General features: G+C 37.8%; 2 protein-coding genes across 2 annotated transcripts; both read right to left on the bottom strand.

The window, feature by feature from the left end:
- Positions 1-18,556: 18,556 nt before the first annotated feature.
- Positions 18,557-30,095, bottom strand: Ankrd7 (ankyrin repeat domain 7). The gene is made up of 6 exons (XM_028778444.1): positions 29,854-30,095; positions 28,659-28,773; positions 28,327-28,500; positions 27,399-27,505; positions 26,715-26,852; positions 18,557-18,768 (listed from the first exon to the last, which is right to left on the bottom strand). Exons 1-6 carry the CDS (start codon positions 30,093-30,095, stop codon positions 18,720-18,722), a joined length of 825 nt encoding a protein of 274 aa, XP_028634277.1. The 3' UTR covers positions 18,557-18,719.
- A 9,220-nt stretch (positions 30,096-39,315) lies between these two features.
- Lsm8 (LSM8 homolog, U6 small nuclear RNA associated) lies at positions 39,316-44,919 on the bottom strand. Its single transcript, XM_028778435.1, has 4 exons — positions 44,752-44,919; positions 43,787-43,827; positions 41,593-41,720; positions 39,316-39,772 (listed from the first exon to the last, which is right to left on the bottom strand). The coding sequence occupies exons 1-4, from the start codon at positions 44,780-44,782 to the stop codon at positions 39,682-39,684; spliced, it is 291 nt and encodes a 96-aa protein (XP_028634268.1). The 5' UTR covers positions 44,783-44,919; the 3' UTR covers positions 39,316-39,681.
- Between the last annotated feature and the right edge of the window lie 27,170 nt (positions 44,920-72,089).

Consider the following 72,089-nt stretch of genomic DNA (forward strand, 5'->3'; position numbering starts at 1 on the left):
AGGCCTGATACTATTATTGATGCTATGGAACACTCATAAAAAGGGACCTATCATGACTACCCTCCGAAAGACCCAACAAGCAGCTGAAAGAGTCAGATGCAGATATTTGAAATCAACTAATGGAAAGAAGCTGCTGACCCCTGTGGTTGAATTAGGAAAAAGTTGGAAGAAGCTGAGGAGGAGGGCGACCCTGTAGGAGAATCAGCAGCCTGAATTAACCTGGACCCCCGAGATCTCTCGGACACTGAACCACCAACCAGGCAGCATACACCTGCTGAGGCCCCCAACACATATACAGCAGGGGACTGCCAAGTCTGGTTTCAGTCAGAGAAGATGCACCTAACCCTCAAGAGACTGGAGGCCCCAGAAAATTTAGAGGTCTGGTGGAGTCTGATGGAGTCTGGTGGAGGAATTATAGAGGTCTTGGGGCTGGGTACATCCTTGTGGAAACAGTGGGGCAGGGAGGAGGTACAGGATGTGGAACAGTTAAGAGGGTGGTACAGGAGAAGGGAATAAAATCTGGATTGCCAAAATTAATTAATTAATTAATAGATGTATTTTGATACTTAGATGCGTTAGGCTGGGTGCTTTGCTATGAAGCCTGTGATAGTTTCTATTACACCTTTAATTTCAGATAAACAATTTAAACTTGCTTACCAAATGTAAGTGAAGACTGAGAAAATCCAAAGAACGAGCAAATCAAACACCTTATGTGAGGTCCAAAGAGCAATGGAGAAGGGGCGTGGACGCAAGCTGAGAGGGGAGAAGCCTGAGCAAATTAGAAGATGAGTTAGAGGCTCCATTGTGACCAGCCAAATTCTGCACCCAAGAGGCAAGCCCAGTCTACACATCAGACAGTACAAAACCAGTTCAACATTTTAAATGGACTAATTTAATTATAATTTTGGATCCTTGCTGTCCTCACTGGTATAAAATTAAATCAGTTCCTCTTGGGGTCTCTCACTGCCCATGGATATAGTTAATCCCTTGTTTACTGGGTATTACTCTGAATTCAGCCAGTCACTCAATCTTTTCTTCTATCCTTTGTTCATTCCACATTTGAGACATGAAAATATTTATGGAGATAACAGGCCCAGTTTAAGGAGCCTACTACCTCTCTGTAATGCCAATTTTAAAACAAAACAAAAGAACCATTCCCACAGCCCAAAGACACCCACCGTCTTTCCAATTTCTGAGAGCTTTTCCTGTATCATAGCATTCGATAGCTTTATCCTTTTTATATATCCCCTTCAAATAGTTTAGGGTTTTATCAAAGAACACAAAATTTGAGTTCAGGCCCTTTTATTTTCCGAATTCCCCTCATTTCTGGGAAAGACGTGACCAAGCCTAATAACTTACTTATGCTGAGAGCCAAGAACATGTTAGAGAAGACACGTAGATAATATATTCAGAGATTTTCCTTTACATTTTGTTTGTTTTTAAACATATTGAATATGTTTAACATGTAGCTATATTTCAGTATGTGGGCTCCACCAGGTGGTAAGTGCAGACATAGTCACAATATTCAATTTTCAGTGTGCCAGTCCTCACAGGCTAAACTATGGGATGCTCAGGTTCTGTGACTTAGTCTCAAATTCTCTGCATAATTTTGCTGTCTCTGAGTAGGAATGGCTGACCCCCCTGAGGAACAGTCAAATTTGTGATTTACTGACAACTGTGTCACCTTTGATGCCACCGAAAGGACTCTTCCCAAGTGACTCTGGAAATTCATTACTTCATTGCTGACAAAATCAACACTACTTTTCAAATCACTAAGGTTATGGCTCCTAAGTAGGAGTTGGAAAAATAAGGAGAGCAACTCTTCTGTGCAATATCCATGAGAGTTGAGAAAGGGATTTCTTTGTTTCTAGTAATTAGAAATTCAGAGGTTTTTTTTTTTTCCCCCACGGGTCACCCCAGCTAACCAAGTTGGGATCTCAAAGCTCCTGATAAGTGCTTCCCCTGAGTGGGTTACCTACTTCCTCTGACTGTGCAGTGGCCAGCAGCACTTCAACACTGTCCTACCAAGGTTTTCAAGGTAACAGGGTGGGTGTCAAGTAGGAAAATTTCTCTGGATCTATTGCACAGCTTTATCTATATTTCTCTGCTATACTACGCTCGATTGCCACATTGACAGACCATTTCTCCTTATCCCTGAAAACTACTTCAAGTAGCAAGCCTCATATCCATGAAATTGTTAGAGTCTCTTTGACCACAAAGGTCAAAGACCTTTTCTACCAAGGCTTCATGGCCACCATGGACGTTAAGAGATGCAAATGGATGTTTTTAAATTGAAGGACCTAAGTTAAGAGGACCTAGTATCTACTATAAATCAGTAACCCACAAGCTGCTGACCCATGGCACACTATGTTCTGATTCAAAGAACCTCTTTGAATATTGAAATATGAAAAATACTTTACAACTAAGACTGTATTTGGAAACCATATTAGAAAAAAATCATATAAAGATATTACAGAAGGCTATTGTAATACAAATTTATTTTTCTGAGTGTGATGTTTCCTTTGGTTCATCCACCCTAACAAATCCATTCTCAGCTCATGTTTGTGCCCTGATTTATTCCTACGGTTATGAGAACTGTAGGTTACACGTTCCCAAACAGTTCTCCTATGTACTGAGCCAATCCAAGGTATCATCATATCTCACCAATGGCAGAGAAATAGGAGTGGGTTCTCCTCTTTGTCTTCAAGCATTCTCTGAGTGTTTTTTCCAATACATTTCTACAGTTCTCATTCTGTACCCTTCATTTAAGAAATCCATCTCTCATTGCACAGAGAAAGCATCTAGATATGACTAGACCTTAGTTCCTCAGCCTCCTCATCCATTCCTTTATTTTCTATAACTCTCTACATAAAATCTTCATTGAAGACTCTTCTATGATTTTTTTTTCTTTCCGGGAATCAGATAGTTATAATGGGCATACTACATATTATATGTCCACATGTGCACTTCATCTCTGCATTCATACAACAACTTAGTTTCTTCAAGCTGGAGTAGTATGTAAAATTCACCTTTAAAGCCACTATCAGAAAAGAGCCTACAGAAAGAGAAACAGCTCACTGCTACCCTCCACCATCACAGTAGCTATAATTTAGCATTTAAAGGACCAGCTTCCACATTACTAAGATTAATAGGACACATGACTTACAAGATCTCTTAAAACTTTCCACAGTATAAAACACTCAGCAATGCCAATACCATTAAACTAACCTTAGCTGTAGATCATTTAGCGTTAACAATCATTCCTTCAGCTGATGTGTCTGTCATATCGCTGTGTTATTTGTGATGTATTACAGGACTGAGATTCGTTAGACAGTTTGCAAAATGGACAGGTTATGCTGGGCTGGCAGTTTTACCAAGCAAAAAGAAATATTACATGAAGACAGCATTTGTACTTTAAACAAAAAGCCATGCATATTTTCCTCTTTCTAAAATTTGCTCACGAAACCATTTTCCACACATAAATGAGCAGTAAAAGTGTTTGGAATATGCTACTCTATTCTTATCCAGTGCAAACAAAATGAGAACCGTGTTTTCATAAATAAAATGCAACAGACCATGCCCTGGCCCTCCTTTTCCCGTGAGTACAATGTGTGGTAGTATAAGTCAGCTAACACCGGGCAGAGAAATTGAATATTGATGGAATTTACTGTCACTAGAAATGGAGGGTTTTAGCATAGAATACAAATGCCATGTTCCCTTAGTAGGTTTAATTTGATCTGATCATTTAATTATAAATATATCAATCATAAATATAGACCCACTGAGAGGAAAAATAGGAGCCTATATGCTGACTATTTCTCAGCCATGTTCTCCCCAGCACAGAGTTTATAATCAGTCACCAAGGAGTTATGCAAGGCCCTTCATACAGAATTCAAATTTAATTTAATTTAGCATATTTATTTAAGAATATGGGTATATTATTTGGTCAGTTTTAAATATCTTGTTAACTTATGGAAGTTGTAAAGTTAGAAAAAATTTGGGGAAACATTGTTGAGGTAATTCTAAGGTTGCATAATATTGACTATGTTATCTCCAATGCTCCGAGGACTTCCACCCTCATTTGCTCATTTCAAGTGTAAGCCATAAGGCTTTAGGAAAAATGTTGTCTTCATCACTTGGAACTGGGATCTATAGATTTTTTTTCATTTGTGTATGAGTATGTGTTGTGTGTGTGTGTGTGTGTGTGTGTGTGTGTGTGTGTTACATATACGTGTCAGATGTATATACAATGGAGCCTGGACAAGCAGGGAAGGACCTCAGGTATCCTGTTCTACCTTATTCCCTTTAGACAGTGTATCTCTATGAGCCTGGAGCTAGGCTGGTATTATTTGTATATGGAACATACTGAGTTCATTGAGAATTGATTGTTCTTATGGACCCATGTCCAGGCTGACCACTTGAGGTTGGATAGCCCATGTGGTAGGTAGCCCACATGTCCCTAGAGGTAATTAATTCTCCTTTCCTCAGCAGCTACCAACCACCTATAGTTCCTAACCTAAGGGTAGGTTCTCATAGTACCTCCCCTGTCTGTGTTGGCATATCAACTGAGGGTAATATGCTTATCTTGTTCAGGCAACCATATTATGGACATTTCGTGGGTACATTTTTTTCTGTTGTGTCTAGTGGACACCATCTATTAGACAGCACCCTGGTCTCTGGCTCTTAACATTTTTGACCAAGAGATTGCATTGCAAATGTAGCATTTGGAGTTGGGCATCCCAAGTTCTGCATTATGACTACTTGCAGTTCTCTGTGATAGTTTCCATCTGTTGCACAACGTAAGTTCCTTCATGAAGGGTGTGGACTGCATTTATCTGTGCATAAAAAATTAAGTTTGCATAATAAGGCTAGACATTACATTAGTTTAGACTAAGAGCAGCAGTGCCTTCTCCTCTGGTATTTGTAACCTTTCCACCACTGGTTGTTGTTGGCTGGGTTTTCAATACCAAGCATGAATTCCATCCATTAAGTAGGCCTCAAATCCAATAGCAGTTGGTCACCCCCAAGGTTAAAATAACACTATTTTATGATTGGGATATCTTGTCAAGACAGTCACTGTTGTTTACAGGATTTATGGCTGAGTAAGATTACCAATTATTCCTCTCTGTTGACAGCTTGCATAGCTCCTTCTGATCCTGTGATAGCGATTTCTCAAGGAGGTAGCTTCCACAGCAGCTCCAGAGATTCCTCCAAGTTCTGTGCCTGAAGTATGGTCTCATCACTACTGGTGTCTTACCTTCAAGTTCTGGAAGATAACCAATGGTAATAACAATACCTTATACTATTGGGGAGCCAGACATGAGGGAGCTCTCCACTGCCAGGCACTGGCATTTTTGGAAACAGTGCCTTATTCTTGGGGGGAGCCCCTTTACCCCCATAGCATAACTTTATATGTATGTGTGTATATATGTACATACATCTACAAATATACCCACATGCACGCCCACATATTGTATTTTAAATAAGCTTGTAAAATAATGTTTCCTTCTGGATCTTTGAAACATCTACAATGCTATCATCTCTTCTCTTGGATTTCCTCCCCACATCCACTTGCTAGCCATAGTCTCTCCCCAACTTTCCCATTCCTCCTTTTCTGTCTCTTACTATTGCCCTTCCTAATATTCCTTTCCCTTTCCACTTTCCTGATTTCTGTAGTCTTTTAGGCTTATGTGCTAAAAATCTGAAGACTAAGAGCTAGGGTGCACAGATAAGAGAGAAGATGCAAGTATAGCTCTTTCTGGGTCTGTGTTATGTCACCCAGTATGATAGTTTCTAGTTCCAGTCATTTACCTGCAAATGCCATAGTTTCTTTTTTCTCGACACTTGAATACTATTCCATAGCGTATAGGTACCCATTCTAATTATCCATTCTTCAATTGAAGGACATTTAGGTTGTTTTCCATTTTCTAGTTGTTGTGAATAAAGCAGCAATCATGACTAAGCAAACACGTGGAGTAGGGTGTGGACCGGGCGTATGCTCAGAAGTGATATAACTGGATCATGTAGCAGCTCTTTAGTGTTTTGAGATTTCTCCACTCTGATTTCCAGAGTTGCTGTACCAGATTTTAATCTTTTTTCCACATTCTTGCTAGCAATTTTTTCAGATGTTTTCTTGATCTTAGCCATTCTGACAAAGGTCAGATAAAATCTCAGAGTAGTTTTAATTAGTTTTTCTATAATTGCTAAAAGTATTGAATAGTTTAAAAGATATTTCTTAGCTGTTTTGTCTTTTGAGAATTTTCTCTTTAGATCAATATTAAAATTTTAAATTGGGTTGTTTCCTTCATTCTTTGGGTTATTTTGGATTTTTTTTTGTATATTTGTTGTTGGAATCTTTATGAAATAAGCACTCCAAGATCAATGAGAGTGGAAGAAAGGAGGCAGAAAACAAACACAAGATGGTTTCTGAAAGACTTTGTTATCGAGTCCAGTTTGCATTCTCATTTTAGGCTCTAAAACCACAAGGCAGGGAAAGCAAGCAAGTGAGATTAGTCAGGTTGCTAAGGGCAATGGCGTGTTGTTTCATCTATTTGTCTGGGTTATTATGTTCTATATAACAAGTGAAGTCATGCTTGACAACAGTCAGTGGAACCGGTCCTTGAAGTGAATCATTAAATGAATCAATAAATCAACATCTAATAACTGATCTTTCTTATCTTATTGTACCTTCATATTATTAATCTATCAAATGTATAACTGCCGAAGAGTCTCTTGCACTGTGTGGGCTTCTTCTTTACTCGGTTGTTTGCTTCTCCTACTGCACAGGAACACTTCAGTCTCATGAGAGCCCTCCCTGAGCAAACGGAGCCCTATATAGAAAATCCTTTCCCTTATAGGGTACACTTTTCATAATAATGAAATTAATTCCCATAATTTTTCTCAGTAAATATTTTCTGTCACAATTTCAGACATGTACACTATGTATTCTGCTTCTTCTCTCTCGGTTGTCTACCATATCGCTCCCTCATCTACCATTCCAAACACAATAAATCTTTTTCTTACTTGTAGGTTTTGATTAGTGTCCCACAGAGTCTAATCAGAGCCATCTGTGTGATTCTGAGTTTGTAACTATCAGAACCAAGCAGGAACACACTGGATACTGTCTATGTTCAACTCTCTTCCAGAATCTCTTGGGTTACCACAGTTATGTAGTGAGCGATAAATCGCAGTAAGTCCTTTGCCCTCGACACCTGATCTTTGGAGGGCTCAACTTTGGTTAGTCCAGTGCCAGGTAGCAGGAAGTTTTAGCTTATGTTGATGCAGCTAAACAGCTTGTCATATTTTTCCAAACCATAACAAGATCTTTGTGTTAACTTTAATTTTATATTTCTTTAGTTAATCAACACTTGCAAGGTAAACTATAACAAATACAATTCTAAATTTGAATTTAATTAAAATTTAAATTAGGTTGAAACATTCATTTCCTAATACAGGAGTATGAATCATCAATTTTATTTGTGAAACTAAGACGCCACCTACTGTTTACAGAAATAAATGCATCATTTTTCAGAGATGTTTTACTACCTGCTTGTCTCTAGACAAAGATGCACATTGTCTGCACAAGCAGAGCTTAGGTTTCCAACAATAGAAAGTACTTAACAATTTCAAGGCCATAAAAATACTAAGCGATACTATTCAAAGGTCATATTAGTTTATGACAAGATAAACTATCCATCAATTCTCACACCTGCTCTAGTATATTTTTGTAATTGTGGGCTGGGGATATGTCTCAGAAGATAAAGCACTTGCTGCACAAGTGTGAGGAGTGGAGGTCGAATCTGAAGACCCTACATAAAGCCTGGCATAGTACTCCACATCTGTTAAACACAGTACACCACTGAGGATGTAGGAGCCAGACAGGAGACTCCCAAAACACCCATACCACCTTGTCTTATGATAAAAGGCTCAGACCAACATTCAGTGTTATTCTCCAACTTCCACATGCACCCAGTGAGACACATGCACCCTCACTCACACATGCACATGCACATGCACACAAATACACACATACACACTCACACACACACAAGCAAATATAGTATTACAGGTTTTAGTTACATTTGTGTTATGTCAGTTAACATACTCCATAAAAAAAATAATACAGATGTGTTTTTCTTCTTTATCCTAATTCTGCTATCAAAATAACCCAGATATTGAAATTGACATAATGAAGAAATAGAAATTGTTCATCATGAGAAATCCTTTAAATGTCTTCCTTATATACATTTTCAGTCTCTTCCATCTGCCAGATTTTTAATCCCTATCAACCACTAACCTGTTCTCTACTTCTGTGTTTGTCGTTCCGTGAACAAAATGGGTCATAGAGTATGTGAGCTTTTGAGACTTGTTAGTTTTAACTTGGCCCAAGTTTACAGAAATTCACCCAGGTGATGGTGTGTATGAGTCGTTCATTCTGATTCAAGACTGATTAATATTCTGCATTATTCATATACCTTATTTACCAATTGAAGTCCATATGCAAATACCTTATTTACCAATGGAAATCCATCTGAGTTGTTTCCAGTTTTGGAGTTATTACAAATAAAGATTCTTGAACACTAATGCCCAGGTTTCTCTGTGAACATTAAGGATTTTGTTGTTATAGCAAAGTCAGTGTCTATTAAGAAAGATTTCAGTGAAGATTTAAGCACAGGCATTAGGAGAGAGATGCGGGTACAGTAGAGCTGGCATCTTCTGACAGTTCTAACAACTTGTCAGACCACCTGTGCTGTCTCGAGTAGTAGTGGCCCCATAGGCTCATATATTTAAATGCTTGGTCACTAGGAAGTGGCACTACTTGACAGGGATTAGGAGGTTTGGCCTAGTTGGAGGAAGTATGTCACTGGAGGTAGGATTTGAGGCTTCAGGTAGTCAAGGAAGGCCTAGTACCTCACTCTTTCGGCTGCTTCCAATCTAGATATAGAACTCTCAGCAACTTCTCTGGCTGGCACCATGTCTGTCTCTGTGCTACCATGCTTCCCACCATAATGATAATGGACTAACCTCCTATCTGTAAGCCAGACCAAATTAAATGTTTTCCTTTATAAGAGTTGCCGTGGTCATGGTGTCTCTTCACAGCAATAGAAACTAAGACACCATCTTAGATGTAAGACTGAAAGGCAGACAATGATGGATCAGTGGTGGGTAGGACCATACCTTGACCAGAACTGCTTAGATGTGCATTTCCTTGATCCTCTATTTAAACTTTGCTCTGTCTTCAGGACGTAGATGATGGACTTGAAGGGGTTATTTAGAGCTCTTTGTCCCTCTTGCCAATATGACCACATTGAAAAAATATTTACTGCTTCCTACAATCACTGGTAGGTTTGCTCTTTTCTGAGGGAGACAGGGAAGGTGAGGAGAGGAGTGGAAAGAGGCCAAGCTGCAGTCGGAAAGTACTGTATGAGAGAAGAATACATTTTTTAAAGATAAAAATAAAAATGACTGTGTCACAGCCACATCCATCTTTGTGTATAATTCTAGCTTACTTTTTTCTTTCAAAAGGTGCTTCATTCTCAAAGAACCGTTCTTCATTCCCAGAACATCTTCTGCCTTAGGACACATGAAGACAGAATTTAAAGACTATTTATGACCCCTAAATTTGAACAGATGTGTATTTAATAACATTATTTACAAGTGGTTTTGGTAGCCATGGCTTCGGTGGTACACAATTATGATTTTATCACACCAAATATAGATAAACAATAACAAATATATTTGCAATACATATCCTCAGAAAATATACCTCTTGTTATAATATTCTAATTAGCAGTTCTAGATAACATCATAAAGAAAGAATTACTGGAGGGCTGAAAAAAATAGCTTAGTGGGTAAGCATGGTTTGCAAGCACGAGGGCCTGAGTTTTAATCCAAGCACCAACATAGAAATACAGGCAGTGTCATACAAGTACCTAAAAAGCCGGACACTGTTGGCAATGAAGATAAGGGGAGGAGTAGAGCTTGGTATAGTCACCAGTCTAACTCCACATTCAATGAAATCTTATTCTTGTTTCAAAGGAATGAGCTGAAAGGCTGCAGAGTGTTAACAGGATACCAGATGTCCTCCATTGGCCCCTGGACACACAAACATATGCATGTGCACACATGTGAGCATATATACCACACACACATCCATAAATATACATTCAGTGAATTTTTTCTTTTTCTCTTAAACTATCAATATAATTAGTTAAGTGAAAGTGATGGAAAATGATGCCTTTCATGGTATTAAATCTTATTTCTCATTCACTGTGAGTATCTCTAAAATGAAGGAGACACCAAGAAAAATATCCTTAGCACACATACTTTGATTGTATGCATACCAAGATGGGGGCAGTACATAAATTTTTAAGATGTACTGTATTTTTACTTTTATATTTTCTTTAATAAACTTCAGAGGTTAAAAGCAAACATTTACTGATAAACATCGTTCACATTCACCACACATCGGTTTGATGTTTCATTCTATATCCTGCATCCGAAGACCAAAGTCAAAACCAATGACTCAGCCAAATCTAAAATCAAGTCTGTTCTTACCTAGTTTTTAAATCTTGGTTACAGAGATAGAAAGGATAAAAATCTCCCAGTTAATTAAAAAAACCGAAGACTTTTTAGAAATTCTATGAAAGGACAAAGAATAATGCTGACATGAATATAATTAAAATGAGAATTTATAAATATGTATGGGCTTCAATTACCTAAGACATTGAAGACTTTCTTAATGATATTTTCTGAGAGTTAGGTATATTTGAGTTATGGAATACCAGGTGTGGTGTTACATTTTTTGCCAATAGTCCTGGAACTTCAAAGGGAAGTGACTAGAAGCTAGCCTGGACTACATATTGGATCCTAGACCAACCTTATTTGCATAACGAGATACTATCTAAAAAATAAAGTGAGAGAGAAAACTTACAGTCTTTACTATTTAAGGCCAAAGCAGGAATTGTATGCAAGGACACAACAATATATTTTACTTCTATAAGAATCTCAGTTGGAACTTTAAAAAAAAAATATTTTAAGTGTATGGTGTTTTTCCTGCATATATGTTTTCACTCACCTGTCTGGTGCCTAGAAGAGGCCAGGATCCCCTTAAGCTATAGTTGCAAACAGTTGAGAGATGCCATTTGGGTTCTGGAAATCAGTGATCTTAACTGCTGAGCTGTCTCTCAAGCCCTGAATTGTAACTTTTAAAGTCATTAGAAAGAAAATTAAATACTTTATTTAAAAAAATATATAAGTAATTCAAAAAATTATCTCTTAACTTCCCTTTTCAATGCTTGAGATAAATCTAGGCTGAAGCTAGACAAAAACTACACCTTATGGAAGATGTGTAGCTCTCTCCCACCGTGTAAGCAAAGGTGAGGCTAGCCCATTTTGCATGATACAGCTTGGAAAGTTAAACCATGGTGGTAAGACACAGCTCCCAGCCAGCCAGGAGATCACAAGAGAAAACAACTGCATGGCTAAACTTTGTTTGATGACATAGATATGGTAAATACATTTTGAAACCATGACATTTGTAACCTATGTTAGGTTTTTTTTTTTTTCAGAACATAGGTCCACTACAAGTAAAGGAGAAAACTAAACCAATCAGTTTTCAATCTCAGTTCTTAAATTATCACATGACTAAGTATTTTATGGTTTATCTGTGGCAGAGTTATGTGTCTCTATAAGGAATAATCAAAATAGAGATGGTTTTAATCCTACAAATCTGATTTGGCGCACACTGGCAGAGGATTGCCCTGCTTACTTTCAGTCTGTCTCTGTATGTCTTCTGCACAGTCCTCTGCCCTACAAGTGAAGCAGCATTTGGCTTGTCCACTAGATGGCAAACAATTACCCAAGGAAGTAGAATTTTAGACAAACTACTTTTTCAATTTTGTTATAAAGAAAATAGAGATTTTTTTATACAAATAAAAAAAGATAAAAAATAAAGCATCCTAAAGTACCTGAAATCTTTCCCTAGGAATACAATGTCACATTACTGTCACCTTACAATGTTTATGAACCAGAAACTTGCTAAGAGAAAGTTAGGGGATGAAAACATGGAAGTAGGAAAGCAGGAAAGGTGATTGATTGTTCTTGGATTATTTCAGCAGAAATAAAGAACAAAAGCAAAGGTTTAATAGAACATCTGGAGTACAACTGTCCAAGCTAAGCATGAGGAACGCCAACAACCATAGCATATTATACTTCACTCCCCACAAATGAGCATATGAATAAACAAAGATGGAAATTAGCATGCAAAAAGACAACTAATGTAAACACAATTTAGAAAACAAACAAAAAAGAGAAGCAGATGTTTCTCAAATTAATCCTACTGCTACTACTAAATAAACACACAAGGGCAAGAGTCAAAGAATACAATTCCTCAAAATCAGGACTATAGAACACAGAGTTAGAAAGACAAGACATCACTTGGTTAAACAATCTAACCAAGAACCAAAACTTACACCATTATAGAGTTTATAAAAAAAAAATGGAAATAGCAGAATTTAGAGTACACATTCCAGAACGTCGACTCAACAGCACTGAGAAGGGGTTGTGCTGCATGGTAATAAACACAGAGGCAACGAAAAAATAAGAAGAAATTACAGAAAATATGCAAATGCATGAAAAAGTGCTCCATAGGCAAGTGTCACTGAAGGAGATAATCCAGAAACTAAATGTAGAGCTTTATTCTAGAAGAATCCTATGGAATGGATGGAAGAGTTGAACCTGTGGGTTATTCTAGAAGAATCCTATGGAATGGATGGAAGAGTTGAACCTGTGGGTTAAAGCTGCACATATTCTACCCTTTGAAGTAAGCAAATGGCACTTCTCAAAGAGTGGAACTCCGTGAAGACAAAACCCTATTTAAAATACTACAAAAATGCTAGTTGGTCTATTTACTTCATTATCTCACAAGCTATTAAACTACGGCAAATGAATGCATGGGTGTGAATTTCTGTGGTGTGCCCCATTTGTGGATTCAGAAAGACTGTAATAAACAGAAGAATGCAACACCAAAGAATACGACCAGGATCCAATCACAGGGCACAATCAAACTCAAGTTCAAAGACTTCCTACCAAACAACAGAGCCATCATTCTTCAAAAGGATCCACTAGGAAGTGGAGACTGAAGACTCACGACAATAAAAGATATTGAGCGCAGGATAAAACAGAATGCGATACATTAGTGAAACATATCAAACAATATGAATGAAATCTGAAGGTTCTGTGACAGCATTATGTGAATATTAGCGCTATAATTTATATGTCTATGTTGTGGATAAGCAGAATATTGCACACCAAAACCATATATGAGTGTCTCCCAAGCAAGGTTACCTTTCACAGTTTATTCAGGAAAATACAATTATTTGTACTGACAACTTTTCTCTAAGTTTGAGATTACCTCACAGTTACAATATTTTAACTAGTAAATAATTCTCCCTTATAGACTCTTTGTGGTAGTTTCGGTGAGAATGATTTCATTTATTTGGATGTCTGGTCCCTGATTGATGAAACTGTTTGGGAGGCATGCCCTTGTTGGAAGAGGTAAGTCACATAAGACTGGCTTAGAGATTTCAAAAAATTGAGACCATCCCCAATGTTCTCACCTATGTATCTACGTAGCCCTAAAGCTAGCCCTCATCTATCTAGGTATCTAGCGATCACTAGCTAGCTAGCTAGCTATCTTCCTCCTACTTTTGGATAATGACTTGAGCTCTTGGCTGTTTCTGCTACTGTAGTTTTATTTAACCATCACAGGCTCTAGCCCTCTAAATCCATATAAGCCCAAATAAATGTTTGCTGTAATAGATTGCCTTGGTCATGGTATTTTGTCATAGTAATATAAACCCTAACTGATACACTTCCACTATAGGCCAAATAATGGCTTCTCAAATATATCCACAAGCCTAATGTTGCTTTTTCTGGTATAATGGAATTAATGGTATGATTAAATAATGAGTCTTTGGACTCTGTGTAATCCACATGAATCTCATATTAGTACAGCCTCTTATAAGTAAAGAGGGGACAGCCAGACGAGATCAGTTCCCTAGCTCAGGCTACAGTGATGCTATGTTTATGGTCAAAAGCCAAGGACTATGAAAAGCACTAAACATTATTCAGACTTCTCCTAGGAAGACATGAAAAACATGTCTACTGACCCCAGATAAAGTACTTACTAATGAAAAAAGAAATGATGAGCTGAGTCTAGGCTGGTAAACAAGTGGGTTTACTGAACTTGCTTGCCAGAGTATGGGCAAGTGGTCACTTGCCGAAGCATCAGTGACTCAGAGGTGGTTGCACCACCATAAAGCCCACACCAGTATGAGTGATGACCCACGGAAGCTGCATCCTTGTGGCAGCAGATCCAACTGCAAGCTGCTCCACCAGAGGGGATGCAAGATTATTTGTGTTGTTCAAAAGCCAGTCTATTTGTAGTATTTTGCTACAGGGACGAGGCAAACTCCCTGGAATCCTTTTCTTAAGAAAGGATTATCAGGGCTAGAATGATGGCTCAGGTTAAGAACACTGGCTGCTCTTCCAGTGGTCCTGAGTTCAATTCCCAGCATTCAAAACCATCTATAATATCTGGTGCGCTCCTCTGGCATGCAGCCATACATGCAGGCAGAATGCTGTATACATAATAAATAAATCTCTTAAAAAAGTAAAAGATTATCGGTACTATTTTTTTTAATGTGATAAGTTTCATAAAAGCATTTACTTCCATGAAAGAATAGCAGAATAAAAGGTATAACACACATTGTGTGTATTTATTATATAACACGTATGTTGTATAACAGATTATGGAAGTTTCTTTCCCTGGTGCCTATTAAAAGTACTGTGGGGGGATTGTTTTACTAGGTTATACCGAGGCATTCACAGCAAGTGAGATGTGTATGGTAGAGCTGACTAGCTCTTGCAAGTTTCATTGGCAAGGAATTAGCGGCTCTGTTTCATGGTAAAGAACATGGATGAGAAGCCAAGATTAAGCTCCTGTGGGACAAATCCATGAAAGGACAGGAATGTCTGCAATCCAGGTTTCGAACAAAGAGTATCTCTCCTGAGTGCTGTGTGAATGACTTGCCACATGTTCTGACGCTTTCCTCCAGGTTCCTGAATTAGTCAGCTTGCTGTGACAGCAATAAGCAATCCCAAAGTCTCAATGAGTAAGAAATTTCCACTTCTTGCTTGTGACTAATCGACATGGTGCTAGCCACGGCTTTGCTAAGCACAACTGCATTCCTGCTAGTCTTGAACTGAGATCTGTACCATGTGCATCTTTATGCTGAGCCCCATGCTGAAAACGTACTAAGCTTGTTCCTGGGAAATGATGAGTGAGGTGGCCACGGGCTTCTGGAAACCTACACTTCCATTCACACTACTTCAGGTTATAGCAAATCACAGGTGAACTCAGTGTGGAAGAAAAAGGTCAGGAGAGAGAGCAAGTATTTGCTGAACCGCATACAACTTTTATTTTCAAAACTTGAAACTGGAGAAAGAACAAACCTAGTACTGTGTGTGAATTTTAGAGAGGGCAGAGAGGTGAGTTTTGCTTTAAACCTGCAGAGAACTTAAAATGATGAGTTCTGTAAATAAGAAAAGCAGCAAAGGAAGAAAATGGGTTATAAGTTCATTTCGACTCAAGAGAGAAAGAAGCCAATATTTTTATGAGGAGTATCAAACTGGCAAGCCTTGCAGGTAATTTCATTCTTATTTACTTTCATATGTCTTTAAATGGGACAAGAACTTGAGAAAAGTTAAGGTTTTTTTTCTTCTGAGGCTCCTATATTTTGTATCTCAAGATGTTAATTCTGAATTGTGAGCTGAAAAGGACACTCTGAACAGATTATGCTGGTAAAACGAATGGCTAACAATACAAATGACGACAACCTACCTTCAAGTTGTGTGTCTCAACAAACTGAAGTGTTTTAGTTTGCATTTCTCTAAATGCAATGTAACAACATGACCAAAAAGCAAATAGAGGAGGAAAAGGGTTTATTTGGCTTACACTTTCATATCCCTGTTCATCATCAAAGAAGTCATGACAAGAACCTGGTGGCAGGAAGTATTGCACAGGTCATGAAAGAGTGCTGCTAACTAGCTTGCTTAGTTCACAAATATAGATGTCTCAGCTGGTCTCCAGAATACACTAGAATCCTAAAGAAGTAGGCTCTAATATCAATGAAGGAACAGGTGTGCTATCTGGGTGAAGGTAAGGAGGCAAAGAATAAAATCTTCCTTCTTTCATTCCCTTATATAGGCTTATAGCAGAAGATGTGGTCCATATTAAAAGTGAGTCTTTTCCCAGTTTGAAGATCTGAATGAAAGGCATGACTTCTTAACTCAGAGATCCAAATTAGATGTGGATCTTCCTATATAAAATCAAGCAAAATATCCCTTATCCCTTACATATTTTGGCTTCACTTTTGAGTTTTAGGTCAGATGTAGTTAACAGCCAAGAATACCCATCAGAGGGGGGATTATTTTATGTGTAGAGTTAAGACAACCTGGTACATAATGTGTAGAGATGTTTCGGTGAGGTAAACAAACAAACAAACAAACAAGAAGCAATACCAGTAGCTTGTGTGACTGAGCTGGACAGAGCCACCACTAGTACACAGAATACCTTTAAAAAAATCATAAAAATGGGACTTTTCTTTTCTTCACAGACGTGAGTCAAGGATTATATTTTGTCCAGCTCTAACTGATCCCTCCAATAAACGGCTCTGAATGTGCATTAATTGTGCATGCACTGGTAAGGGAGGGAAGAAGGAGAATTGGTTTAGGAAGTATATTCTGGAATCTGTGCTATATATGTGGGAGTGGGAAAGCAGTCTATTCATATTGTCTCTAATTATGGTTTCATTAAGTAGTCATTTTTAAGCTTTGAAAGGGACACTGTCCCAGTTAGATATTACCAGTCACATCAAAATACCAAAAATTTGCTCAATATTTAACAGTGGTCTAAGAATTTAAACACCTAAAGGATTCATAAAATGTTCAGAGAAGTGTTAAAACAATGGAGAAGCTGAGCAGATAATTAAAATCAGCCTGGGTATCTTAGCATCCTACCTACATGTATGCATTCCCCAGAAGCAAAAAAATCAATGATTCTTTTTCACAAAAGAATCAAAAACACATGATTATTTTTCTATCATATATAATTATTATGTCCCATGTTGAAATTCCATATCAGGATCTAACTCAAATCTCTTCTTCCCCACTAAGGATAACCTAACATCAAGGTCCACTCATGACTCCTCCATGCTGTCCCCTCTATCATGAATTAATCTTTATAATTGAGGAAGTTTGGGCTGCAAGAGCCAGAGAAACTCTCCTTCAAAGTTCAGTCTGAATTTTCCTTTCAGCTTCTATTAGCTGCTGTGCCATTCTAGCGTTTGTTGAGGGGTTTATCACTCTTTCTTCTTTCAATGCCGGAGGCACAGCATACAGCATAATACACAATTGGTAAAGACTAGAACATACTGATTCATTGAACATAAAGAATACCAGTAACCTGCTTTTTGCTTTTCTCACAGCCTATAGTAGAGAATGGGGTTCTCAGTCTCAGCAGTATTGTTGCTTTGGATTAGTTTAGTGTTTGTCAGAACACTGTGTTATGTGTTGGCTATTTAGCATAATTTTCCTCTGGTCTTGACATCCAAGAACATCTCCCAACATTGATTAATATCTTCTGGACAGGGGCTAGGTTGGAGGAGGGCCAAGAAATGCTTTCAGTTAGGAAGCACAGAGTGAAACCACACTGGAAATTAAATATCAATGGCCTTAATGCCAAGATCTGTCAGGTGGTTTTTCTCCCTTCTGGTGTCTCAATGTCACTTGGAGAGAAGTATTGAATTAGTGATCTAAGTGCAAATATTAAACTCTTCTTTTGAGTGTAGCCTTACTCTCACATTCTGCTTCACTGTAGGCCCAGAAACAGTGGAACCAATTAGGATGACTGAACACTTTGACCCAGAGGTTTGGGGAAGAAGAATAAGCTCTTTCCCCTTTCAGTTGTTTCTATGGGGTATCTTGTCACAGCAAGCAAAAACAGAGTAGTATAGTCACCTGTTAGCAGAACAATTTCTCTATGCACACTATTTTTCTATTTTCTATACAGTGGATGAAGTGGGGTTACAAAACATGATTAATACAAGGACAGAGAATATTTCTAGGACTTAATCCTTTATCTAATAAGTCTATATATACATATATACACAGAGAGGTATGTGTGTGTGTGTAATTTATAGACCTAAATATCTGTATTTTTGAAAATGAATGCCAAAATTGGTTTTGTACATGCAAGTAAATTCTGTTTCACAATCATTCCTTAATTTTTTAATTTTATGTCATGTCTTTATTACATTAATTGCCAACAGTATTTATCCAAAGTATATATCTAATAAACTTAACATTTTGTGGTATTTTATGTCTACCAAACCTTTTGTATAAATGCAAAACTTTTGCCGCTTATAACAATTCAAGAGACCATAGACCATAGAATTTCACCATACAATTTTTAATTTTTAGTACATGGGCTGTCAGAAAATGTTAATGAAGAAGATCTTCAAAATGATTTATGATTTCAAAACAGAGGAAAACTTTGATTCTATAGTTAATTAATGCTTTGAAAAGAAAAAGCTGTTTTCAGTCTAGAAACAAAATCTAAAATAACAAAACAAAAACCTGCTCAGTCAGTAAGCTGTTCACTCAGTCTTCTTCTTGTTCTCATTATTGGCAATTATCTCATGATACCTATCCAGAAGAGAATATACATAAATTGTGAAATTCATAAAAATTCAAGTCATATTATTAAATTTAACCGCTCTCCATCATTTCCCCTTACATTTTCCCCTCAAGTCTCCCTGTTAATAGGTACCATTTAATTTCATATGATCCCACTCACTGCCACCCCTGTCGCAAATATATTTTTAAAAGTCACTCATAATGCTCAGAGCCTTCCCAGCCTTTCTTTAAAATCTCCCACCTCCCATCACCATATCCCAGCATACAGCACCTGTGGATGTTCCTGTTCTACTAGAAGTCATATCAAATCCTAGAAACCCATAGGTCAGGCAGGCTGCCAAAACCCCAATAAAGGCCCCCTACTGGACCAGAGGACTCACGGGCCACCAGAAATATAGACCACTAAAGTCAGAAGACCAGAGAAGAAACAAAAACCAAGGTGAAAAAACCACCTATGTAACAAAGATGAACTCAGAAATCAGCACTGAAACCTACCTATAATTACCCCAAACCCAGATACCTAGAGTCAAGCATAAGAACACAGTGAAAACCTTCCAGGAGAAAATGGTATCATCAGAGTCCAGCTATCCTACTACAGCAAGCCCTGAATATTCCAACATAGCAGAAGTACAAGAAGAATTAAATCCAATATCAAGAAGATGATAGACGTCCTTAAAGAGGAAATGAATAAATCCCTTAAAGAAAGCCAAGAAAAAAACAAGCAAACAGGTGAAGTAATTAAAAGTAAAACTGTTAAAGACTTGAAAATGGAAATGAAATCATTAAAGAAAACACAAACTGAGGGAATCCTGGAAATAGAAAAATCTAGGTAAACAAATCAGAACTACATATGCAAGCATCACCAAAAGAATATAAGAGATGGAAGAGAGAGTCTTTTGGGTATAGAACATATGATAGAAGAAATGAATACAACAGTCAAAGAAAAATGTTAAATCTAAAACAGTTTCTGACACCAAACATCAAATAAATCTGGGACACTATGAAAATAATAAACCTAAAAATAATAGGACTAGAAAAGGAAGAAGAGAAGGAAGAGGAGGAGGAAGAGGAGGAGGAAGAAGAGGAGGAGGAGGAGAAAGAGGAGAAGAAGAAAAGGACAAGGAGAAAGAGAAGGAAAGGAAGAGGAGGAGGAAGAGGAAGAAGAGGAAAAGAAAAAGAAGAGTCATCCCTGCTCAAAGGTTCAGAATATATTTTCAACAAAATTGTATCAGAAAATGTTCCTAAGCTAAAGCAGTGCGTGCCTACAAAGGTACAAGAAGCCTACAGAACACCAAATCAATTGGATCAGAAAAGAAAGTCCCCCTTCCACATAAAAATCAAACACTAAATATACAGAACAAAGAAAGAATATTAAAAAATAAAAAAGAAAATGGCCAAGTGGCATATAAAGGTAGACCTATTAGAATTACACCTAATTTCTCAACAGAAACTCTAAAAGCTAGACAGATATTCCATAGACTCTAAGAGACCAAAGATACCAGCACAGACTACTATAACCAGGAAAACTTTCAGCCACAATAGATTCAAAAAGTAGCTATTTTATGAGTCAAGTTTAAACAAAATCTATCCACAAACCCAGCCCTACAGAAGATACTAAAAGGAAAACTCCAACCCAAAGAAGTTAACAATACCTATGAAAACACAGAATAAACTCAGATCAGCAAAATCAAAAGAAAGGAAGTATAGAAACACACACAAGATACACAGAGACAGACAGATACACACATTTACACACACACACACAGACACACACTACCAGTAGCAACAACAAAATAGCAGGAATTATCAATCATTGGTATCTTTAAGTATCAATGGATTCAATTTCCCATAAAAAGACACAGACTAAAAGAATGGATGCAAAAACAGTATCCATCTTTCTACTACATACAAGAAACAAACCTCAAAGATAGACATTACCTCAGAGTAAAGAAGTGGGAAAAGATTTTTCAAGTAATGGGTATATGAAGGAGTCTGGTGTAGCCATTTTAATATCTAACAAAATAGACATCAAAGCAAAAGAGATAGAAAATGATACTTCATGGTCATCAAATGAAAGATTGAGATGACATTTCAATTCTTAACATCTATGCCTTAAACATATGGGCATCCATAGTGGGTGACTTTGGTATCTCATTCTTACAAATGCACAGGTCATCCAGACAAAAACTAAACAGAGACAATGAATATTATGAAACAAATAGACCTAACAGAATATTTCACTCAAACACAAAAGAATATGGCTTCTTCTCAGCACCTCACAGAACTTTCTCCAAAATTGACCACATACTCAATTACAAAACAAGTCTCAATATATAAAATAAAATTGGTATAATCCCCTAAATCATACCAGAACACCATGGATTAAATCTGAATTTCAACTACAGAAACAACAGAAAGCCTACATGGAAAACTCATGGAAACTGAACAACTCTCTATTGAATGAAAAAAATGAGTACAGAAAGAAGTAAAAAAAAAATGTCTTCCTAGAATCTAATGAAAATTAGTGTGCAACATATCCAAACTGCCAAGAGGCAAGTTCATAACACTAACTACCTACATAAACAAACAAACAAACAAACAAACAGGAGAGATCTCATACAAGTAACTTAACAGCATACCTAAAAGATCTAGAATCCAAATAAGCAACATCATTCAAGAGGAGTACATGGCAGGAAATAATCAAACTGGAGCTAAGACCAATAAAATAGAAACAAAGAAAACACTACAAAGAATCAATGAAACAAAGGGTTTGGTTCTTTGGGAAAATCAGCAAGATAGACAAACTCTTATCCAAACTAACTAAAAGACAAAGAGACAATATCCAAAATAACAAAATCAGAAAAGAAAAGGGAACATAACAATAGACACCAATGAAATACAAAAAAATCATTAAGTCTTACTTCTAAAGCCTGTACTCCACAATATTAGAAGAATCTGAAAGAAATGAAGAATTTCCTTGATAGATTTACCAAGTTAAATCAAGATCAGATAAGCAATGTAAATAGAACTATCACCCGAAAGGAAATAGAATCAGCCACTAAAAAATCTCACAACCTCAAAATACTAGGAACAAGATGATTATAGTGCAGAATTCTACCTGACTTTAAAGGAAGACATAATGCTAATCTTCCTTAATTATTTCACAAAATAGAAACAGAAGGAATATTGCCAAATTCATTTTCTAAGGCCAAAGTCACCCAGATATCCAAAACACAACGATTCAACAAAGAAAGAGAATTACAAATTTTCCTCATGAACATTGATGCAAAAATACTCAACGAAATGCTTGCAAACCAAATCCAAGTACTCATTAAGATTACCCATCATGATTAAATAGACTTCCTTCCAGGGATATGGGGCTGGTTCAACATACAAAATCCAGCCAATATAATCTACCATATAAACAAACTGAAAGAAACAATCATATGATCATTGCAATATATGGAGAAAAGGCCTTTGGCAAAAATCCAACACACCTTCATGGTGAAAGCCTTAGAGAGATACAAGATACAAGGGACATATTTAACCATAATAAAGGCAATTTACATCAAGCCTTTAGCTAACATCAAATTAAATGAAAAGAAACACAAAGCAATTCCATTAAAATCAGAAACAAGAAGAGGTTGACCACTCTCTCCATATCTATTCAATATAATACTTAAAATTCTAGATATAGCAACAAGACAGCTGAAGGTGATCAAGGAGATACAAATTGGAAAGGAAGAAGTCAAAGTATCATTTACAGATGATAGATAGTTCACATAAGTGACTCCAAAAGTTCTACCAGGGAAATCTTACAGCTGATAAATACTTTTAATGAAGTGGCTAGATACATTAACTCAAAAAAAAAAAAAAGTAAGCAGCCCTCCTATATACAAATGATAAACCAGATGAGAATAAAATGAGGAAAACATTTAACCCTTAAAATAGTCACAAATAATATAAAATATCTTAGGGGAACTCTAACCAAGCAAATAAAAGACTTGTGTGATAAAAATTTCAAGCCTTTGAAGAAAGAAATTGAAGAATATATCAGAAGATGGAAAGAACTCTAATACTCCTAAATTGGTAGGATTAACATATTAAAATTGTCATCCTACCAAAATCAATCTACAAAGTCCATGTAATCCCCGTCAAACTTCTAACAAAATTTTTTATAAACCTTGCAAAGACAAATATCAAATTCATCTGGAAAATCAAAAAACAACAAACATTAAAACAATCCTGTACAATTAAAAGAACACCTGGAAGTATCACCATCCTTGATTTTAAGCTATACTACAGATCCACAGTTATTGGCATAAAAACAGACAGATTGATCAATGGAATAAAATCAAAGACCCAGAAATAAATACATATACCTATGGATACCTGACTTTTAACTAACAAACCAGGAATACACAACAGAAAAAATAAAGAAAGCATCTTCAACAAGTGGTGCTAGTCTAACTGGATGACTGAATGTAGATGAATGTGAATAGATTCGTATCTATCACTGTGCATAAAACTCATATCCAAGTAGATCAAAGACCTCAACATAAAACCAAATACCCTGACCTTGATAGAAGAGAAGCTGGAGAACAGCCTTGAATTCATTGGCAAAGAAGACAACTTTCAAAACAAATCACTGATACCACAGACACTAAGAACATCAATCAATAATTGAGACCTCTTGAACCTGAGAATCGTCTGTAAGGTACAGGACACTATCAAAAGGACAGAATGGTAGCCTAAAGAATTAGAAGAGATTTTCATCAATCCCAGATTGCAACAGAGAGCATACTCTAAAGCATACAAAGAATTCAAGAAACTATACACCAACAAATCAAATAATCCAATTTATAAAATGGGTGCAGATTTCAACAGAAAATCCTGAACAGAGGAATCACAAATGGCTGAGAAACACTTAAAAGAAACACTCGGCATCCTTAGCCATTAGGGAAATGCACATCAAAACGACTCTGAGATTCCATCTTACATCTGGCAAAATGGTTAAGATATAAACACAAATGACAGCTCATGCTGGCTAGGATGGGAAGCAAGGGGAACACTCCTCCATTGATGATGAGAGTGCAATTTTGTACAGCTACTATGGAAATCAATATGGCGGCTTGTCATGAAACTGGGGATCCAGCTATACCACCCTGGCATGTACCCAAAAGGCACTCCATCCTACCACAAGGACACTTGCTCAGCTATGTTTATTATAGCACTATTCAAAATAGCCAGAAACTGGAAACAACCTAGAAGTACATCAATAGAAGAATGGATAGAGAAAATGTGGTATATTTACACAATGGAGTATTGCTAAGCTGTTAAAAACATTATCCTGAGTGAGGGAACCCAGACCCAGAAAGACAAACATGGCATGTACTCATTTATTGAGTACATGCATTAATACCCATTAGCTGTTAAGTAAAGGACAAACATCATACAATCCACAGACCCAGAGAGGCTAAGTAATAAGGAGGGCCCTTAGGGTTAAAGGAATGACACATGGATCTCCCTGAGAAAGGGAAATAGAATAGATTTTTTGGGCAGGTGGGGATGGGAACAGGAGGGATCAGGTACGAGTGGGAGAGATAGAGGGAGATAGTACAAGGAGAAATGAGTGTAAGGGAAGGGGGCGCACTTGGGGTCAAGGTAGAAACTTAGTGAAGTGAAAACTCTCTGGAGCATGAGAGTGATTCTAGGAAGTCCCCTGGCAATGGTGGATACAGAGCCTGAACCTGCTGTCTTCTATAACCAGGCAAGTCTCCTACCAGTGTGACTGAGCTATCAACCTAACCACAGAACCTTCAACCTACAATCTGTCCTGCCTGTGAAATGGGATGGAGCATCCTTTGGGTATATGCCCAAGAGTTTACAGCTGGGTCTTGAGGTAGAATGATACCCAGTTTTCTGAAGAACTATCCATTGACTTTGAGGGATCGAATGATGGGGCTGCATGGATAGCCAGGAACCAGAGGCAGCACAGCCCAGAGACCCAGAATAAAACCAAACATAATTGGTTTTTAAAAATCAATGGAATGCTTTCTAATGATATTCTGCTACACTCATGGATCAGGATCATAGACAGCACCAGTGCCCAATTGTCATCAGACTAGCAACAACTGAAGGGAACAAAACACAGCAAAACACTAAGCAAAGCCAGCAGAATGCTTCAGAAGATCAGAAGGAAGGATTCTAGGAGCCAGAGGGGGTCAAGGACACGATGAGAATATGGCCCACAGAATCAACTAAGCAGTTCTCATAGCTGCTCACAGAAACTGAAGCAACAAACGTGGAATCGCTTTGTTTGGGTCTGAGATTAGGTTCTCTACATATACATTATGGTTGTGTGGCTGTCTCTGACTTATCTGTTTGTTTTGTTTTGTTTTGTTTTGTTTTGTTTTGTTTTGTTTTGTTTTTGCCATTTTCCTCTGACTGGGTGGTCACATCCAGCTCTGATATGAGAGTTTATACCCAGTTTTATTGTATCTTTTTAGGCCATGTTTGGTTAATATCTTTGAGAGGCCTGGCCTTTTATTTTTTGGAAGGGGAACAGGAATTGATCTGAAGGAAAGGAGAGGTGGGGAGGAGGGACTGGGAAGAGTGAAGGGAGGGGAAACTGTGGTCTGGAAATAATCTGTGAGAAGAATAAAGTCACTCAGAACATAGGGGAAAATGGATGACTGTGTACAATTGTTGGTGGGTTCATCTGATTGGATCGACGTAACAAAGCATCAGCCATGCTTCAAACAGGAGGTTTTGCTTCGCTTTGGATTGTCTGTCTGTCTGTTTGTTTGTTTGTTTGTTTGTTTGTTTCAGTTGAAGATTAGACCATGAAGATTAAGCTGTTGTTGACTACTGAGAGCCAAGAGAAGTTCTGTCCTCTGACTCCCTTGCCTTGTGGATGCCTGTCCTCTTGTTGAGTCTTCACATCGCTTGCCCCCTGTGCACCATCTTCCTTTGGGTTTCACCTTGCGTCTTAGCCTCTTTTTTGTTTAAAGACATGAGATTGGATTCGGGCCTGGTCTACTGGCTTTATTTTTCCATAATCACCCATTTAAAGGCCTGATTTCCAAATAATTATACATTCACATAAGAAAAAAATTAGACTGAAGCATTAACATATGGCACAACCTATAGCCTAGCACTGGGGAGGATCTAAGGGAAGATCACAAACCCAAAACCAGCTTGGACTACGCAGAAATTTTGAGACAACCCTGACCTACATAGAAAAACAGAGAAGAAAGGAGAAGATAAAGAATGAAAGAAAAGGAGAGGAAAAAGAAAGAACAAAGAAAAATGGGAGGAGAGGGAAAGGAAGGTAGAGATTGGGAATAGAGGGGAAAAAACATGTATAATTTAAAATTTCCTCTAAAAAATAACAATTAAAATAGTGTGTATTAGTTTATAGCTATAGCTAATGAACTATTTCATTAGCTAGACATTAAATTTCATTGTATCTTATTTTCTTATTGACTATTAGGAATCAGAATGCATGTTTATACATGGAAATCTTTGTCTTATAAGTATAAAGAGAATTCACTTCAGAATTCTGAAATATCAAATAGAAGTATATAGTAAAAGGATAATGATAAATATTTATAACATACATTCTGTAAATTATTAAAGATAAAAATGATGAAAGGGATGATAGATCCATCATATATTCTTCAGCTTTACTAATTAAATATAAATGGTCACCAGAAAATTGTTGAGATATTTAACATTACCACGCCACTCTAGTGCCAAATGTCATTTATCTAACAGAGAACTCTTACACTGGTTCTATAAATGGAGGAGATGAAGGATCTCTGGGAATTCCAGTATTTATGCTTATATATCCCCCTTTTATTAGCCTATAAAAGTTGTATTTTGGGAACTCATTCTGTATATCTCGAAATCGTACTTCATATAGTTATTCAAAGACCTAAAGTATCACTTACATAGTAAAGCCATTAAATGAAGCATAGTCCTCAGCTGTAAATCCATAAATATCTTTGCATGTTAGGTCCGTATCTTGCTGAAGAAGAAGTTTTATATAACTTGTTGGTTCAACAATCAGAGCAATCATGATGGCTGTTCTGGAGCAAGACATTCACAAATTTATTCTTCTCAACTTTCCACTCAAATATAGGCCCTCTACTCCTAGGAAAGGAGTCACGGAGAAAACAGAAAGCATTGGGCTGGTTTGCTCAAAACTGCACAGCAATGACAGACCATAGGAAGGCACCGAAACACATGCAGTCACTGGAAAGCAGCTGATTCAGTGGTTTTCAAACTCTGCCTCCTGGAAGCCTCCTGCTTTCCAGATGCCTCAAAATTTCATAGGAGGGACTACTGGGCAACCTAATCCCTCTTTCCCATTAACTACAACATTGGCTCCTGCATAAGATTCAAAAGTTATTATAAATGATGATAATAACTTAAAAGTACCCATGTAATTAAGCAGTTCAATTTTACAAATTGAAAAAAAAGAACATTTGAGAAATATAGGTAATTTGCCCTAAATCATACCATGTGATTAAAATATCACCGATATATAAATGAATATGTTCATATTTACATGGTCTTATTAATAAATTGTAGTTACATGACATCCTACTTAGCTTTATTTATTATGTCTATACCTGTGGTTTTTATCTGTTGCATTTACATCTGCTCCTTTCTTCAGAAGGAATTTTACCATATTTTCATTATTTTCGGCAACAGCAAGTAAAAGTGGAGTGTAGCCATCCTGTAAATATTATTTCAAAATAATTACTTAAATAATTTTTAGTTGCATGCTTTTAGGTTTAAGTACAATTTTAAAAGAAACTCTTGGATGTATATTTTAATTTTTAAAAGATTCTTGTATCTAAAAATAGCTGACTTTAAATACCAACAAACAAATTAAGGTCAGGCTGCTACATTTTAAAACATAAATAGTATTCAAGGCTTGATGCAAACCATACATGTAAAGTGACCAAGTCATGAATATCATTTGTATAAGTTTTGTAGACCATTTTCTCAAATGTATATACAATTATATATAATTGTTTCTATAGTTTTACTTAATAACTTCCAAGACTATTATATACAAAAAATACCACTGAAATAAAGTGACAAGATACTTTCTTAAAAATTATTTTTCAGTTATATTCACTAAAGTTCAAAGGGAGAATTAGGCTAATTTTAGCATAAAAACTAATTTTTAATTCAGTTCTGTTACTATTATGTAGCAATAACAATTTTAAGAGATGAGGTTTATTATTTTATGTTAATACTAAATTATAAAGAACTCAAACATTCTTATCCTGTATGGCCATTTGAAAAATTATCACTGAGAGATCTGTTTCTTTGCACATCAGGATTAAGGTCTTCAATGAAACCCCTAAGGTGAAATGCAAAGACTTGAAAAGAAGGAAATCATCAGCTTTTGATAACCCATTCTCTCAATTGAGTTTGGCAAATTCATTCTCTATATTAAAATATATGTTTCTGCTATATGAATTATCTGCAATGAATACTCTATTTAGTAGCGTTCTAAAATGCATATTTCCTTTCATAGCTGCTTACCTTATTTTTGGCTTCAAGACTGGCTTTGTATTCAAGCAATTTATCAGCTAATGAGATATTCTGGCCACAAACAGCATAATGAAGAGCAGTATTACTATAAACATCTCCCATATCTGGGTCTGCACCATGGTGTAGAAGAAGCAAAACACAACTCTCCTGTTGACACTGTACTGCCTGCCAGTGGAACCAAAATAAATGAGTGGACAACTTCCCATTTCAGATACATAAACTAACATTTATTGATACAACATAAAGCAGAAAAGCCAATAAAATTTAACTAGGATAAGTGCTCAAACATGCTCCACTTAAAAAGAAGGAAAAATGGAACACACCTTAATCAATGGGGTTCTCTTTTCACTATCCTGAACATTAATTTTGCATTGATTCTCAATTAAGAGAGAGACAATACTTGTATGTCCATTAGCACAGGCGAAATGCAAAGCTGTTCTATATTGATAAAATAAAACACAAAGTTAGAAATACATATCAAGTATTTATTATAACCATGAACAAATAGGATTAGATATAAGTATATTTGTTTTATGTCTAATGAAAATTATGCTAATTATAATTGATTTTAATGAATTTAAGAGGCTAAACAAATGTCTTGAAAATCAAATACCATTTTAAGGAAAATTTGACTCTACTAAATTGAAAGGAATTTTTCTTCCTGATTTAAAATAACACTGGTATCTGGACTTCAGAATAGATAATAAAATAAGATACCCTAACACAATTCAGATTGCTTTCCAAAACTTAAGAAATATCTCTAACAGAAAGGGCAATGTCAAAAGCATCACTCTCTCTATTGTATATTTCTCTGCCCAAGTAGTATTGACATTTCCAACGTTGCAAATGTAACAACTATGTAAAGTATGTGTTTACATAGTTGTCACATACAATTTGTTGTGTGAAATCTGTGATAAAGTAAATAAGCTTGCTACACTATTCAGGAACTCCAGGACCAGGAGATCCAGTGCCCTCTTCTGGTCTCCTCAGCAAGGACATGATACACATAAACTCAGGCACATGTACAAATAAAAATTATTTTTTAAAACATGAATGTGTAACACAAAAGAAGAAAAGCAATCATTGTCTGGCCAAAGAAGTTTGTTACATTATATAAAATTATCAAGTTTCTTTAAACAAAAACGATGTTATTTTGATATTTCCAGGTTTTAAAGACTTAGTAATTTTCATGTTGATTGCCTTTCCTCACACACATACACATGCATGTGGGACACAACACATGCCAAGAAGCAAAAAAGCAAAAATAAGAGAGAAAATAGTGAGCAGTGGCGATTAAAGGAGAGGAGAAGGATTCAATACTCAAGCAAACATTCGCGAGTGAAAATCCAAAGCCAATGTGTGACCCTAGGCAAAAGGCAGTGATTCTGTTCAGGAAAACTCAGAATGACATCCAGTGTTATGCAACCCTGACGTGCTTTCTCTATGGTTGGAGACCTTATAGCCAGCTGCCCCAGCTTGTCCTCACCAACTCCCCTCTAGATCCTAGGTTCTGGTCACCTGTTTCTTTTGTCCCGCCCATTCACATCGTATTTCTTGCGTTCAAGGTAATCTTTCAGCTTCTGCACATTTCCAACTGAAGCAGCTTTATGAAGTTTCTTCAAGTGCTTATCTCTGAGGCGATATCCCCCACCTGTGGACAGGCTAGGCGCGGTACTGGCCATGCTGATGGACAGTTCTGAGGAGTGGCTGTGTGACTCATCTGTCTTCCTCTTGCCGCTGAAGGGAATGAACTTCTTCATGGTACGAAGATCTCTAATTAAGATGTTCCTGGGAATCCTAACCAACGGCCCAGGTCCTCTGGCGCAAGCTCCTCGTTCGCAACTGCCTCTAGATCTGACCAAATCCAGAGTTGTGTGTAGGCAAGAATCTTTGCTTGACTATAGCCATGGACCAAAGCAGCTATATCTGTTGCCTAGAAACTGTGAAGGGCTTCTACTGCGCAGCTGCAGTCTTGATTGTGATCCAGTTAGAGGAACTGGATTTCATATCTGATTGATTTTGGTTTTACAGCCACATACACAATCTTGCCATTAAGTCTTGAGCCTTGGAGAGAAACCTATTAACGAATAGTCCATTTTCCTTCAAGGATAGATTTAATAGCTTGTAATTTAACCAACTGAGATTGGGACGAAGAAAGTGGATCTCTGCCAGTGATGTTGTCTCCATTTGCATGGTCACGTGCTATAGCTTGTCTTTAACAATAACTACCATCTCTGGGTGATCTCAATTTCAAGCACACTTTGTAAATATGCCCCTCATGTACCACCTTACCTAGTCTAGTCACAAAATTAAAAGTTCTATGACAACTGAGGTCACTGTATCTAAGGTTCATTAATTCTATCACTTTTCCCTTGTCCACCTTTCCCTGTGTCCTCGGTGTTCTACTTAAGAAGACTGGATTTCCTTCATTAAAATCCCTTCCATGTAAACATGGTTAGTAAATGTGTCTCCTCGGCTTATGTCCCTAAACCTAAGCCCTAGTAAACTCTAAACCGTTTTGTCTGCTCTGAGACTCTGAATGTGACTAAAGGGAAAACCCACCATCACGCTGTCAGTTTTCATTTTCAGTTCAAGAATATGACTTTTAAGAAGACTGTTACTCTGTCCATCGACACTTAACTATTTCCCTGGCCCAACTGTTGTCCTTTTTCCCTCCTCTGTTTCATTGTTTCTCTCCAAAGCTACGTAGCTAGTGGCTTTGCTTTCTAATTGAGAATGACAGTAGAGAAATTCTACACCAGGCAAATAAGCCTACCTGATTATCTACATCTTACCAAAGCAAAAACAAACAAAAACCATCTTTTTCAGGTAGATTATATGTCCAGATTCCTATCAAAAGCCAGTATCGTTCTTATTTGCCCAAAACACTGTAGCCCACTTGAAAATACTGCTTAAGTAAAATCTCCCCTGCATTCCTTATGGGTCTTACAAGTTTCCTTCTCTGATCACTAATTCCAATTAGTATAAATATATGCTAAGATATATCCCATCAAAAAACAGACTTTTGGCTACTTTGTGGGTTCCCCTTTTTCTACCACCCTACTCCTTATCCCTTTCCAACCCCACAACACTAGGCAGGGGAGAAAGAAGGTTAGAAGTAGAAGGCGGTGTTGATATCACTACACCACTTCCTGATGATTAAAGGTGTCAAGTTCCTTGAGACAAATCAATTTCTTCTACTTGATAAACAACAACCAACAGCATCCAAACAGCAGCAACAGCAACAGCAACAGCAAGAGCATCAGCAGCTGCCACCACTCTTGGGGATCTGGACTTTATAGACCCTCTCAAGAGTTCCAAGAATTCCAAACGTAAACTATCTTCAACTTTCAAAAATCACACCCCTGTTGTCAGAGCATTAGATAAATCATACATGCTGTGGACAATCTGAGGCAGCCTCATATTAAAATAAAAACATAGCGTTTCTGTGTTTTTAAAGAAACCAAAATCTCCACTACACTTAGATGTGAGTTTCTTAAGGCAAAGACTAGTATAACGAACACAACAGGAAAAACCATGTTTACACTGTAAATGTGAAGCTGTAGAATAGTGTCCAGCTGGACATGGTAGCATAAGCTCATAATTCTAAGATTCAAGAAACAGGCAGGAGTGTTTTGCAAGCTCAGAGAACAGCCTTGACTACAGAATGAGACCTTGTCAACCTTCCTCCCATCACCAGCAAAAAACAAAACCAAAGTCAAGACCGAATAGTGTTCACTACAATAACCTAAATTGTTTTGAGAGAATTGAGAGATGAAGTGAACTGGGATTCTGAGTCCATGCCTCTCTCCCAATCTTTCCCCTAATCTTTATTGACTTTCATTTCCTCACCTAGACTTTTTGCCTATCATTTACTCCTCTCATGTTCATAGGAAATGCATTATTTATCAAACTATAAAAGCATGAGCTCTGTGCTAGGTCAGAGATGCAGATACTTTTCAGTTTTGCTTTTCTAGGTATAACTCCTAAGAGAAGACACCACCCAGGCCAGGAACTTCTTGTCCCGTCATGTCACTGTAACCCCTTGGTCCCTCCCATAAGCAGTCTGCACTCTCCGAGCCTTGCAAGATGAAAATTTGAGACAGTGTGGTCTCCTTTATTTTCCTTTGAACAGAGAGGGCTTGCATACACTGCTATCTTTCCCCTAACTCCTGGCTACCAGGTTTTCAGAAGAACAGCTAAAAGTATAGACCTCAGATTCCAGTTTAAAAGAAAAAAAGACTTTTTGTTTTGATCTAAGTTGCTAGCTCTCAGCCTTGTAGTTATATAAAGCTCAGTGTCTCAGTGCCTAGCAACTAGTGTCTCTTGTTCCTGAACAATTTACTACAAGCTAATAATTGTCCTTCTTTATCAGCTTCTAAGGATAGACCCATGATTCCAAAATGAAATCCATATTCTCTAGGTATTTTTTAAAAAGACTGTGCTTCCAGCTCTGTCATGTCTGAAGATTTATCAGCTAACAGTTTAACTCCTGCTGAAGCTTTGTAAAACCATCTGCCTCTGGTTACAGATTTTATTTCATGCCACTAAGCTGGTGTCTTGTCCACACAGATATTCTTTTGAATCTTCCAAAAAAAAATCAACTTCCTTCTCTAAGAGTGAAGCACAAATTTTGTCCTAGTACATTTCCCTTCTTCCTTCACAGTTTTATTTGGACAGTCAGCTGGCATGTTCAGGACAACCCAGAGGTTCAGTGATACATGAGGATTCAGAGGACTCAGCAACATGACTGTCATGGTTATAGTTTATTATAGTGAAAAAGTACATATGGTGAAATTAAAGAGAAACCAGACTTGCTTCCTGTGTGGCTGTACATACCACCTAGTTCTCTGGACAACAATGCCTGGTATCATGTTCAAAAGTCTCACTGGAGCAACTCAGTTGACCCTTGCTGTTTTGGGGTAATCAGGCACAGACCCATGAATATATGCAGCTCCCATTTGGCTAGCCTTGGCTACTGAAGCTCAGTGTATTCAGCATGTCCATGGCTGTATGCATATGCTCATTTACCAGCTAAGCTTTTCAAAAACTGACAAGCTTTCTGTCCTATATATTATTATATAACCACGTCTTGCCCATCCATGTCTCCCTGTGTACCAACTCAAAAAAGAATTATTAAACGTTCATGCTAGTCACTGTCTTTAAGAATCCATCTAAGTCCACTGATTTCCACGCACTCCTTCATGGCTTCACACATCTCTACACACAGAAGTATTTACACATCTGCCATGCATTTTGTGTATGGCCTGCAATTCCCTCCTGACTAGGCCTGCCACCTCTCTGACAGTGATCATATAAATGCAGGAAATAAATTTTTTGCTGACAAAGTGTTTAGTTTTACCCATAATCTTTAATGTAAGCTTTCATTTCCCCTTAGTTACCTTCAATCTCCATAAGGTAGTTTCAGGATACAAAATCAACGATGCAAGTGCTTTTCCACTCTTCCACTCAGACTGGCACACTCACACCTCCACGCTAACAAAATCTGACTGACCCCTCTAACCGTTCCTCCAGCTTCCCGTGGTTTGCTCCTTGCTTGCTCTTCCTGTTTGGTTTCGTTTTGATAATCAAAGCAACACTTTATAATGCACAAGAGTATACTTCCCTTGCCAAAGCCCTGGCATCTTACCAGAATGTCTCTCCTGAAATCTTCATAGTTTTGAATTTTTGTGGGTCAAATTAAATTTCTTACACGTATACCATTATTAGGCTAAAGCTATTATTAGTATTGATTTTAAGCATTTATGGATCATCACAACCTAAGAGGGCAGGTTCTCTCTGGTCCAAAGCATGAGAAGATTGATTGGCTGCCATTATAAACTGTGTCACACCCGGAGTGTGCATTTATAGCATTCAACCTGGCCTGACACACCAAATAAGAATCCCTTTAGAAAAATCATCCCTCTTATTTGTCTCAAGTTAAGTGTCCCTGATCCTTTTCTTCATTAGCCAGAATTGGATGAGATACTTAGATGCTTTTTTAAAATAAAATTTTAAAACATTTAACATTTTCTTAGTAATTTTATCTGATGACAACCATATACAGGTATGCAGTGCTCTGATGACGATAATGCCTACCTTCTCTTATCCCCTCCTACTCCCTATCTACAGCCCTCCTCTCTTCCTACTGGTCCCTTTCCTATGCTACCTCTTTTGGTTTGGTTTTGTGACAAAATTTAACCCACAGGTTGGCCTCAAATTTGTAATCTTCCTGCTTTAGCCACCCAAGTGACAGAATTACAGGCATGCTAAGCCACCATATAAATGGCTTAGAAATTCTCAATTCTTGTCAACAAATGAAGCTTTTAGTGCTGGGACTGGGTTTCAACCAATTGAGTTTTGGCCAAAGGGTCCCATGGAAATTCCTACACAATCCAGGCTATTGCCAAGATAATAGGTTGCTTTCCACAAACTGACAGCAGGTCCCATTGCTAAAACATGCTATCACAACTCATTGAACTTGGAGAGGTTGAGCTGGTGCCTACATATAACCTTCATCCCATTTTGTAGTGTCTTTGACAATGCACCCTGCAAGCTACCAAAGAGTTATGCAAACACCAACACAACCACAAAACTTTTGATCTCTGTATAATCTGTCCTGCCTATAAAGTATGCCAGGGCAACAATGCCACAAACCTTGTGGGAGTAACCAAACAATGTTTGATTTGACAGAAGGCTCACTCCATGCTACAAAACCCATACCCAATACTGCCAGGGTAATCAAGAACCAGACAAGATATGATAGCTCAGAGCCTAGAGCTCTAGGGTAAAAGCAAATACTACTGTTCAAACAAACAAACAAAACAAAGTAACAATGACATGATTCCTAGTAATACTCTGCTATAGTCCTAGATCATGTCTTACTCAGCCATCACCAGAACAGCTTCTTCTTGCAGCAGATGGGAACAAATGCAAAAACATACAGCCAGATATTATTCAGAGAAACAGGTGGGAGGGAGAGAGGGAGAAAGGAAGAGATGGAGAAAGAAGAGAGGGAGGGTGAAAGGGGGAGCACACAGCTTTAAACAAGATGTTCCCATCAAACAACTCCCCTTAGAGCTCAGTGAACCTCACCGAAGGGAAAGCAGGAGTAGGGAAGACAGTGGGGATGGGGCATACTAGAAAAAGCCCTTTAAAACAACCAAGCAAAGCTGGTATAAATTTAGGGAGACCGAAACAGCAAACACAGGGCCTACACGTCCTGTACCAGGTCCTCTGCATACATATTATACTTTCCAGTTCACTATTTTTATGGGACTCCTGACAGTGGGTCTCTCATTCTTGTGCCTTCTTTTGGGGCTCTTTTATTTTTCTGTTGGCTTGCTTTGCCCAACTTGGATGTGGTGGGTTTTGTTGTCTTATATTTTGTTACGGCTGTTGTTGGTATCTCTTAGAAACCTGTTTTTTTTTTTTTTTTTTCTAATAAGAGACAGAAAGGGAGTTAGATCTGAATGGAAGAAGCAGTTGGCAGGAACTGGGAGGCGTGGAGGGGAAGCTGTATTCACATTACATTGTATGAGAAAAAAAATGTTTAGTAAAAAGGGATGGGGAAGAACCACTTGGAAGAGAGGGCTTCTTTTGCACATGAAGCATGTTATTAGTGTTGTTTCTGAAAGAAATAAAAAACAAAGAAGATAAAAAAAAAAAGAATGTTTACTGTTTACTACTACCCTAATGAGAACAGAGGAGTTATATCATATAAAGAATACTAAAGTAGGAAAATAGAGTGGATTTTTAGAACAACCAACAAAAGAACAATTTAAGTATATGAAAATACACAAAATACAGAAAGGCCTAAAATGGTAGATTTTTAAAAAATGTTTAATGTGAAACCTTTCCATCTTCGGAAGATGTCTTGAAGACAACTCATATCCTCCAATTGTCAACTCCTCCATCCCCCACATGCTGCTGGCTGGTAGCAGATGGTTAGTTAGCAGTGTAGGAAACAGAGCTGGTGAGTTCTATTTGCCCCCATCCTTACCATGATGCAACCTACAGACAGCAATTTTCCTGAATAACAGAAATGGGAAAAATGATCAAACCAAATTATATCTATTTAAAAAGATGACTGTAATCGCTTTAAATGAATGCAGCTTCATACATTATATCCTGATACTAGAACAATTTAGTGAACTTATTCAATCTTTCCATCAAAATGATTGGGAGAAGGGACCACAAAAGAGGTACTTCACCATGGATCAATGTGTTTATTTTGTCCCCTGGCTTAGAGGCAGCTTTCAGTACTTATCAGCTTGCCAAGTGTCCCTGACAGCACTCCCATATTTAAGTATAGTAAGGTTTAGCAAAAAAATAAATAAATAAATAAATAAATAATAAAAATTAAAATTAAAAAAATGGTCACTAGGAGGCAGTGTCACAAATAGCAACTAAGTCCTTACAGGGATCCCACTACAAGCAGAAATAACAATAGCCACTAGTACTTGTCAAATGTAAGAACAACTCTGTTGAACAGAATGAAGTATTTCACAATTAAATGAATGCTTAGCTGGCCAGAAGAGAACACTGTGTAAAACTGGATGGAATTAGTTTCTAGTCTCACATGGAAACACTATGCAATTTTATCTCATTTGCCCAAGAATTAAGACAGAACATACCGTGTTCTAAAAATGCGTCAAATCAATAAAATGGAATCATAAAGACTCAAGTGCCTGGTTGACTTTAAGAATTATTCCCATTTGTTCTATTATAGATGCAATAAATCGAGACCAATGAGCACAGCTCACAAACATGTTTTTACATTGCCTCAGGTAGCTCTGATGAGGTCAGTTTGGGGGACTGCCATTGTCTACAAAATCCTAGATAGATTATATAAGATCGCCAGGGGAAGCATCCAGCATTACGCCTGCAAAACAATGCGCACTCAAACAATGCTACTAAATTGATAATGGCTCACAAAACACCATACTCCAAACAAAGACTGCTTTATACCTTTGACTAGGAGAATTCACATGGCATTACAAAGGGTTACATCCTTATCCACTTAACCAGTTCTTTCAGAGTGTGAAGAGAAATGTTCACATGGTTATCCTACACTGATATCAAACCTTTCTATTCTTTACGTATTCTCATTGTTGGCTTTAAATTTTGAGAATGATCTAAAGGTACTGATTATCGAAAAGGCTGTCTAAAAATTAAGTACTGATAAGAAATTATCTTTAGTGTTTATGGATCCATAATTTGTTCTACTTTTATACCCAAACTGGCACCATGAAGCCATTTAACAAAGTGATTTAACCTAAAAGTGATATTGTCTTGAATAACTTAATGGTACTTTTAAAACTACAAAGAACAGCTTTTCTCCTCAATTTATATAGTCCTCTTTTGCCCTTTCAAGTAACTTTATGAAAATAGCTTGCCCAGAAACATTTCTAACTCATTTTCAGTAAACTGGTTTTTAATTATGCCTTGTGTCTGAATCACAAAAGATGTGATAGTTGTAACTGACTTGAGACTTTATAAGTAATACTGACTGCAGAATAAACTTCCTTAAGGAACATGTAAACCTTGACACTGCAGAGAGACTAGTGTCTCCCGTAACAGTTTTCTTGTAAGACCGAATCCAGTTTGAAGTGGCTGTGAGCACACAAAGAGCCAGGGAAATCTACGAAGAGTCAGGAAACAGCATTTGGCCCTGGATCATTCACTTCCTTCAAAAAAGCATTCTGAATGTTTTATCCAATCTCAATCAGAAAACAATATGATAAATAGTTTTGGGGAAAGATGCATGGACTTAATTTGTACTGGTAGAATAAAAACTTTGAGGAAGTAAATTAAACAATCTGGCTTAATTTTTGGAATCAGTTTCGTATGTAAAGTACTACGTATTATTCAAAACATCTCTTTCAGTTCCTAACCTCACTGGCTTTACCGATTTTGCATCACAATCATTTTATTACTGATTACAGGTTGGAAAGTGTCATGATGCCATGTCTGTAACTTTATCTTACTTCCACCCCTTCCTCACAAGGTTTGTTTTTACTTAACCAAAATGACTATATAAGAGTTCTGGATGTTAAAGTGTTCAACAAAGTTGGTTCTAAACTCTGAAGACAGTCTTTTCTATAAGCCTTCTCAGAACTTACAAACTCTGCATCATCATTCCCTTCTGAACTGACGTTAGGTTAGTTAATTCATAAAATTATGGTATTCAGGCCAAATAGAGCCAGCCTGCTCCATAAATGAAGTTCTACTGGGAAGACAGCCAAAACCACACACTTATGAATTATCTGTGGCTGCTTAGGCAAGCAACTGTTATGGAGACGGCATAGCTCTTAAATTTTTATTAGTTGCATCTTTACAGAAAATTTTGTACCTTCACTTAAAAAATGAAAAATACTAAAAACATAAATTTTATTTGAATTACAAGAATGTCTACGTTTCTCAATTCTATCACTAAGATACCCACTCATTTTGGCACACACATTAAACTGATGAGTTCTATGAATGTTTAAAATATTTAAATATGACTTACAGCACTGTTTCTATGAATTTTTTTAAAAGTTTATCAAAGTAGCCCTCATGGACTAAGCAACGAGAGAGACAGCAGACAGCACTGCTTCTGATATAACTAATTTCCCACATTAAACAAAAGCCCTTTTTATAGAGACATTCCCCATACTTTTTTTTAAAAAATTCAATAGTACAATAGCATTTAAGGTAGAGAATCTATTTTCATATACCAAATCTCGTGACTTTATTCGGCATCTAAAGTTTTATCTACAAACTCTTGGTCATTCCTAATTTCCTATTAACTTTTGTTACTCAACCAAATTTTTTATACACACCTCTTAGACCTAAGGAACAATTTTTTCTACTGGAGAACTGTAGTACATTGAGATGAAGTCTATGACACAGTTACCTGTAGAAGACAATTTACTATCTGGTAATTGTCTTTAAAAAAAAAAAAGAAAACAACAACAACAAAAAAAAGAAAACCACAAAAGGCAATGTGTGTTTTATTACTATTATTTGCATGTATAAGTTACAATAATAGCCTAAGTTCTCTTTACAGCCAATTTCCCATAAATATTAAATTACCAAAAGTAATGGCATTTTCTAAGTTTTCAAAATGATCCTTAGATTTTTGTATCATTTGGTAGAAAAATAAACCAGGCAACCACATTTATTATTAATTTAGGCAATGTTTCCCAATAAAAATGTAGAAATATTTAAATTACATATTACAGAGTACCAACATGAAGTCAAAAATCCACAATTATACACTCATAAAAAAATCTAAACAGCATTCTCAGAATAAGACGTTTCTGTACAGGATTTACAGACATCTCACTACACACTGAGTTTTCAGTGTGCTACGGAGTTCAGAGGTTCTGCTCGGATGTTTCCCAAGTCGAGTGCAGAATCTGTCTCTTCATCTATTTCCCCAATGACTGCTCTGTTATTAGTATGGGAAAAAAGACAAAGTTAAATACATTTCTATAATAACCTTACATACATTTCTAAAGTCTCATTAAGTACAGCACCTTGTTTCATTCTTCTGAAGCATGTGAAACTGAGAAGGTGCAGTAAAAACACAAGGTGGGAAGCAAAAGCCACTTCATCACTAAGTGAATTACCCATAAGTCATGACTGAAGAAACAGTGTGAAGGCACTACAGGAACATATGTAACTGTGAAGAGTCAAACTGACAGCTGATCTGCAGCATTCATATAACAAACAAAGCCCTCATGTGATAGGGGGGCTAACTGTACGCTACTACCAGACTCTAATCCACTTACTTGCAAAAACTCTTAGAACTCTAAGTCTGTTTTCATGGGCTCCTAAAAGCAGGCTCTAGGCCCAGTAGATTTAGGGTAAATGTTCACCTCTGGTTTCTTTTCCATAGACACGAGAGGTACCATACTAACCCAACAGTCCACACACTGCCAGTGTTTCATCAGCACTGCGTGGTCAGGGGACCTGGCCCTCTGCTCTGGATCACCCTTCGTAACTCTCACCTTATCATCTAACCGAAACGTCATTTCCGGAGACCATTTTATAAACACAATTTTAATCAAGACTCAATTGATCATATTTACCTAAATACAGTTTTCAGATAAAGTGACTAAAGCATGTGTTCATTTCAAAATAAGCTTACAGTATTCATTAACAAATTAAACTTAAGCATATCCACAGAGTAAATTCAGTATCCCTTCTCCTACATCTTACACAGTCCTTCAAACCTCCTAGTTAATATCTTTTGCTGTTCTCTAGTCATATTTTGACTCTTCATAGTATTCTAAAAACATAAATATAATTAAATTTAAATTTTAGCCATGGAAGATGGATTATATGTATAATCTTAAGCTTGGGAAGCTAAAGGAAAATGAAATAAATCTGGGCTAGGTAGCAAGTTCCAGGTCAGCCTTGAATACTCACAAACAAAAACAAAAAATAAACCAAAACAAATTCCAAAACCAACCAAACAAACAAAATAACCCCAAAGTCAAAATTTAAATTAGTTCTTTGGTCACCAGCCACTTTTCAGACACACCATAGCTACACAAAGCAAGTAGCTGTAACAGTGGAAAATGTTGAGACGTGAGGCTTCCCATCGTCAGAAAACACTACTTTGAACAGCATTGCTCACAATCTCCAACTCCACTGTCAGTGTCCTAAATTCAACAAGAACAGGTGTTTCCTGGGACACAATTTAAGTACATCCACTTCTAAAACAGTAGCAGCTAAATGAGCATGAGTTATCTTAAAAAACTCAAATGGGAGATTTTTTAAAGAGATTTTCAAAAATGTTAAGAAGCTTCTTTAAGGAAGAATTTGATACAAAGCAAGGCCCTTTCTGGATATATCTAGGTACACACACTGGTGGTTTAGGATGCTCAGAGGCTGTGGTAGTAGTTCAAGGTCAGTCTGAGAAACTTAGGAAGGCCTGGTCTCAAGACGTAAAAAGAGAGAACACAGCTCAGTAGTAGACTGCCTGTTCTCCATGTACAAGATTCTAGATTCAAGCCCCAATTCTCAAATAAGTAAATACACATGACATCTCAGTACATAAATGTTTGGTTTGTGAGTTCACTTTATTTGACTCCCAAGGCATCTCAACATAAAAACTTAGAATTTATATAGGATAAGTTGTATGTACAAAACAAGTGCACAATTCTATTATACACATGACATCACATCTGTTGGAGAAACTCTCTCTTCCATAAAGCATGCATACCAGTAGTGAGAATGTGCTCAGAATGACTGCGTACTTACACATTATCGCCTCTCACAATGTAGAGCCCCAGCACCACTTGTTCTACTCCCTGTGAAGAGCTGAACACCCGTTCATGGCTTTCATCCAAAATCAAGTTAATAGTCTGGTCAAAACCTTTCAGTGTTCCCTAAAACAAGAGGGGGGGGGGAGAGATGCAGGCATCATTATTCTTAAGTAAGTAACCTCACACAGTCTAGGAACTAGCACTTAAGAATGAAATAAAACAGGACAGATTTAAGGAGAAATGATTTTTTTTTTAAAGTTAATAATAAGAGGAACCATCAATACAAAAGACCACTATATAGTACTTCTTAGGGAAAGGTCACGTGCTAAAGAAACACTCAACATGAATCACTTCCACGTTCCTTCTTCTTTGGAGACAGTATTTTGGGTTTGCCCATTTCAAATAAAGTACTCCAGAAAAATGATGATTCAAGATTTATTTCATGGATGAAATAGTAGATCCTGAAAAACAAAACTAGTTCCAGAGCCAGATTACAAAGTAACTATGCCACTTTGTTGTACACAATGTTATTACAAACTAGGTGATAGTTACAGTTAATATTGTATATCTCCTTGCTGCCAACACTGTGTCTTGTGTATATGTCTAACTGAATTCTGTCAATATTACAGTAGAGATATTGGAACCGAAATAATCAGAAACTTAAATGGACGAAAATAAGCAGGAAAAGTTGTATGGCTCTAGAAAAACAGAAATGCTATTCATGTTTCTGAAAAAATAGCTTATTTTGGATTTGGCTGGCTAATCTCTTGGGTCTGCCATTAAACTTATGATCCAAATTAGTTTATATAGAATCAGAATAAAATAAATAGAAACTTGGAATCCAGAAACTGAAAAAAAAAAAAAAACCAACAAATTAGGCTATTTACTATACTAGTCAGTAAATGCGGGTTATCACATAACCCCAGAAAAGTCCTCTTGCCTTCATTTTATACACAAATATTTTATCAGACGACTTTGTGATAAAGATAGAACTAGTCAATATCAATGCTTTTGTTCAGCTTTTTTTCTATAAACCTTTTGTAACAGAAACAAGAAATTTAAACACAAGGCTTTAAAAATCAGCAATTTACAAACTATCTTTAACAGTAATAAGACTTCCTAATCGCCTACAGTTTACAAATTTATAGACTATGAACTGACCACCACTACAACATCAACAACAAACTACAAACAAAAAACTTACATATTTGTTTCCTTTATTAAGAACAAGCAAAGGGAGTAATCTTGGTTTTGGAATAAAATACCATTGATGGCACTATATAGTTCTGTCACTTGTTATACTGACTCTGGGAAAGTAACTCATTTTTTCTATGATTGATTCCTAATAACAATGTAAGTGGTAATTCTTCATAAGACTGTATGTCAGACTAAATGACACACAAATCCTTAGCACATGATATGCATCTGGTCTATGTCACTATGACTGGCATTGCTCATGAAAGAGAAGAATAAAAGGATTCATAAGAATATTAAGGAGCTGAAGAGATGGCTCAGTGGATAAGAGTACATACTGATCTCCAGAGTCCTTCCCAGCACCCACACATTGTGGCTCAGAACTGCCTGCAACTTCAGTTCTTGTGGCTTCCTTGTGTACCTGTACACATACGGCAGACACTCATGCAAACATGCACAACAACCATGAGCAAAAATAAAAATAAATCTTTAAGGAAAAAAAAAAAATCACAGAATGGTATAACATGGGATCAAGTTACAGTCACACAGGAAATATTTCAATCAGAAATAGTAGATCAGGCGATGGTCCCAAAGATTGTACCACTAGTGAAGTCATTGCTAACTTAGGTTTCCAAAACCATTCATTAGTCTGAAGAACCATTTCTCAGATTGAATCTCCTCAGTGATAAGCAACCTATTAGGGCACCCACATAATATCCTTTAAGTTCTCAAAGTTAAACGAACGAAATGGGATAGAAGGAAGAGATGCAAGAAGAAAACAAATCAGCTTTTCACACAGCTCTGTATTTCAGATCAGAGGCCTTCCAGGTTGACTAGAAAAGTTGTACAGGCACCAAGAGATAAAGTTAAATAGCTGAATCCTAAAAACACTGAAAAACAGGTATGCTGTGGTACCTGACCATTAGGCCTGTAACATTACCTCAATTTTACAATCAATAAGCCTCAAGAAAGAGGAAAAGGAAAATGTTACTCACCACAATCATTCTCCCATCAGAAGTAATAACAGCAACAGTCCCTGAGAACCGAGTCAAGGAAAGTATTTCTTAAAGAATACAAACTGAAAACTTTCAGCTTGGAAAGGAAATGGTTCCAATTACTTAAAAAAGAAAAAAGACAGAACTAGGATTCAACACTGTCACTGCTCCTGAGGAAGAAAAGTGAAGTTTTTAAACTTGTTTCAGTTGTACCTTGAAAACAGTTCATCAGCCAGGAGACCGGTATAGTATGTGACCATTTGACCCTGGCTTAAACAGCAATGTTTTTAAGCTCTGACACTGAGCAAGTCATTTCTTAACCTTTAGAGTAAAACCTGGATGAGTGCTAATCAATGTTGGATCACTTCATGCATGGTAAGACCCTTCTCATCCAAGACCCTGTCATAATTAATGCCATCAAGTACAAATAATTCTTGCATCATTCAAAGCTCTCTGTATATAACTATGGTTCCCACTTTGAACATATGTTCCGTGCAATGTTTTTGCCCTGACCTTAGAACAGCAATCCTAACTTAAAATCCCATCTGGGCTTTTAAAAGCTACTTGCCACTAGCTAAACACCATCACAAGATTTATTTTTCTTCTATCGCATTAGACATTTCAAGCGGAGGTATGGGACCCGAAATCCAAATCTAAGAAGCATCTGTCTATCCCGAACAAACAGCAAGACTGTGGAGGATCTACAAACTGGAAGTCCTTGGGGAAACAGTTCATCTTATTCCCATTGTTGGAACATACAGAGTCAAAGGCTATGGGCAGGAAAAGTTCTAACTACACGGAGATCCGTGCTGTGGGTGGAAAAAATCCCCAGGTCCATCCGGGAACTCTCTCCACGAATCCCGACCACCCCGGGTCCTCCGCCCACCGCCCATCATTCCGGCCTCCCGGGCTCCCTCCCGCCCCCGCCGCGGCCTGAGCCGTCGCAGCAGCCCGCCCGAGGATACGGTTGATGTAGTTCTCCAAGGCAGACGTCATGCTGCTGGGCCCGGAGGTTCCGGGAATCTGAGAGGAATCGGTAACAAGCAGACAAAACACCGTCCGCCAGAAACCCGTCCAGGTTCGCGCCGGCTGGCGAACGCAAATATCGCGAGACTCTGAGGCCTCAGCGGTGACGAATCAGTAAGGATAAAGAGCCGGTCAAACAGGAAGCGGGCGGTGCTGGCTAGTGGGCATGCGCAGTGCGTTTCCGCTGAGCTTCCGGGTGGCGATGGAAGGGGCGATAAAGGCGGGGCAGGCAAAAGTTTGGCGTTGTCACAGAAGGTGGGCTGGACCGAGACACATTGGCTATAACGGACGGGAAGGCACTGTGGTAGTTACTAAAGGTAGCGTGGGAAGACACCTTCTGCCGGAAGACACACGGGATGAAGATGTTAACATTGGCTAGTGAAGGAGAGAGGCTCCGTTCTCATAGCCACGTAGATGTAGGGTGGGGTTAGCTCTAGATTTCTCCCGCATGAGCCAGAAAAGTTTTAAAAGCCAAGTAGCCCAGTACAAAGGGAGCATGTTATAGCTCCGTGATGTGCGTTTACAACTGTATAAACAATGTTTGTGTATAATGAATTTGGCTCTTCAAGTGTCCAAAACGACCTTTAAAAAAAACGAAACCCAAATTGCCGAGCGTGCATGAGCTTTCCTTAAGAAATAGACGGCCACCTTCCATCGGTTTCTCAAGACCTAGTTTTCCTCGGGTAAAATCCAATAAATAAAGCCTACAGTACCACTGTGAAAGAACTAATTGGAGAAAGGTGTAAGCTAAGCACCAGGCTTGACTAATTCTGTCCCTGATCATTGTTGTCGCTATTTTGTCACATGACGTCACCTCTTCTAGACCTGAGTTTACTTAGATCCTACCACAGCTCTATTATTTTTTCATGTCTTGGTAAACGTAGAATTAACACTCTCTCCCCCTTCCCCTTCCTTCCTCCCCCTCTCAACGTGTGTGTGTGGGGGCTGTGTACTCTATGCAAGTGTTCAAAAGCCCCCATATCAATGAGTTAGACCTCCAAGCCTCCCCAACTCCCTCCAGTTCTACAATGTTTAATGTATTTAGTGATACTTTCACTTCAAAACTGGATGTTAGGAGTCTCCACACCTAAGAATGGAATATTTCTTTTGTTGTTAGGAATCTGCAAATCTGCACACCTAATAATGGATTATTTCTTTTGTTGTGATGGACTTTAAAAGTAGACTGCATCCTAAAAAAATAAAAAATTGTCTCGTCACCCCAAAGCTTATTCTAACAGTTTGTGTGTTGTATTTTCTAATGGGGTGAGAAGAAGGGCTCACAATTTATGTGCTTCAAAAACGGGTGAGCTAAGATGTGTACAAGTATTGGAAAACTTTTTTTTCAAGATAAGATTTAACTTAGGACTTGAGGAACAAGTAAATACACTTCAGGGAAATGGACTGGAACTGAAGCTAATCTATCATGAGTCTCAGTCTGAGTTCCTGATTCCTTCCAGTCATAGAAAGGATAGAAAAAAAGAAGTGTGATTAGAAGATGAGAAAGGAAATGGGACATATGACAATTTATGGGTGGTATGGTAATAGCAGTTGATGACACAGAAGGGTAGAAACAGTAAGAAGAGATAGGACTGTTAATCTAACCAGTTCAACTATAGAAATGTGTTAATCAACAATATATAACCAATTGTTTTAAATTTTATTATTAGTGTATATCTACTGTGTGTGTGTGTGTGTGTGTGTGTGTGTGTGTGTGTGTGTGTGTTCATTCCTGTATGATTAGGCCGTGGTACAGGTCTGGAAGTCACAAGCCAACTTTCATAAGTCAGTACTCCCTTTTCACCTAAGGACCCCAGGAATCAAACTCAGTATCAGATTACACAGCACTTTTACCTGAGGGAACTGTGCTGGAGCCTGTTGGAACAGTCCTGGGTGGGGAGTGAGGACGATTATAGGAAAGGTAGGAAAAGCAGCAGAGACAAGAGGTAAATGTGGGAGGACTGCCAGTGAGTACTGCAGCAGCCTCGAGTTTATTATTCATAGCCATTTTAGATCCCACAGTTCCATGGGAAACAAAACCAACAAGCTAACAAACTGCTGAAATATACACAGGACATCTGTTCTCATCCAGAGGCCTCCCTGTTCCTTCCACCTAGGTCAACAGAATGTTCAGCCCCTCGACTTGAGCCTCAGGTGTACTTCCTCCTATCCATGCCTGTCCCATGCCTCAGCAGGCCAGGAAATCTGCCAGCAGACCCTAGCTTGCCTCAACTCTGCCTGGCAGGCTTCTCCCCTCCTCGGTAATGTGATTTAGACAAAAGAGTGCTTTATGAACAAGGATGCTTAGACAAGTACACCTCAGTCCTTTCCTCAGCCTCCTGGTTAAGATCATTACAAAGTGGGAGAGGCAGACTTAACATTCATCTCTTTCTGGTGCATCTTGTCAGTTTCTTCTTCAGAGTTATTTATTTGTTATACAAGAGTTGGCAAACTACAGTGCAGAGCCAGATTTTTTGGAAGACACATTTTGCTGCCACACAGCCACAACCACGAATATTTGTACTATCTGTAACTGCTTTAGGGCTTCAGGAGCATAGCTGAGTAGTTTCGAGAGGCAAAGTAAACATAAAATATGTAGTAACTGGCACTAGGCAGGGAATTTGAGTATCTCACTTCTGACTAACAAATGAAATTTCTCAAGCTTTTATGACTATTACTAAATCCATTGCTCTGATCTACCTCACTGCTGTAATGTTCCTTTTTAACCATTTGATACAGAATTCCCCCATTCTTTTGAACCTAAGGTCTTGTATCAAGTGTAAACAAAAACATCAAGCTAGACTTTAAAACAATGGCTGTGGTAATTCCTCTGTTATGAATTGAAACAAATTTTTTTGCAGACTTTTGAAACAAGTCTGCAATTAAGTAATTCCAATTAAAGACAGTTATTTGAAGATACTTTTACTCTTAGCTCATCTTGTGTTTCTCCAGAACTCTACAAGTTTGAATGGGAAAAAAGCTAAATGTATCAAGCATCCATTTGTTGTGGGTTTTCTGGCAATGAACATCTTAGGTTGTGCTTAAGACTACTCCAGACTTTTAGTTGAGTACTAGTATTGCAAAACCACAGGACCTACAAACAACGTACTCCACTTTGTATACCAATCTAGCAACAGTAAGTTCATAAAATGACTTTAGGCTACAGAGGAGAATCCATTCAAAAGTTCTTGATGCTATCAGAGTCACAACTTTGTTTTTGTCCTTGTAGATCTGTCTTTTCTCTAGGAGCTCTACTTGTTTTCATGCTACAGCGTTTGCTTTACCACTTAACATTAACAGGTCACACTGTCCCTACAGGTTTTGAAGCATCAACAGTACAAAGAAACTTCATTCATGGGAGTCCTTAACATACTGTTCTTGTTTCCTTGTCTGAGAAACAACCAATGCTCACTTCTGAGCCTGTCCCTTTGCTTAGGCCAAGAATCTCTATATAGAGTTTAACCTAGGAATAAGAGTCCATCTACACAAACCACATGACTGCTTTAAACAGGGGAATGTGTAAGTTTTTTAAAAAAAAATCAAACTCCTCTCAGTTGAAAATAAAAGGAAACACTCTGAAGAAACAACCATCTGCTATTCTCTAAGACATACTTGAAATTAATGCAATACAGATCTCTGCTGGCTAGTTTAATGTCACCTTGACACAAGCTAAAGTGATCTGAGGAGGTGGAAACCTCATTTAAGAAAGTAATTCGATAAAATGAAGCTACAGGCAAGGCTATAGAGCATTTTCCTAATTAGTTGTTGAGGCAGAAGAGCCCAGCTCATTGTGGGTGGTGCCACTCCTGGGCTGATGATCCTGAATTCTATAAGAAAGCAGTCTGGCCGAGTTATAGGAAGCAAGCCAGCTAGCAGCATTCCATGGCCTCTGCATCACCTCCTGCTTCCAGGTTCCTGCCCTGCTTGAGTTCCTGCCCTGACAGCTTTGAATGGAACTGTGAGTGAAATAAACCCTTTCCTTCTCACTTTGCTTTTTTTTTTGGTCATGGTGTTTTATCACAACAATAGTAACCCTAATTAGGACAGACTTGTTACTAGGATAGTGGGGGTATTGCTGTGACAGAACTTGCTTTGGAGGGGTGCGGGGAGTATGTGTGTGGGTCTTTGAAACTTTGGGTTAGGAAAAGTTAGTGAGTGTTGAGAACTCAGTGAGCTGTTTTTGTAGGAGCTTGGAAGATTAAAATGTTATATTCCAAGAACAGTGCAGAAGATAGAGGCCTGGCTTGTCAAGTTTCAGAGGGAAGCAACGACTGTATTGGGTCTTTTGTCTGGTCAGTTGAAGCTGAAAAATCAGCTGTAATTAACAACCAGATTCATTGAGTGAAGTGTTGCCTCGGGGTCAGTACACAGAAGTGTTCCAGAAGCAGCTAACGTTATGCCTCATGCTGACAGCCAACCTTGGTACTGGTTTTGAAGGCATGAAGGGGTCATGGAGCACAGTGGTGGCTTGGCACTGTTTGGCATGGTTGAGGTCCCTAAAGAAAGCCCAAGAGAAGCTATAGGTGAAAGTGCAACCCAGTGATAGCAAGAGACTCCAGTAATTTGAAGATGCCGGTACCATGAGATGACCACCAAGAACAACAGCAGTGTAGTGGAACCAGTCAAGCCTAGAAGACAATCCATGTGTGCTTCAGAGGACAGAACCACAGAAACAGCCCAAGCCGCTAGAAGGATCCCAGAAGATTATGAGTGAATGCCAGATAACTGGGTATTGACTTATTTATACTTTGGGAGTTTGGTTTTCCTTTGCTCAGACTGTGACTATGCCCTGATTTTTCCTTTTGAAATAAGAAAATATTTTTTACTTTACAGGCACTCACAGTGAAGAGACTTTGGATTTTAATAGATACTTTGTATTTTTTTAAAGAAACTTAATTTTTTAATTATTTTTGTTTTTTTTATGTACATTGGTGTTTTGGATGCATGTATAACTGTATGAGGCTGTTGAATCCCCTAGAACAGAAGTTACAGACAGTTGTGAACTGCCATGTGGGTACTGGGAATTGAACCCAGGTCTTCTAGAAGAGCAGCCAGTGCTCATAACCTAACCGCTGAGTCATCTCTCTAGCCCAAGAGATTTAACTTCTGAAGTGTTGGAATTTATGACTGAGGAACTTTTATATTTGAGTTTTATTGAATATTTAAATATTTATATTGTGATATCAATATTAATATGTAATCTTGAAGGTGAACAAGAAAGGAAAGGTTGTGTCTAACAGTGATTTGTCTGTGTGTCACATCAAAGAGACTGTGCTGAATAGTTTGATGTCAACTTGACACAAGCTAAAAGTATCTGAGAGGAGCAAACTTCAGTTAACAAAATGCTTCTGTAAGACAAGGCTTAGGCAAGCCTTCAGGGAATTTTCTTCATTAATGATTGATGGAGGAGGGTCCAGCCTATTCTGTGTAGTGCTATCCTTGGGCTGATTCTCCTGTGTTTCATAAGAAAGCAGGCTGAGCAAGCCAGGAAGAATCATTCCTCAGTGGCGTCTGCATCATCTCTTGCCTGCAGCGTCTTGCTCTGTTTGAGTTCCTGCCCTGACATCCTTTAATGATGAAAACTGATGTGGAAGTGTAAGCCAGATTAAACCCTTTAACCCTCCAAGTTGCTTTTGGTCATAATGTTTCATCACAGCAATAGTACCCCTAACTAGGACAAGGTCTAAGACACCGATAGTTAAAGAACTGGTCAATTTAGCTGTACTAGGTTGAGTCATATTCGCTGTACATGTGCATATGCATGTATCCATAGTGCCTACATGCTAAATATTCTTTCATTTTAACTCAGGTTGACGTTTTCTACATATGCACAAACCTAGCTATAGTCTGGAAATAAAGATATAATGTTGTATATCTTACAATTTCTAGCCTTTTAGTGAGAAGCACTAAGGTCTTGTCATTGGGAATATACTGTGTCCTGATGGAGACTCAACCCCACAAACATTCTGGATGTGAGAATTAGACAGAGTCACTGCTGACTGACTCGGTGCACAGAGAAGCTTTCCTTCAGTACCTAGTGTAACTCTTCAGCCCACCATATTTTCAAACAGCTTCTGAAAGAAGAGCCTTTATCCCATTTTTTGTGAACTCTTTGATTCCCTATCATTTGAGCTAACTTTCAGCCATTCCCTTGTCTTACAGTGCTATAGATTGCATTGAATGAACTCTACAAAATAAACACTGATTCAGGTAAAACAAACAAACAAACAAACAAAACTTCCAGTTAGTGGTGGTGCACGCCTTTAATCCCAGCACTTGGGAGGCAGAGGCAGGCAGATTTCTGAGTTCTAGGCCAGCCTGGTCTACAGAGTCAGTTCCAGGACAGCCAGGGCTACATAGAGAAACCCTGTCTCAAAAAACCAAAAAACCAAAAAACCCTATATACCCTTTTATGTAAAAACATGTTTCAAATCTTCCCACCTACACAATGAGCATGTATGTGCTTTAATGATAGTCTTTGTGTGCATCTTCAGAACTCTTTGACATGCAAGACAGGTTATTTACACGAAAATTGGTCTCATTTAAAAGATATTATTATTATAAGGAACATTGTGCATGAATTATTGGTATATTCTATAGGCTTATTTTTAAAGGTTGAACTGCTACCTGTCTCAAGCTGTGTTAAATCAGAGCACTGCTGATGATATAAATTAATATTTTTATAGTCTTTTAGTATGAGGATAGGATTACAGAGCTGTGTTAAAATTTTCAGGACAGGAAATAAAAATAGTATTTTTATTTGTATTTTATTGCCCATGACAATAAATAGTGTGCGTATCTACTTTAGTGATACTGAGACAAATCATAAAAATATAACTTCAGTCAGGCATGATGGTATATTTCTGAGTTTGAAGCTAACCTGCTCTACATAATGAGTGTCAGGCCAACTCAGCTACACAGTAAGGCCTAGTCTCAATAAAAAAAATAAAAGTAAAAATAATTCACTCGTTATCTTTGTGGTTTTGTAAACATGTTTTTCTTGGCAAACTGAAGACTTTATTGGACAGGATCATGAAGGAGAGGTCACATATATGGGTGTGAGTGACGCAAAAATAACCTTATCACCAGAAAATCCCATCCTAGGATGAGTTATGTCTGTCAGTGAAGATGGGCCATAGGTTGTCTTGTGATTACTTCTAAGGACAAGGATAGGTCGGAGTAGTACTAATGGTCAAGGTATCTTTCAAAGCTTAATTTAAGTAAAGAAACTTTATTTAGAGAAAAAATTATAAGCAATGAAATTGTACTTATCTTCAGAAACAGTAAAAATAATGAACATTGTATGACTAACTTAAAGGCCATTGACTTCATCCTTTAGCATGTACGTATGATCTTATAATGCAAATGAAAAGTTATCAACTACATAAAAAGGATCACAGAAGTTCTTACTGTTGAACCTTGGCACTGGTACAATATGAAGTGCAGAGAAACGGTACCATTTTTACGTTTCTGTTTACTCCTTTGGCAGAAAGAATTAACATTTGGAAAGCCTGGCAATACATTTCAGTATCATGCTCAGGAGTGAAAATATAGGAGGAATTTTGTAAGCGCCTTGGTCTAAGGAGAAATGCCCTGTTCGACAGATTCAAGATGCTACTTGATTAGAATATCACCCATTCAAAGTTTGTCATGTCAAGATCAGCTGGTGTCTTAGTTAGGATTTCACTGCTGTGAACTTACACTGTCACCAAGGCAACATTTATAAAGAACAACATTTAACTGGGGCTGGCTTATAGGTTCAGAGGGTTCAGTCCATTATTATCAATGTGTGAGCATGGCAGCATTCAGGCAGATGTGGGGCTGGAGGAGCTGAGAGTTCTACACTATCATCCAAAGGCAGACAAGAGAAGACTGGTTTCCAGGCATCTAGGACCAGGGTCTTAAAGTTCAGGCCTACAGTGACATCCCTACTCTGACAAGCCGCACCTACTCCAACAATACTGGACTTCCAAATTGTGTCATTTCCTATACCAAACATACTCAAACCATCACAGATGGTTTAAACATTGTTATGATGTAAGTTTGTGTTCAGCCTTGGTCAACAAATACCACTGCAATAATTGGGCTCATTTGTCCCGCTGATGAGTCTAGATAGTTTGGCAATCAAGCTCTTTATCAAAGTGAGTACCTTATTTACCAACATGGTTAATGAGACAGCTTTCTAAAAGTCTTTATTTTGTTCACATTGATGAGCTTGTTTCTAACTGTGACAAATTGGACAGACCCCTGACCTGATAGCTTCATGGAGATGCACACCACTTCTCTTGAATCAGTTTCAGGCAATACACCAGAAAAATCTGTGTTGTGTGTCTTACATCTCTCAATTTTGATAACAATATCACTAATATTACTTATTGTGCTTTAATGCAAACTCTTAAATATTGTTTTTTGTCATATTAAAATATTGTATATTTTGGAGATTTTTCCCTTAAGGAAAACGATTTCTGCTTAAGTCATTTAGTTTTGCTAGTATGAAGATTCAATATTTCTTTTGAGACAGATCTCACAATATAATCTAGGCTTGCCTTTAATTCAACATCAATCACCCTGCGTTAGGCTCTCATAATTAGGGATTATAGGTGTAAGCCATCATAGCCAGCAAAAAAACTCAATTTTGAAGAAGAAAAAAAAAGTAGTTATTTGAGAACCTCCCTAGATTAAAATTAAATTATCAAACATTTCTTTTTTAGACTAGCTGTGTGGATCTATTTTAGTCAGCTTTATCTCAATGTAACAAAACATTGAAACAAACAACGAAAAAAAGAATAGACTTCTTGTGTTTGTCACTTTCAAAGGTTTCAGCCTACTGCCACTTGGCCATGTTGCTTTAGACCTGAGGCAGCATAATCCTTAAAGATAGAAACATCTTTTAAGAGGAACTGCTCATCATATTGGCACCAGGAAACAGAGAGTGAGACTATCTCCTTCATAAGCCACCTCCCTAACCAAATTTCCCTTCCACGGGACCTCACTTCCTATAAGCTGATCATCTCCAATGGTTCTGCATGATTCTTTTGGGGGACATTCAACACACAAAATCTAACGCCGTCTTCATTTTCATCCACTGTCAACGTTTTTGAATGAGCCATTTGCTGTCACTGCCTCACTTCTTTGATGCCAAGTTCTTTCTCCCCACTCCACCCCCAGCCATCTGCTTCCCATTAATCTGCTGAAACTTTCACCAAGTTTCTTACTGATGACTGACAGTTGCTTAATTCTCATTCTGACTGTTGGTGCTGGATGGTGCATTTTGTGCTCTGCTTTAAAAGATACAGTCTACCTGCTCTAGTGACTGGGACCAGTGTGTTTTCACTCTACTCCTGACAGTTTATACACCTGTTTTTAGTGTCATCTACCTATATCACCACCACCAACAACAATGCTAACCCCTTCTTCCTACTACTGCTGCTGTTAAGTCGCATTGCCATTTCTACATTACCATACCTATGTTTGGTACAGATTCCCTTCATTGTAAGTATTTCATAGACACATTATCATTGCTGCTTGCCTTTTACATCCATCGTTGTGTGTTTGGGGAAATAGTGGAGGTATCTAGATCAATTAATGAAGCACACACACATATGTCTCACAATTACTGGGCTGAGAATAAGTGCATAACATCCTGGAAAGATTTTTGCACTTTATTCCCAGAGTTCCCACTTGAGAACATTATTCTCCTCATCACTAAAACTAGGATATGGTTATTTCATTAGATTATATCTTGTTTCTCATCTAATTTTTCACATCTAGTGCTGCTAATTGTTTATGAATCTGATTTCTCCCTATTATAGTTATTCTTCACCTCCTGCTAAAATTTCTCCTTAGATCAGCAAGCAAGTCTATCTACACAGAGATAGTAGATATCTTCAGCTCTCTAAGCCAGGTGGCCTCCATGGCAACCCTTTAATATTACCATTGTATTACTTTTCACCAGTGGCACAGGAAGGAATGGATGTGTATACATTTTCATAAAACTTTACAAAAGAAATCAATGAGACAGTTCTGTCTCAAGGATCCTTGTCCATTGCCTTCTATTCAACAACATAAAGTACATCATGTGTCCTCCTACCAAGGCTTCTATGTTTTCTATACACCATAGTATTTATGTACCATTTTTCAGAATCATACATCAATCTTTATTTACCACTTGTATTTCAAGTACAGAGATTATAATCGGTGTTCCAACTTATTCTGTCTAGCCCTTATCATTATGTAGCTGATACACATCACAAATTATTGTATATAAGTGATTTGACTACTATATGGATAAAGGACATGAAAACCTTTTCAGATACAAACAGAGCATTCTAGAAGTATTTGTAAAAAGGTGTACATTTACTGACAAAGGGGTGTAAATTAAATAGCAAATCCTGCTTTATAAAATTGGCAAATTACATCTTGATAATAGGCAGATCTGGCCACTCTCTTAATTGATACTATTTATGCACTTTACATAGAAATAAAACATATGACTCTTTTTTTTTTCACAGTAGTTGGGATCAAACCCATAGTTTTGTAAATAAATAGTATTCAAGTGCTGTGTAGAGGAAAATTTGTTTGCAGATATTAAAACTTGTGATCCAGAAGTTCTTTTTTCCCAGAAACAGATTATAATCATAATGAAAATGCTATAAAAACTGGAATAATTTCTATGTAGGTATTAATTTCAGAATATTAATTATTTAAGTTAATATACCAAATGGTTGTCCAATAATAAGAAATTGTTTCCAAAGTACAAGTTGCGTTTTTTGTTATTTTTTAAAGATGTATTTATTTATGCACATGAGTTCTCTGTATGCATGTGTGACTGCATGACAGAAGAGTGTATCAGATGCCACTATAGATAGTTTTGAGCCACCATGTGGTTGTTAGGAATTGAACTCAGAACCTCTGGAAAAGCAGCTAGTGCTCTGGATTGCTGAGGCATCTCTCCAGCCCCAAAGTACAAGTGTTGATAATGGTGTAGAAAACTATTATTTATTCCTGACTTTCAGGGTTTCTTTAATATTCAATTATCAATGTAATTCATTGAATGAATGAATAAAAAATATTTTTCCTTAGGATTGGTAAAAAGAGATATCTGTTGACCCTACAGTATTCAACCTTGTGGTTGAGTTCCTGGTTAGCTGAGGGGGAACAAAACATAGAAAAGATGATGATTGGAAATGAAGAATTAAAGATGTGCTGGCATGACACTTATGTGTCATGTGTTATGTGGACATGACACTTGCTAGAGGGAGTGGAACCAGCCAAAGAGAAAGAAGTGTGTTGCAATGAACAAAGCAGAAAAGAGTTGGATATCTAAAAAGCATTTTGACATTAGATATGGAAATGCTGTTGGGGGTTTGCCTAGCTGTTTTTTAGTCTTGCTTTGGTCCAGTATTTCCTCACTATGCTCCCTTTTAGAATACATACATACATACATACACACACACACACACACACACACACACACACACACACACACATACACATACATATATATATATATATATCCTGTGCTATCATATGCTAGAATTGTTATCTGGGTATTTTTGGTTTTGATTTTATAAGGGATTTCAAGTTAATATATTGCATGAATTTCAGAAGATACTTTGAACCTTGGACTTCTAGATTGTGATAGACTGTGGGGAGTTTTGAAGTTGAACTGAATACATTTTGCATTATGATATGGCTACAAGCCCATGGGGTACAGGGAGTAGAATATGGTGGTTTGAATAGGTATACCCCCCATAGATACATGTGCTTTGTCCCATAAGGAGTGGCACCAGTAGGACATGTGGCCTTACTGAAGTAAGACTTGCCTTGTTAAAGAGAATGTGTCATTGTGGAGGCAGGCTCTGGCATCTTTTATATGCTCAACCTATGCCTAGTGACACAATCTCCTTCTGCTATCCAGAGACCAAGATGTAGAACTCTAGGCTCCTCCAGCACTGTGGCTGCCTAGATACTGCCATGTTTCATACTATGATGATAATGGACAAACCTCTAAAACTGCATTGCCTTGGTCATGGTGTGACTTCACAGCAGTGACACCCTAACTAAGACAGGAGCTAAATAACTAGACAAATGGAGTGAGGTGACATAGTCATGGGCTGGAGGTTTCAAAACTGTGAAGGTATCAGTTTTCTTTAGATTTCATTGTACATTCCAAGCGCTTGTGCTCTCTTTCTCTCTCTCTCTCTCTTTCTCTCTGTCTTTTTCTTTCTCTCCCCACCGCTCTCTCTTTCTCTCTCTCTCTCTGTGTTGATGAAATTTGACAAAGTTATAAAATAATTATTCAATATTGTTCACCATAAAGCCACTATTTTTGTACAGCAAGTTTTTTTTTTCTCCAGCCACTTCTGGGTGTTTATTCAGAGAATAATAGACCAAATAAATAAATAAATAAACAAATAAATAGATAAATGGAAAAAAGAAAAAAGAAGAAGAAATTATATAAAAGTCATGCTTGGGGATGAATAAACTATTTTCTATGTCGGTTTTGAAGATTATAATATAATTACAACATTTTTCTGTTTCCTTTCCTCCAAACCCTGCTATATAATCCTTCCCACTCTCCTTTAAAGGCATGGCATTTTTTCTTAGTTGTTATTTCATACACACATGTATATGTACATAATATATATGTATATGATATATGAGTATATGTATATACATATATGTTCTTTATGTTTGGTCCATATAATGCTCCTTGTATGTATGCTTTCAGGGCTTCCATGTGGTACAGGACAACCAAGTGGTGTGCTCTTTTCAAAAGAAGACTACCTCTTTTGCTCCTAACTCTCTTCAGTTCTTTGTTTAGGCCGGAGACTTACTGGACTTTTCCATTTCCACTTTGGTATGTCCATTAGCTTCCTCCATGTTTAGGTAGTCATTCTGGAAAGATATAATGAGTGTAGCTTCTGACATTACTAAGACACACAGCCTCACAGCAAATTCCTTTATTCTCTAAGTCTTACACTATCTCCAACCCCCCCTTTTGGAAAATGTTCCCTGCAACCTTAGCAAACATTTTAGAAAATAGCTTTCTTACATAACTGACAATTTTTACTCTGGACAACTATCCTAGAACTTGCCAACTATGATGGTTTGTATATGCTTGGCCCAGGGAATGGCACTATTAGAAGATGTGGCCCTGTTGGAGTAGGTATGTCACTGTGGGCATGAGCTTTAAGACCCTCATCCTAGCTGCCTAGAAGTCAGTCTTCCACTAGAAGCCTTCAAATGAAGATGTAGAACTCTCAGCATGGTCTGCACCCTGCCTGCCTAGATTCTGTCATGCTCCCACCTTGATGATAATGGACTGAAACTCTGAACCTGTAAGGCAACTCCAAATATATGTTGTCCTTTATAAGACTTGCTTTGGTCTTGATGTCTGTTCACAGCAGTATAACCCTAACTAACATGCCAACTAAAATTATTGACTCAATTTCCTTCTTATTGCTCTAATAAGATTTTCTGTTCCTTCTTGTACATAATAGGAAGATTGATTTTAGAATAACACTTTTTAGTTTCTTCAACTTGTCAACATACAATCCATAATAGTCCATAATAATTACTTAGCTTTTTGCTTCTGTATTATCTTGTCTATGAGTTTTCCTATTTTTCATACTTTACAGTGATAGCTAATTTTGGTTGTTATCACAACATGCCAGAGAAGAGTGAATCTCAATTAACGAGTTGCCTCCATAAAATTGGCTTGTGGGTATGAATGAGAGGGCATTTTCCTTATGGCTAATTGATAATGGAGGGCTCAGTCTTTTGTGTCAGTACCACCTTTAATCAGGTGGGACTGTGCTGTATAAAAAAAGGTAACTAGTGTATGACTCCAAGGAAGTATCTAATATAGAAACAATAGGACTAATTAATTCACATGTGAACCCACAGAGACCATGATAGCATGTACAAGATTTGTACATATTTAAACCAGACAAAATCCCAGCATTGTGAAGGAGAGGCTAACACCAAGTTCTATTCCTAATCAAGAATCTATTTGTGCTTGATACCTTCTGGAAAATGGAAAATCAGGTTTCTCCAAGGGAGAGTCACTATGTATATAAATCATACTCTAGTGCAGGCTCCATGACCAGGAGTAGTTGGACAACACAAAACTGACTCCATGGATCTGTTTGTTTGTTTTTCTTTTGTGCACTTTTTGTTTTAGTATTTCAGTCTTATTGGTTTTTCTTGGTTGAGTTATGGGTGTTTCATTTAATGGAGTTGAAGAGAGCAAACAGAAAGAACATAAAAATGTATGGTTAGGGAGGTAGGGAATATCTGGGAGTAGTTGTTGAAGGGAAAAGGATATGATCAAATGTCAGGAGCCATCTAGGAAAAGCTAAAAGCATGCAAATAAGTTTCCTGGTCCATGTATTGTACACCAATTTGCATGGCTGTGTTGGGTAAACTCTGAATTGGAGGGCCTTCAGAGTTTTTGTTCCAGGATTGGGTCTTGCTACTCATTTGCCATTCTGGTCACTATTCCATAGTCTAATAATTCTTGAGTGTTAGTCCACTCTATTGGGAAAATTTTCTGCAGCTCAGTGAGGATGTGCTCTCATGTAGTAATGCTGTGTAGACAAATTGATAATTTCATAATTCCTAATAATGATTTTACAGAATCCCTAAATTTATATAAATAATTTCCAGCCCTCTAAAGAGCTGTAAATAGGGTTCTGTAAACCTTCATGTGTGATGGGCTAATTGCACTAAGATAAAAAAAGCAGGCTTAGAACAAATTTACTATAAGGGAAAACATTCCTTCTAGGTTAGCTATGATACTACTATCTGGTAATTAAAAGTCATAAACTGGGAATGGACAATTTATTATAGGTGCAAGGACAAAAAATAAAATATAGACTTGTTTATCTATACAAAACTTCAAAACTAATGAGACAGAAGGCAGATGATTTGCTTCTCGACAAAACCATGCTAAATTATGACATAAGAATTGTTGTTTTAAACTTGTAATGAACTTATGGATCTAGTAACAGAAAAGGAATGTTTAGTCAGGTACTAGTCTTATTAGAAACACATGTAAACATTTCTTCTGTGTATCCTTATTAACTTATGACTTGAATTGTTATCTTAAACTTGCTATAAACTTATAAAATGTAAAGATGCCTGGAAGACCATGTTATCAACTCTCCTGAGAAAATATAAGAACTAAAAATGACATAAGGAAAGGGTGTTTTTTTATTTTCAGCAATGAAAATGTAGAAGAAGCTCTTTTGGTTGGAACATCTTTTTCATCTAGAATGAGTGAAGGTTTTTTTTGTTTTCTTTATTTATTTTTATTGCTTTTGGCACTTGGTTATTGGAATTTACTCATGGGTGCTTTTGCTCCATCCACCAAATGTGTGTGTGTGTGTGTGTGTGTGTGTGTGTGTATCTATATGCATGTATATAAGTATGTAAGAGCCAGGTGGTGGTGCTGCACGCCTTTAATCCCAGCACTTGAGAGGCAGAGGCAGGCGGATTTCTGAGTTTGAGGCCAGCCTGGTCTACAGAGTGAGTTCCAGGACAGCCAGGGCTATACAGAGAAACCCTGCCTCGAAAAACCAAAAAAAAAAAAAAAAAAAAAAAAAAGTATGTAAGTATGCATGAACACTGGTAGAGTTGATGAGACAGGTGGTCAGGTCTTACCAGAGAATGTACATATTGCCTGTGTAAAATATTTTAATTCTTTTCCTTTCTCATCTGTTGTTCATGCAGAGTTAGTGAGTTCCAAGCCTTTCACCTGGCCAGCTAAGTGATCCTTGAGTGAGAGAAAAAAGAAACCAGTGCTTATTATCACAAAATAGTAAAAGAGAATTACAGAGAAAGAAACCAGCACTTATTAAAGTACAAATAGTAAGATTATAAGACCCATAATCATCAGCCTTTAGCCTTCATCCGATGCTATGTTCCACTTCAGCCAGTTTGGGGCAGGACTCCAGCAATCAAAATAAAGTATATGAAAAAAATTTAAGTAAACAGTAATTAATTTTTTAAAGTAATTGAAACATGGTCCTAGGAGCAAGTCAATAAGTAAGAAGTGTTTCGCAATGGTTTCTGATCCAAGCTCCTATCTTGAATTCCTACTGTCACGTCTGTAAATGATGAACTTTGACCTAGATATGTAAACTAAAAAATAATCCTTTCCCCTTCAAGTTGGTTTAGAAGTAGCAATTGTTTCTGTTTGTTCTTGAACTCCTTTCTTAATAACTGATCCTTTCTTGTGACTGCAGCAGTGGGGTGTGACTAAGCCTATTGTTTTAGTACACAAGACACAGTGAGAAGGTTCAGCTGATTCCATAACAGGCTACAGATTGCCCGTTAAGGAGACTAGGCCTAAATCAGTTTCCAAGAACTGGGCAATTCCAGGCAAGGCCAGGCCATAGAAGCTGACCTGTCACCTGGCCTAAGGCAAGGACAGTGGGTCAGTAGCAATTTCCAGAAGTCCTCAGCTACTTCCTTAGCAACAGTTTCCAGCCTCCACGTCTAGGAATGCAATGTCCCTAAAGGTGGAGTAAGATAAAGGTCAGCTACCCTGGAATTTCCTAGTGTGCTTTTCATCAGGCCTACAAGCTCACGTGGTTGTCACTCTACCTTGGTAATGGGGAGACCCCAGCATGCTGAATTTCAGCAGAATCAAACACTCTTTATGTTTACATACTATTTGTGTATGGGGTATGATTCTTCAGCAAATCATGGACCCTTAGAATATCTTACCCACTGATTTGCTTGCAAATGAATGTGGATCAACTGAAGTCTCTCCTTGCAGTTCTATATACAGATCACATAATGTTCTATGCTTCTGAGTAAGGCCTTGCTCTCTGTTTTCTGTTATTGTGTTCATTTGTTTGTTGAGTTTTGTTTTTGTTTTTTATGTTTTTGTGGTTTTTTTATCATTTTGTTTGGCTTATAAATATAGGGATTTTTAAAGTGTAGAGATTTTATACTAAATGTTTATTCGTTCTTGTCCTAACTCCTGTTACTAACAGCCATGTAAGGAAATACATTTGTGTAAAAAGCAGTTAAAAATACACAGGTAAATGACAGATCCACCATAAAAGTATCTCAGAGATGTATAAATTACTGGAGCCAGCTGTGCTGGAAACTCATTTCTTTACTTTGTTATTTCGTTTGTTGCAGATGTTTTTTTGTAGGCATGTTATTGTGCGCTGTGTAGAGTTATTTTTACATTGTTCAAAATACTGATTTCTCTGCCCCATAATCTAGTCACAATCTGGATATGGCATTGTAATGCTTATTCCAAGTATCTCTTGTTTCAAGTTTGTATGAACATTGCTTCTTTTTGTTGTTGTTGTTGTTTTTGTTTTTTTGTTTTTTGTTTTTTGAGACAGGGTTTCTTCATATAGCCCTGGCTGTCCTGGAACTCACTCTGTAGACCAGGCTGGCCTCGAACTCAGAAATCCACCTGCCTCTGCCTCCCAAGTGCTGGGATTAAAGGCGTGTGCCACCACTGCCCCGCATTGATCCCCATTTATTTTCTGACTTTTCAATAGAAACTTATCAGTCAGTGGCTGGGCAGAAGACAGAATAGAGTAGGACTTCTGCCAGCTAGTGGGAGGAAAAAAGGCAAGAGAAGGAGGAGGAGGAGGAAGATGAGGAAGAGGAGGAAGAGAAGGAGGGAGAGAGATTCCCCATGAGGAAGGGGTTCTGGAGACACCACAAGAGAACATAGCTGAAGAGCAGAGAGCCAGAAAGTTGGGTGGAATGGAAGACCCGATGCCAAGAGCAGACTTTAGTGAAGGAAGTAGATGTGGATAGAGGTTAGGAGACAAGAGTAGAATGAAGAAAGCTGTGGTATGTCCAGGTGGCATAAACATCATCAGAACAGTAATTTTTTTTTCAGAAAAGAAAATAATAATTTTGGAGTAGCATATAATAGAGCAAGACATGCACTTAACTTCAGTTCTTACATGGATATCCTTTCAAGGCCAGATAGGTTTCAACAAGGCCAGGAGGTGAATGGGATATTTGAAGGAAGAGAGGCTGAAATAACTGACTGGATACAGGACACTATATGGATTTGTTTGGGAGGGGAGGGTGTAGTGTACGGGTGCAAACATTGCTGAAGGAAGATTCCAGACTCAGATAGTATGGAAAGACAAAGAGTGCTTATTCTGTAGAAACAACCAGCATGTGAGGGTCAACCATTGTTTGAAATGGTTACCCCAGACAAAGGCATGCAGGCCTTCTTATAGGGAACCAGGGGAACTCTCTAGAAGGATTAGGTAATCTAAAATTTCATTGGTGGGTGCTGGGGGCGGGCACAGGTTGTCAGTGGTCTCCATTCCTATGTCATGAAAGTTTAGCGATAGAATGAAATGGGGCTGTCCAGCACAGATGGCCATTTTGAAATAAACCTTTTGTGATTATCCCCAGGCTATTCTTTGGGAAGGGGTTTTATGATCTCTTTCTGGATTTTATAATCTGTCCCTGGAGCTGGTGTCTTATTGCCTGATTTCTGTGACTTATGGTTTGTTTCCTGTGCCTTATGGCCTTTTTTTTTTTCAAAATCAGGCCTGGTCTTTAAATAAAGACCAATAGGGTGTATGTTACCCTTTCAGTAGGAAACATGACAATGTGTGGATTCAAAGTGACTTGGTAAAGTTGGGACTCCTAAAGTTTAAGGACGTGTTCAGGAATATAAACATCATGGGCTTGGGTCTCACATCTCATGTGCTTGGGTGGTATATGCACTCTCAGGTGTGAAGCTACAGAATGGCCTCAAGACTGACACTCTGAGAGTTACTGTTTCAGCAGCTTCGAGTTTTGGAATCATCTACAACCACTAGTTTCATTTACTTTGGATTTGTTGCCAAGTTTTTCAAAATCTCAATTTCTGGTTCTATGTAAGTAGGACCTAATTTAAATAAACTCTTGTGCTCCTTCAGATGCTTTAGATAGCAGAGAGGAAAAGAAAAATGGGGTCATTCATGTCATCAGTAAAGTGTGAAGTATCAGAAGCAAATAAGCCTCTTTCACATCAGCAATGCATCCAGAGCTAATATTAGGAAGAATCGAACTATGTGTGACTTCATACATCTGTTATATTTGGCATCAATGCATATTAATACCTTCCAAAAACCAGACAAGTGACAGAACAATGCAGCATGTTTTGGAGACACTTGGTTATGCCTTCCTGCTAAAGCAAAATACATTTTGTAACTCATAAATATGGATTAGTAACAGATTTATGATGTGTCAAATGCTAACTACTGAAGTTAAAATGAAACTGTACTCTTACTTCTCACCTCCCCGGCGTTCATTTCCCCTGTCCTACAAGTGATATTAACCCTATTATTATTAATTTTTATATTAGTATTATAGCACTATAAGTAATAAATGAGTCACTTGAGTATATGTAATTCCAAATGATGAAAACATTGAGTTACTGAGTTTCACTTAATCAAAATCATGAAAGTGCTTCTTCACAGCTCATATTTTTATTATTACAACAGTTTCCTGTTAACCTAACTTGACTGAACTGATTGGTTAATTCAGTCATTGCTATTAGCTCAAAACTGATTACTTCCCTCCAAACAGTGGATCAACTTTGGTCCAGTAAGACAATATTTTCTGCACTTTTGTTGAATGGCTTAGTTCCAGAACTCTGAGAGAAAAGCAACAATGCTTGAACTTAATAAGCAAAGACACTCCATGGACTACAGATGTAGATGTCACATACTCAGAACACATTGCAATGATGATCCTTATAGGAATTCATTTCAGTCAACTGAGCAAAGCATTAAATGTGTGAACATTACAGTCATTGTAAAATGCTTTCTATATATGGTTAAGAGTCTTCTTACCAAATGAAACTGAATATACTTCTACACTTTTGGTTTTGGAGAAACATGGCGTATTGACATCTTTCATCTGAAGTATTGTAGTTAAGTCTGGGTAATTGGCCACTAGGTGGCAGGGCTGTGATGTGAATAGAGGCCACAAAAAGCCAGTTTATGAAATTCCTCCATGCAGAGCTTAAAAGCACACAATGAGCACATACTATGTATTTTCTCCCTCGTGCTGAAGATTCAAAGAAGAATATTCCATCATCTCTGTCACCAATGATAAGACAGTATTGAAACTAGAAGGGTGTCTTTTTATACACTGTAATAAAATGAAATAGCCACTACTAGTCACTTTTTCATTTTAAAGCATACTGAGAGTGTTATGATTACTTGAAACTATGTTGGTGATGCTAAGATAAGAGGCTCTTATGTAAAAGGAAGAGTTTGTCCTTTTCCTTAAACATAAAATGGAGGCTATAATCCTGTGGTAGCTCTTGTAAGAATGTATGAGTGAGACCTTAAGTTCAATCTTTAGTACTGCCTCTACAACCTGCAAACTTTTAGTATTGTAGATGAAGTGAGAATCTGAAATATAAAACTTTAAAATACAACTAACACAAAGTCTTGTCTAATGTTATTCCTAATCCATGGTTTCTCAAACATGAACAGCTTCTCCTCCAAAAGTACATTTGGCAATGACTGTTGACATTTATCTTTATCATAATTGGATGAAAAGTGAGTGATACTATAGTCTGTAGGTAGAAGTCTGAAATGTTGCAAAATAGCCCAGGATACATGGGCAGGAGAATACTAGTAAAAGTTCAGCATTTGGAACCAGTTAAGGCTGGACCGTAAAAGTTAAAGTTTCTATCTCAAGATTGGGAGGTAAGATCTGATGTTTGAAAGGACACAGAAATGATACCTTGGGTGAAGTTTTGGGGCAAGCTTACACAACACTTGAATACATGTGACAGTTGGAACTAGAACAAGAAAAACTTGATTTAGCCTTAACAAACAAAGGCAAGACAGCTGGGCATGGAAATGAACATCTATAATCACAGCGGCTGAAAGCTTGATGGAGGAGGATTGAGAGTTTGGAGCAGCCTAGATCACATGAAAGACTCTACCACCCAAGACACACACACACACTTGGAGGTTGCAGTGCGTGGGCACCACTGTGTAACACACAGGGATGAGGTTGGATTCATCTTTCACATTTACCAGGTCTGCAATTTGTTGTACCTTCTGTTTTCATTCCTTTAAAGTGGGAAAAAAGCGCAGGAGAGGCAGTTGAGCAGATAAGAGCACATGGTGCTCTTCCAGGTGTCCAATCACTTCTCTGTTGCTGTGAAGAGGCACTATGACCAAGGCAGCTTATAAAGGAAAATGTTTATTGGAGCTCATGATTCTAGTAGGGTCCAGTTCATGACCACCATGGTGTGGACCATGGCAGCAGGCAGGCAGACATGGCATTGAAGCATTAGCTAAGTGCTTACCTCCTAATCCACAAGCATCAGATGGACAGACAGAGCACTACGTGAGAATGCCCACCACCAGCAACACACCTCCACTTCTTCCTAAACAGTATCATCAGCTAGAGACCAATTATTAAAACATACAGTCTTATGGGACCACTCTTATTAAGACCATAGCATCAGAGGATCCATGTTTAGTTGCCAGTTCCCACACTGGTTGGCTCTCAACCTCCTTTCCCTCCAGCTCTAGGGAATCCAACACAATCTTATGCACTCAGATGGCATATACAGACACACACATACAGGAAAGCAAAAAAAAAAAAAATGAAAGTTAAACTTTTAAAAGGGAGAAATTGTTGAAAAGATTCAGTGTACATTGAATGCCCCAAACATAAATATGTCAATAATGATACATAACATTGTTAAGATATTGTGAGAATGCTAATTGTATCTCACTACCCATGGTCGTCATTATGGTTTACTTGGAAAATTGTAGTCAAGGCACACTAGTACTGCATAATGGTGAGAATAACCAACCAAATGAAGAAGGAATAACACACAACCAAACTTTTGCTGGGTATTATTGAGTGAGTTATGGAAAGCCAAGTCAGGTTCATCAACATCTCCACCTTCCTGTATGGTAGGAAAGAGATAGCTGATTTTTCCATGAGTGGGTGCATAGGGTGTGGGGACTCGAGATTGCTTCTCTGATTAGTCAGATACAACCTAGTTAAATCCAGCTCCCTGCTGGTTCTGCACCCACACATCTGAAGAGAATTCTGCTCAAAATCGTAACAATGATGACTGCTGTCTGCTGTCTCTTGCCCTGATGACCATTTTGTCCTTCAATAGGTACTCAGAATAATTTTGTGGTGATGCTGATATCCTCCATCCACAATCTCTGATCTGATTGCCTTCATACTTTCTTAATTACCTCCTTTCTAATCCTTACATCCTTCAGCCATAAACTACTCTGAGCTAAAATCAATGGTCAGAGACTTGATGTGATCGCTTGGGTGAAGGCTGGCAAGCTTTGCTTTTGCATAGCCAGATGATTTTCCCAGCTATTTCCACAAAAGTTAATATAATTCTCAGGCTCCAGCAAAGGGAGGCAGGGGCTAAGACAGAGCTCCTTTCATAAACCGTTGTGGAGCAAAGTCTGTCATGCTTGTTGCAATGTTTCAACTGAGTGAGGCTCTGTCTGTGCCCTGGCACAAGCAAAGCAAACAGGAAGCACAGCTGAAAGGGCTAGAGATGAATTACAGAGGAACTCTCAGGTCCTCTGCTGAGATACAACTCTATAAAGACACATCTTCCTACCAAACCACCCTTGAGCAGTACCAGGATGCTTCCTGGGTCCTTTGCTATATAATTTTGGTTGTAGGACTCAATGTCAAATGTAACTATACCCATGTTTTAGAGAAAGAAAGATTCCAGAGTTGAGCTATAGAGTGCAGTCTGTGAGTTTGCTACCTGGATACGAATAAGCTCTTAAAATAAACATCCTCAATCTTGAGCCCCACTAGAGATTCATAGCCTTTCTTGGTATCTGTTTGTAATGAAGAGATTGATCTATGGATGGATGTAATACTATTGTTGGGACAAGATAGAACTTATTATTCTGCTACCTTACTGATCTTCCTCCCCCTTCTGTTTCTCTCCTCTCATTCTCTCTTTAAAAATACAGTTTGCACGTCCTCTTCAGCTAATCTGATTGTCTGGCTCTGCTTTGAATTCTATACCAAATCTGGCTAACCTGTCTATTTTCATTACCTATTTTATTACCTTCCTGAAATAAGTTATTCTGTGCTAGCCTGGAGTTTTGCCACCATCTCTTGGCTGACTTTCCTGTATCTTCTTTATCTCTTTCTTATAGTCCATTTTTAACATGGAAGCCAGATTAAACAGATCACATTAAGTCTCTGCTCAAACTCTTCAATCTCCTCATTCTTAATCAGAATAAAAGTTCTGTAATCAAAAGATCTTGTATGACCTAGAGCCCCTTCAAATCTTACACCTCATTAGGAACTACTGTCCTGGCTAGTTTCATTTCAACTTGACTCAACCTAATGTCACCAGAGACTAGGAAACCTCAATTGAGAAATCTTATGCCTTTGTACAATCTGGCTGTAGGCTACCCTGTAGGGTAATGGTTCTTAACTTTCCTAGTGCTGTGACCCTTTAATATAGTTTCTCATGTTGCAGTGACCACCAACCATAAAATTATTACATTGCTACTTTGCTATGGTTAAGACTCTTAGTATACATCACTGATATGCAACCCCTGTGGATGTCATGACAGGTTGAAAAGCACTGCTGTGGGTCATTTTCTTAGTTATTGATATGAGGGGACCCAGCTATTGTGGCGGGGGCCACTCCTGGGCTAGTGGTCCTGCTTTCTGTTAGAAGGCAGGCTGAGTGAGTCATATGAAGCAAGCAGTAAACAGCACTCCTCCATGGTCTCTGCACCAGCTCCTGGGTCCAGGCTCCTGCCCTGATTAGGTTCCTGGCCTTACTCTAAATAATCCATTTCCTTCACAAGTTGCTTTTTGGTCATGGTTTTTCATCACAGGAATAAGAATCCTAACTAATACGCGTTGTTACCAGGAGTGGCTTTTGCTCTGACAGACCTGACCCTGTTGCTTTTGGGGAGGATTGTAGAAGGACTTTGTAACTTTGAAAAGCCGTTGAGCATTTAAAGCTTAGTGAGCTGTTCTGTGGGAGTTTGGAAGGTAATGTTGAGAGCAGTGCAGATGATGGAGGCCTGACCTGTGAAGTTCCAAGAGGGAAGTTTGAGACTCAAAGGTTCTGTTTGCTATTTTGAGTTGAGAATTATGGTTCTGGTCAGTTGGGGCTGAAGAATCAGGTGTGATTAACAAGATACCAGAACCATTAATGTGAACCCTTTGTTTTCCTGAGAACTCGATGCTGTTCTGTTACAGCTGAGACATTAGTGGTGGTTAAGAAGAAACCAGCATCACTGAGATGAGATATCAGGAGTGTTTCCTCAGAATCACCACACAGAAGCTGTATTCCAGAAGCAGCCAAGATGCCTCAACTGACAGCTGAATGTGTTAATGAATGTCACTCAGGTGGCACTGGTTTTGGAAGTATGAAGGGCTCATGAAAAGCAACTGAGGCTGCTTGGCACTGTGAGAGTCCAGGGAAGGTCACTGGTGATGGTGTGATCTCAGTAACAGTTGAAGCCCCATGATCGAAATTTGAGGCTTGGGTGAAAGTGCCTCCCAGTTGCTCAAAGAATCCAGGATTTGGAGGAAGAACGACTACCAAGAACAATAGCAGTGGAGTGCAGTCTGCTATTGCTGCTGGATCCTGAAAGACAAGCTCTGTGTTGCAGAAGGCAGAGCCAGAGAAGCTACCCAAGCCTTTTGGATGAGCCTTCAAAATTGTGAGTAAATCTCAGATATTGGATGTTGAGCTTTTTATACCATTGGAGTTTGTTTTTGCTTTGTTCAGATTGTGGCTGTGTCCTGGTTTTTGCCTCTTGAAGTAAGAAAATATTTACCTTTGTTTTCACTTTTGCAGGATCCCCAGCTGAAAAACTTTTAACTTTTAAAAGAGATTTTCTATTTTTAAAGAGACTGGATATTTTAAAGATACTGAACTTTTAATGTGTTTGAATTTGTAAAGACTGGGGCACTTTTAATGCTATTTATGTTTCATATTTTGTTATTTATAATAACGTGCAGTCTTGCAGATAAATGAGAAAGGAAGATTCTCATTGGAAAGTGGTATGTTGGTGTGTAAAGTTTAAAATGCTCAGTTGTGCTTGCCAGTTTTATGCCAACTAAGTCAAAGTCATCGGAAAGGAGGAAACCTCAATTAAGAAACTGCTTCCATAAGATTGGGCATTTTCTTCTTTCACTAATTTCTTAGTGATTGAATTGGGAGGGCCCAGCCCACTAAGGGTGGAGTCGCCTGGGGCTGGTGGTCCTGGCTTCTATATGAAAGCAGACTGAGCAAACTATGTGAAGCAAATCAGTAATCAGCACTCTGCCATGGCTTCTGCATCATCAGCTCCTACTTCCAGGTTCCTGCCATGCTTCAGTTCCTGCCCCTACTGCTTTTGATAATGAACTATCATGGGGAAGTGTGAGTAAAATAACCCAAATCCTTCACAAGTCGCTTTTCTTTGTAGTGTTTCATGACAGCCATAGTCAACTACAGTCCTTTGCTTATCTCATCTCCAGACATGATGGGTGAATACTTTAGACAATTTTCCTGTAAGATGTCTACCCATACTGTTCTCTCCACTTCACCTGTATCTTTCCTTGTGGCCTTTTCCATATTTTCCTCAGATAGCATCTTTTCAATGATGTCATCTTTAGCCACTCAGTATAAAGCATGGAATTTTATACATTATAGCTCCCACATCCCACAAAAACTCTTTACACTATGACAGTCACCCTCTGGAGGTGTGAATCCAAAGGTTTCCAGTATTTTCTTCAAGAATGTTTCTTCAGTGTTCTTCTCTTTCACTGATTCCTGTTTTGTTATTTGTCTAGAATGCAGCTACCATGTAAGTCTTAGATTCTTGTAACCATAGGACATACACGATGATTGAATCCTTGACTATGAATTGCCATCTTGAAGTTTCAGTAGAAGAGTGTACTTACAGTTAAAAGATTTTGTATGAGCCTCTGTATATGAATTTCATGGAAGTTTAGTCTTTTATAAATTGGAAGACAGGCAGAAGGGCATGATTCATTCTGTGTGGGCTATTCCTGCAATGAAGGGCATCAATCTTGCAATATATATAGGAGATTGTGAATGCAGTAATTGTCTTTAAGATAGCTAAAATTGAGCTTTGGCACAACACTATTACCATATTAAAGGAGATAGTTGTATCTTTTTATGTTTACAAAACTAAACTCTTTACTACTAAAAGGCTTTAAATGTAGTTGATAATTTGAGGTCTGACATCCTCACCAACTGTGTAAATGTTTCTGTTGCTCAACTGGAAGAACAAGTTCCTATGCAAATATTTTGGAGGAGTTTCAGTCTATATGTGTTGATTGTGTTGATGTGCAGTCAAGGTTGATTTCATATCTGAAAACACTTAAATATATTTGAAGGGTGATATCAAAATATATTTAGTCCCTTTCACAATTTAAGCTTCTTTTTTTTTCTTCAAAAAGTGGTTAATAGTTCTCTGGAGTAATTCACAACAGCTGAAATGTGTTAGAATTGGAATGAAAGGCAACGGGAAGCATGACTGTGTGACAAAACACATAGGTTCCCAGCTGTGGGATTCTGCTCTGCTGCTCTTTTCCACAAGATAGTTTAGGAAAATAGCTACAGAGGCCAAAGTTCCCCCACTGAATATTCTGGACTAGTTCTAACATGTAGATAGATGTGAAATAAAACTCACAAGTTTTGCTGTGTAGCTAGCTCAGCAACAACTTAGCCTGTAAACAAGGTAAAGCACTGAGAACCAGATACTCTGTTCAGAAAAACATTCACAAAGTCAAGATTGTGGAAAAGTTCCCTTTTACGCATATCCATCATATAACCCAGAGTTGATCTAGTTCCTCACATACTTCCCAAGGAGATGCCCTACTTTTCAAACATTCACCTAGCTAGCAAATTGAGATAACTTGTTGTCTTGGCTTGTTGTATATAAACAAGTGGAACTTCTGGGACAGCCTCCAAGAATAATTGTGACCACACTCAAGATGCTGATCTAGAACTTGGCTTGGGTGCCTTACAGATCTTGCAGTTGCTGTTGGCTTATCAAACAATATTTTTCTTCTCTATTTGTACCTTTGTCCAACTCACTTGAAAGTGGCATCTAAGCATTAAGAATCAACTCATGAGGAAGATTGGGATAATTGTACTAATCCCTTCAGCAAGATTTTATTTATTCACCCAAAAATCTTTTTAAAATAAATTTAAAGTTCTAGATAACTGTTATAGTTGAAAATTATCTTTCATTCATTTTGTTGTTTTACTGTT

The sequence above is a fragment of the Grammomys surdaster genome, unplaced genomic scaffold (assembly GCF_004785775.1).
Source record: "Grammomys surdaster isolate TR1022 unplaced genomic scaffold, NIH_TR_1.0 335, whole genome shotgun sequence".
Lineage (NCBI taxonomy): Eukaryota > Metazoa > Chordata > Mammalia > Rodentia > Muridae > Grammomys > Grammomys surdaster.

Coding starts and splice junctions, on each gene's coding strand:
- Ankrd7 (XM_028778444.1), bottom strand. CDS start 30,095: ATGAAGAAGTTCATTCCCTTCAGCGGCAAGAGGAAGACAGATGAGTCA. Junction 28,774..29,853: donor GGGCGGGACAAAAGAAACAG/GTGACCAGAACC, acceptor TTATCAATATAG/AACAGCTTTGCATTTCGCCT. Junction 26,853..27,398: donor GCAACAGATAAAAACCACAG/GTATAGACATAA, acceptor GTCTTGCTCCAG/AACAGCCATCATGATTGCTC.
- Lsm8 (XM_028778435.1), bottom strand. CDS start 44,782: ATGACGTCTGCCTTGGAGAACTACATCAACC. Junction 41,721..43,786: donor CTGATGGGAGAATGATTGTG/GTGAGTAACATT, acceptor CTCTTGTTTTAG/GGAACACTGAAAGGTTTTGA. Junction 39,773..41,592: donor ATTGTGAGAGGCGATAATGT/GTAAGTACGCAG, acceptor TACTAATAACAG/AGCAGTCATTGGGGAAATAG.